The 72089-nt window shown below is 34.9% G+C and overlaps 1 protein-coding gene across 1 annotated transcript; it reads left to right on the top strand.

Moving 5' to 3' along the window:
* The first annotated feature begins 2990 nt into the window (after positions 1-2990).
* LOC136041744 (uncharacterized) lies at positions 2991-47568 on the top strand. The gene is made up of 5 exons (XM_065726497.1): positions 2991-3104; positions 7678-7834; positions 22197-22280; positions 42077-42128; positions 47478-47568. The coding sequence occupies exons 2-5, from the start codon at positions 7680-7682 to the stop codon at positions 47502-47504; spliced, it is 318 nt and encodes a 105-aa protein (XP_065582569.1). The 5' UTR covers positions 2991-3104; positions 7678-7679; the 3' UTR covers positions 47505-47568.
* The last annotated feature ends 24521 nt before the right edge of the window (positions 47569-72089 follow it).

The following is a 72089-nucleotide window of genomic DNA, read 5'->3' on the forward strand; positions in this document are numbered from 1 at the left end:
GTTGGGTTTTGGATTTAGACATGGATAAGGTCATCAATGCCTACCGTACCTTTGAAAATAGAAAACCTGGACTAGATAAATCATTGGAAGAAAAAGAAGCTTCTGTCCCATCACCTGAATAATTCAAAGAAACATCAGTTCGCGATATGTCTTTCATAATGACAATAGACAAGCTGAGGCAAAAGAAGAAGTTTTTGTCCCACCACCTGAACAATTAAAAGAAACAAAGGATCGGCGATATGTCTTTTGTAATGACAAAAGACAGGCTGAGGCAAAAGAAGAAGTTTTTATCCCACCACCTGAATAATTAAAAGAAACAAAGGTTCGGCGATGTGTCTTTCATAATGACAAAAGACAGGTCGAGGCAAAAGTTAAAGGTCCAATAAAATAGCCTAATTTTACAAAGGCACTACTTCTAGTTCAAGGTCCATTTGGACGTCATGACATCAAGAAAAGGCTCAAATTGTCTGCGTTTGAAGGCAAGCGACAGAGAGAATACATATATAGAAACTTTCCGCGTGCCGAATGCCGGGACTTGGCAGTGAAGCAACCGGGCTCCCCCGAATATCTATATATATATATATAAGGAAAAAATCCCTTAGATAGGGTTTTAAAAACCTGTCTAAGGGTTTTGCGCTTTGAAATATGTACATTTTCAATTTTTTGTGGTTATGGTCCTCAACAAGTTCGCTTCCAGGATCTTTATTATTATTGGTGTTATATTGTAGTTTTATTTGAATAAATTGAATTGAATTGAATTGAATTGCATTTTCTAATTTGCATTTGTGTATTTGTACTTTAAAATTGTGGATTTGGTAAATCGCTATGGCTCTTATAATCTTTGGTGCTTTTTTTTGGTTTATATATATATATATATATATATATATATATATATATATATATATATATATATATATATATATATATATTTATATTATAGTTTTAGTTTTATTTGTGTGATCATTTGAAAAATGAACAGAAATTAAAGAAAGTAATTTTTTTAGTTAAAAGTAAGGAGCAATATTAAAACTAAAAACAGAAACTATTCCGTATTTAAATGGGCCTGCCTCCTCCTCAATATCCCCCTCTTTACGCTAAAGTTTGGCCTTTTATCCCAATTCTTTAAGGGACGGCTCTTGAAACACAAAAAACGGTTAACTAGAATAAGCAATTTTTTTCCAAGCGCTTAAAGTGCTACCGTGAAGAGAGGCGTATTGAAGAGGAAGCAGCCCCCTCTTATATAGCGAATAAATTATGTTCGTTTTTAATTTTAATGTTGCCCCTTACTTTCAGCTGAAAACTTTCACCTGAATAATTAAAAGAAACAAAGGTTCGGCGATGTGTCTTTCATAATGACAAAAGACAGGTCGAGGCAAAAGTTAAAGGTCCAATAAAATAGCCTAATTTTACAAAGGCACTACTTCTAGTTCAAGGTCCATTTGGACGTCATGACATCAAGAAAAGGCTCAAATTGTCTGCGTTTGAAGGCAAGCGACAGAGAGAATACATATATAGAAACTTTCCGCGTGCCGAATGCCGGGACTTGGCAGTGAAGCAACCGGGCTCCCCCGGTTATCTATATATATATATATAAGGAAAAAATCCCTTAGATAGGGTTTTAAAAACCTGTCTAAGGGTTTTGCGCTTTGAAATATGTGCATTTGCATTTTCTAATTTGCATTTGTGTATTTGTACTTTAAAATTGTGGATTTGGTAAATCGCTATGGCTCTTATAATCTTTGGTGCTTTTTTTTGGTTTATATATATATATATATATATATATATATATATATATATATATATATATATATATATATATATATATATATATTTATATTATAGTTTTAGTTTTATTTGTGTTTTAGTTTTATTTGTGTGAATATTTTGTGTTTGTGTGGTTTTGAGAGAATTATAAAAAACACCAAAGATTATAAAAGCCATACCGGTTTACCCAATGCAAAATTTTAAAGTGCAAATGCAAATTAGAAAATGCAAATGCACATATTTTAAAGCGCAAAACCCTTAGACACTATTTTTAAAACCCTATCTAAGGGATTTTTTCAGTCTTTGGCAAGTCTCATAAACCACTATTTGGAGTTTTTGATATTCGGACAAAATATGATATCTTTCAGTTCTTTTTTTTATCCAGTTTTCTTTTTCAATTCTATGTTAATTAACTGGTGGTTATTCAGCTTCTATGTGGGTATTTTCTATTCCATTCAGATTACATTATTCAGTTCGTATTTAGATATCACATTGACACATTGGCTTCTTTTATTTCTCCTAATGTAATCATCGTACATGGCCTGCGTTTGCTCTGAATAATCCAAAAATTCCTGGAAATATATAAGATTTTAAAAGCCGTGGAAATGAAACAAATTTACTGTTGAGGGTATTGTAAAAAAGAAACAAGAAAAATAAATTTACCGTTACAATTGGGGGGGGGACAAGCTGCAGCATATAAACATGCTTTTATAGACGTATTACTAATGAAAGGTAACAAATTGCCAAAGATTACAAAACAAAACAAGTTATGTCGACTCTGGCTGAGCTTACAGAATTATGCCACTGACCCTGGTCCTAAACTAAACAACCGGCCATGTGAGGAATCGTTCCCCTGCCTCCCAGACAAAGGATTCCCAACCCAGCGTGCCAACCCCTTAGCCAGGACGGCTAAATTGTAAAGACTAATTCCAAGTGAACAAATAATCATCAAAAAGGAAAACTGCCATATTTATTAATCAACAAATACTTTTAATAATATTCTTCTGTGTTACCATTAGTATCCCCCTTTAATTGGTGAAAGATTATCCAATCCATCAACCCACTACATGACGAATTGGCGTTTATAATGAGCTACAAAAATAACAGAACTAATTTTCTGTTACACGATACAAGATGGAAATGTCCAAGAGAATGTCTTTCATATTCGTAGACAGCGATCTCTCATTGGTGGAAACATTCTTAAGATGATGGGTAGCTGCGCCGAAGGTGAATGTAGGTCGACTTGAGGAATAAAAACGGACCTGAGACCTTATTTGTCTTGCAGTACCTACTAAGAATTCTTGGTTTTCAAAAGGATTGAGTAAGCATAAGCTATTGAAGTAAGTTTAAAAAATCATTTTTATATCGATGCTGGGTGGAACAGAATTTTTCATAGCTCCTTTTTTATACAATAAATTTTTTGTAAGAATAAATCTAAGTGACAAGGGGCTAAGTACTGCTTTTCATAGCAAAATTATCAAAGCCTAGTTGGAACACTAACGTTTCCAACCCTCCACCAACTTGTTTACACATTGTAACGCCTTTTGTTCCATCTTGTGCTGCAGACTTCGGCCACGGTAGGACATTTCCTCTCACACATGGCACACACTTCACGTTGCAAACAAATACAAAGTAGAAACAATAGGGAAAATCTTTTCAAGACAGTAGAAATCAACTCAGTGGATATTTTTGCCCTATGTCCAAGGGCCGTCTTCAACACAATACGAGAATCAAATATATGTATATATATATATATATATATATATATATATATATATATAAACTTACATTATAAGAATTAAAACTAATGATGTTTTTAATGACGTATTATATATATATATATATATATATATATATATATATATATATATATATATATATATATGTATTTGTTTTTCTTTCTCTTATTGTGCTGAAGACAGCCATTGGACATAGGGCCGAAATAACCACTGAATTGATTTCCACTCTCTAAAAGATTTTTCCTATTGTCTCCACTTTGTGTATTTTTGTTATGGAAAGACGGTGTGGGCTTTGTTGCTATTTACTTCAAGTCTCACTTGGCAATTTTCTGGAACGCCTAGTTTGTGGCACCTGCTGTACACAAAATGGGTAACCGCTAGCTTGGAGCGTAGAAAATGCAAACCAGTGGCTAATTATAGACTTCTATGGCAGAGACATAAATACAGTGGTGTTAATTCCCGAAAGTCCAGAGGGTGGGCAAGGATTTGTTTCGATTTTTTATTGACGATACAAAAATTAGGTGTTTTGAAAATCTTGGAGGGGGTGTAGGCTATTTATTTTTAGTAGTTTTTAAATGAAAATGCTAAAAAGGTTTCTTTTCAAAATCTACGTGCAATTTACCCCCCTCTCAATTTTTGTCTTGTTTTTTTCTTTTTTTGTGTGTTTACTCCACAGTTTAATGTACTTTGTGGGTTATAAATAAATTATTATTATTATTATTATTATTACCTGAATAAATAGATATTTTTACAAAACTTTGTAGAGATGTCCAAAAGTTAAGTTAAAATTAAAGTAAGTTACTAAACCACGTATCAGGTGCGGGGAGAGAAATTTAAAAAAATAAAGGGAGCTATGGCTTGAAATTATTGGTTTACCGTCTCTAAACAGGAATTTCGTGCAATTGAGGAAAGCACTACTGAAATGTCCCCTTCGAAAGTATTCACTGAATCGGAATTCAGTCAAAATATTTGATATTTACCTTTCGGTCAAGCCTTAACATTTTGCGCTTCTTTTTTTCTTAAATTCCTCAAAACAAAATAGATGTAACAGCAATAGTAGTAACAGTGTAACAATGATTTGCATTAATAATAGATTGAACATATGAAAAATATCAAATATACGATAAAAACATAAAGTTTTCATATCAAAGATATGAAAAATGTCAAAAACCGCAAAAGAACAGAATTGGTATTTGGAAGGACGGTAGAGTAAAAAGGCGAGCACAAACTATATTTAAAAAGGAAAAAATCAGTCAATCAAAAACTAATTATTATACAAAACAATGATGCATAAATCAGAACGTTGAAAACAGTGAAAAAAATGTTAACACCACATAAATTTTATATGCCTAAAATGAAGTGTTTTTTTTTTATTATGGAATGAGAAATGTAATCGTAAATTTTCAGGTTTGTCATTGCAGGGAATAAATGGATCATTAAAAATTCAAATTGACTGTGTTCGGTGTTTTTTCTTCCTTGGAAGTTTAGCGTCAGACCCGTTGATTGACTATTAAGTTTTTCTGCTGATTAAGGCACATCAGAAAACAAAGATTAATATTATAAAAAAAAGGCTACGTGAATTTCCTTAGTTATAAGAGCAGGGGCATAGACAAGATTTCTTTTTTCTAACTAGGGCACAAATTTGAAAGAAAGCTCCAAGAGCTGGATAGTTATATAAATGGAGACGTATGCAAGAGGACTTCGATCCCGAGGCCATCGAAGTCTTAGTTTTTTTTTTCAAAATGTGCTATGGACACTTATTAATCAATTAATGTTTTATGACTGGACCTTTCTAAGAAATATGCTCCGAACGTGCTTGTATACGATATATAGAAAATTATTGGGAAGTTCGTAAAAATCCCTCAGCTTCGGAAAAGAGAGGTGAGATACCCCCCTCTCATGCGTAAGTTTCTGATTAAGTGATGAATGTTTTACCATACCTGACCAATGAAATCAGTGTAGTGAGTACTACTACAAAATCAATCCCTAGTCGAGACCGGGAAGTAGCTGTATCGAAAGCAGTTGGCTTGAAAATAATTCAAACATGATGATGTCCCCGAGATGGACAAGGATATAGCTATTAAAAAACCCCCAGGGAAGGAAGAGATAAGGAGAAAACTGGGCACCCCAGAAGGGACTCCGTAAGATATTTGTTTTTTTAAGTAAGTTTCCTCAAATCAAGTTTGACGAAGTATATTTGACTTGGATCGAATTACCTTGGGGGGGGGGGGTTTCAACTCATACCTCCACTTTCCAAAATTAGATGGATCTCCTCAGAACAAAATTTATGGAATATTCCAAGCCTAAATATGTTTTCATACATGTTTCAAATATGTTTTCATATGCTATTTGAACTGCTCTAAAAAAAAAAGAGTTTAAAGTCAGACTTAACAACTAGAACTCAAAATAAAGGATATCCATCTTTTTTTTCAACTAAAAATATATGAGATAGTTTCAGCCCCCAATAATTATTTCCAGGGGTAAGGGCAAGGATATAAAATTTCTTAGAAAAGGGGTACATTTGATAAATAGAGAGTTTTTGCCTGTAAAGTGTGATATTACCCTGGATGAGAAGAAGAAGGGTAATATGTCTAAAACAACATTTTTAGGATTTGCTGTTAAATTTGAAGCAATATCAGATTACCTTTTTAGTGTCTGTTTGCTTTAAGTAATTTTACTAATTTTTACTTAAACTATAAGCCCGGAATTATTATGAATAAGGTATTGCCGGCCATTTAAAGCAGCAGAAAATCATCCTTTTACCGCGCAAATCTTTAAAATGAAAGAGCTTGCCGCTACGTGGGAAGCGTCAGATGATTTGCCCTCAACCACGTTTGTCCTCCCGGCCAGAAAATCAGGAGATCAGTACCTGTGCTACGCAGGCCATTGGTCAGTATGTGCAAATAAAGCTTACACGCTGGAAGAATTCTTCACTGACCCTAAGATAACTGTATACATAACTGTCAAAAAGGGAACAGAACCCACAAAAAGCTGGCCATTAAACATTTACGAGCATGGAAATTCACTGGAGGGGGGATTCTCAGCTTTGTTTGATGCACTACTTACCATTCATTTTATTATTTTATTCAAAGTCAGGGGTGTAATTTGCTGTGGGGCAGGATGAGATTGGTACAACTTCCCCCTCAGACTCATTTTTGCCACGTGGCGGGAATTTAGGGTTTTCAAAAATCTTGTCAAAACTAAGATTGGCCTACATACTTCAAGGTTCCACAAAAACAGATAAGTTTCCTTTAGTATACTTTTGCCTTTCTGGTACTATATGGCTAAGTTTTCATTTTTCACTGTCATTTTCACTTGACTTAGGGAATTCAGCTCAAAATACCCCCCCCCCCTAGAAATTACGCTTCTGTTCAAAGCAACAAAAAGGCTAAGAATACAATTTAAATGGTTTGTTTTAGGGATTTTTTGTGGTCGTTGGTTTATCGGACAAGTGTATGCTTTTAATGCCCGTGACATGTTGCATTTTGTTGTTGTATCTGTTTGTTAACATAGGTTTTTTTTTTAATTGAGTTTTTTTAAATGTTAACATTAATTTTTAATCAATAATATCTGTAGTAGTTCTAACCAACATCTTGCTAAACAATTGGTGGACAGTCAGAATCTTGCATTTGATTTTTCTGAACCATCTTAATTTTTGGCAAACGAAACTTTACTTTTCTTTAAACAGCTTCGGTAAATCGAAGTTTGTTATAGAAGTCCTGTCCAGCCCGTTACTATTTTATTGGGGTTTGAGGCTCTTTTTTGAAATGCTGTAAAAAATGTTTTGTCTCCTGGACCCAGTTAGGATTACTCAAATCTGAAAAACGCGATTTTAAAGTCTTTTTTGGTGTATTTTTCAGTGTTGCCAAGTTGAACAGTAAAAATGAATAACCAAAACTAATTAATTGAATTTGACAAAGCTAGTCATCCATAAAAAACTCAAAATTTAATATGTTTTAGCCAATTGTTCGCTGAATTTTTACTCGTGATCCTATTTATTCATAATTGGCTCATTATCACCAAACTGATTTACTGTATGTTGAATTCCTTTTAATCAAAAATTTATTCGTGATTTTTACTCATTTCTTAAGGTATACATGGTCGTGCACGCTCAGACAAACAGATTTCATGTTCATTGTCCTAGGTATTTTAATTAACTGTAGTGTATTTTTAGGTATGTCTGTATCCATCAACAAAGGCCTATTGGTTCTCGTCCTTGCAGTTTTTTGCATGTGTTTCTTCGTACAAACAGCAGTTTCTGATGAAGATCCTGCTTTGACAAAATATTTGCACGAGTTGGACAGGATTTTTGGCTCCAATGCTAGACCAAGGTAAGAAATCCACAATTATTAAACAGTCTATTTTTAATTATAGAGTTTCTTAAAAATTATACTTACAAGAGAATATTTATGTGTTATAATATTTATGTACAAAACACTCTAATTAAAAAAAAATTAATTAGATCGGCAATAGAATCGTTAAAAAGTAATGATAGCGGAAACTGTTGAACGTGAATTTGAGACTCAACATGCCCAAAGAAGAATTAGGTAAGCGCAAATTGTTTTAAAGGGGCATATATTTGACAAAAATAAAAAAAAAGTTGAAAGAAGAAATTTTATATGAAAATATAGGAATAGCCTAAACCTTGGGAATGAAGAAATGGTGATACTTTTGAGCCTCTGTTCCTTACAATCTCGACCTTTTCACAACGGTTCATTCCTAATTCTTATATTTCCTTTTTAAGTTTTTCTTTTTTAAATTTTGCCTTTGGAGCTGATTGAGTTTTTTTTTTTCAATATTTGCTTTCTGTTTTCCACTAAATATCGTTCGAAAAGTTTAGATGCTAAATTAGATGATAGTGGAAATTGACGAACTTAAATTTGGGACTCTAAATGCCCAAAGACGAAGTAGGTAAGCGCAAATCGTCTTAAAGGGGCATATAATTGACAAAAATAAAGAAAAAAGTTAGAAACAAGAAATTTCATATGAAAATATAAGAATAGCCTAAACCATGGGACTGAAGAAATGGTGAAATGGTGAACCTCTGTTCTTTACAATCTCGACGTTTTCACAATTGTTCATTCTAATTCTTATATTTCCTTTTTAAATTTTCCTTTTTTAACTTTGACTTAGAGACTGATTCAGTTTTTTTTCTTCAAAATTTCATTCCTGGTTTCCACTAAATATTGTTCTAAAAGTTTAGATGCTAAATTTCTGATTTTTTAAAGATTTTTTTTGTAAAGCCTTACAGAAAATTACAAGAGAATGTGGATTCTACGAGGGAGAATCATGTTTTTGAGTTCACCACTGTCATAACAATTTAAGATATTATCAGATACCTGACCTTTTTTAACCTCCACCCCCTTTTCAACCCCTTTTAAGTGCCGTTTATAAACTTTTTTTTTTGGAAATATTTCAAGTTAAGATTTGCAAATTTTGAATATTCTTTGCAAATTTCTGTTTGGCACGAAACATGTGAAGAAGCTGCAAGACAATTAAGTAAAGGAGTATGTTAGAAATTTTAGGAGGAATTTGGTGTGAAGAACAGAAGACAAGAAGAGAAAAAAAATTCATTTTTTGTAAAGCTCATTAGCATACTCAAAGGTGAATATGTAAATTAACCATAATCCTAGCTATTAAATTGTGATTTTGATGAGCCAGAAAGTAGGGCTTTCACTTTTTGAGATTAAGCCACCATGACCACCAATTACACTGCATAAATAAAAATTTTCTCATAATACCCTATATTTTGCGTTGACCTCTCACTATATTAACGTACCATGGACATTTATATCAAAACTTCTTTTGCCCCCTGGATCTATCTTACGTCTATTGGGTCCATTGGGCCTGTTTTAGGTCTATATAAAAATCATAGTTATGCCCCCTGGAAACCGTTATTTTTCTAGATTCTTCTTCTGGTTATTCAAACAGTTCGTGGTAACGAACTGCAAGTAAGGAGCGGCCCGGCTCAATAGTAACCAAGACTCTACTAAAAGAAAAAAATTATATCAATAGATTTATCAAAAAAATTACATATATATGCTGATTGCAAATATATAAGTTTCATTAAGTTTAGTCTTACCTATCCAAGGTTACTAGCCTAAGAAAATTTGCCTGATTTTCAAAAAAAGGTGAAAACACCCCTTAAAAGCTACAGAACCTTATGAAAATCACACCATAAGATTCAGTGTATTAAAGGACCCTACTGTATAGGTTTCAAGCTCATATCTGCAAAAATGTGGAATTTTGTATTTTTCGCCATAAGAATGATCACGGGTGCGTTTTTATTTGTTTGATTGCCTTTTTTTGTTTGCCTGTTTTTCCCAGGGGTGATCGTATCGACCCAGTGCTACTAAAATGTTGGGAGAGGGCTCATAGAACAGAAATTATAAGTTTCAGTGCCCTTTTTAAGTGACCAATAAAATTAGAAGACAACTAGACCTCTCCCACGGCCCTTTTTTCTCAAAATCGCCCGATCAAAATTTTGAGATAGCCATTTTGTTCAGCACAGTTGAAAGACCGAATTAATATACCTTTGGAGATTTCATGGCCCCCCAGAGCCCTGGGAAAAGGTCTTTAAGTTACAAAATTTGTTCAATGTTTACGTATAATTTCTATTGGGAAGTAATTTTTCGTGTGAAGGGGGCGAATTTTCTACAGGTTGGGTTTTCCACAGAGACAATTTGCCATGGGGAGGGAACTTTTCAGTGAATGATTTTTTCAGGAGACATTTGACACTAGTGAAATTTTCCAGAATTCCTATACGAGATTCTGCGTATGTCTTGCTTTGTCTTTGTCGATTCAATTTTACGCGTGGAGATGTTAAGTGTAAATGTCCGGGGTAAATTTTCACCAGGATTGGATTGTCTAGAGCAGTGGTTCTCAAAATTATTTAGATATTTTACCCCTTTTTACCCACAAAACCTTTTAGGTACCCCTCCTAAGTTACCAGTACAAAGTATGCTATAGCTAAAATATAAATAAAATTGCCAGTCCTAGAGTTAAAGGGTTGTTTTATTTTTTGTTGGCTGGCCGTGTACCCACTAAAATATTTGCGTACCCCAAGGGGTACGCGTACCACAATTTGAGAACCACTGGTCTAGAGAATAAATCGGTCAGGAGGAGGGATTTTTCCGTCGAAGTGTAGCCAGATTTCCTGAAATTATTTAAAAAATGATCAGAAATGAAATAAAAAAAAGTTTTTTCAACTGAAACTAAGAAGCAACATTAATACTTAAGACAAACAGAAATTATTACGCATATGAGGTGGGTTGCTCATCCTCAACACCTCGCTCTTTACACTAAAGTTTGAATTATGTCCCAATTCTTTAAGATCAACTCCAGAAGCACTATGCTCTTTTAATTAGAACAATAAGAAGTTTTTTTTTATACTAAAAACTGTAGCGTAATGAGGGAGGTGTTAAGGAGGAGCAAACCCTCTCATATACGTAATAAATCCTGTTTGTTTTAATTTTTAATGCTGCTCCTTACTTTCAGTTGAAAAAAATTGTTTTTTCATTTAATAATTTTAAGACTCTAAAGTTTTTAGGGTAGTGTCAGACCTTCCTCACTGTTACCCGGTTGAACTATCTAAATAAAAAGCTAAACTACTTAGACCAGTCTTTTAGTCTGTAAAGTTCAATCATTAACAATCTGTTGATTTGAAAATATGGCTATACTGTCAAAGCAAAGCTCCAGCTTCTTAAGCTATTTGATGCCATATGTTTTTAGCTTATATGTTGACCAAAAATTCTGTAACTGCACATGGAGGCTTTATTCATCAAAAATAGAATTCCCGATTTCCTCCCAATTTTTAAGATATATAAATGTTGGTTTCGACTTGGCCAATTCCAACAATCATGCGTCGTTTCACTGTTCTTGGTACATAATGCTTTTTTTTAGAGAGAGAAAGGTGTGTTTATTAATATGAATAAACAAAACAAAACTAGCAAAGGGCTCGAAGCAATGCTTTGACATTGTAATCATTTTCTGGGAGATTTCGCCGGAAAATTCTGAAGAAGTTTCCTTTCAGTCTGGCGAACCAGAGGAAATCACGTATCAATGTCGCTTGGTGTTGACAGGATGTTTGATTTCTGCCTGAGCCTTGTAAATTTATTTAGGGTAAAAAAATTAGACAACATGGAAAATTTGTTTTATTCAGGAAAATATGACGCTTTTCTGCCAACAGACTTTCTTTAATCGTAAGAATCACTCCGAGGCATTCATAAAGACATGAATTGGTCGACTTGAGTAGAACTCGTCGCTTGAGTGATTTGGGAAGTCGGCGTTAATTAGGACGTTCACGACGTGTCCGTTAACGGTACTTGAACACAACACAGTTTTGTTCAACCATTCATATGTCTCTAGTGTAGTCTCTTTCTCTTAGAAAGCATAAATAACGTCAGTGCTCAAGGAAATTCAATAAATTTTTATTCGTGTTTCTTTTCTTTGCCCTAGAATTTTGAATTCATCTCCAATATATTCGCAACGGTTGCTGCAACTTAGTAAAGAATAAATCACGGCACATAGTAGCCGAAACTAAAAATTGTGTGCCTTACACATTTACCAAGTGATAAATATTTTATATTTAATACTGTTCGAAAATAAAAATTTTCTTTCAGATTCAACGGAACAATAACTTGCAAATGCATTATGAAACATTTGAGAATTTCGAGAAGGAGTCTAAGACCCCTTAAATTAATCTTGAAATGAAATAAAAAACTTTAAAGCTGAAGGTTTAAAGTTTCTTAACTGGAACAAAAAGGGAAATCACGTTTGTGCATGAGTAGTTCTTTTCACTATGCACTGTTCTTTTCTATATGCCTCTCGCTTGAATCAGATTTACTTAAATAACTTTCCTTGAATACCAAACTTTGAAAATCATGATTCTAAAATTATCTTTTGATATCCAAGAACCACATAAATATATTAATGGATGTACTTTCTCGAGGATAATTACTATTTAGGGACGATTGAAGCTTTTCTTTATCCGGATTGCTTAAATAAATTGGATTAAAAATTTTTAAAAACAACAAAGGTGAAGGGGGAGCAATCGCAGCCTCCCTCTTTTTCTTTATTCCCCAGTAAGGAATTTCTTATTCTTTCTTCCCCTGGAGTGTCAGTAAGAGACTTCGGCACACTTCACTCAAACTATTAGGGCGTTTTCAGCACTTTACCCTTGACGACACTAGCGCTACTAGCGGATTAGTCTGGATTTGTGTTTGACGCCTTGTTTTCTTTTGTCCTAAAATTAATTCTTTTAACAAAACATTTTCTCATTAATGACTCAACTGTACAGAGTCCGAAACGCAACTAACTATAAAGATCCAATTCATTTCATTTCAATTTTCGAGGCAAGACTGGGAAACAAGCTTTTCAGCACCTAATTGTATTACACGATGATTTGCATTACCTGGATACGACGCACCGAATGAATCACAATAATTGCCCCATCCATTGCCTCATTATCATCAGCAATTATAAAATCCACAGAATAGAACCTTTCGGCTATTGACAATCAATATAAAAGCAAATATATTTTCAAACTGTTCGAGTTAACAAACTGTAAGTAAGGAGCATCTCCGCCCAATAGTAACCAAAATTCTACAAAACGGAATTTTGGTAACAATGTATATATATATATATATATATATATATATATATATATATATATATATATATATATATATATATATATATATATATATATATATATATATATATATATATATATATATATATATGTATATTGTCTCTTTATGCTGTTTCTTAATGTATAAAATTCAATAAGTTTAATGTTACCTATCAAAAGCTAAGAGCCAGAGAAAATTTACCTGAGTTTTGAATCTGGTAAACACTTGAGGATTCTTAATGAGAATCAAACCATTAGATCCAGTGTATCAGAGAGCCCTGCTGTATAGATTTCAAGCTTCTGTAAAAATGTGGAATTTCGTATTTTTGCCAGAAGAATGATCACGGATGCGTGTTTGGGTAATTTTTTTTTTGTTTCCTGGAAGATCAGGAGAGGGCTCATTCAAACAGAAATCAAAAGCTCTAGTGCCCTTTTTATGTTACCAAAAATATTGAACAGCAACAAGACCCCTACCGCGTCCTTCTTTTCCAAATTGTCTAATCAAAATTTTCAGATAGCCATTTTGTCCAGCATAGTTAAAAGGTCCTATAATAATGCTTTTGGGAATGGCCTGACCCCCACATATCCCGGGGACAGGACTGTAAGTTATGAGCTTTGCCCATTTTTTACATATAGCATTTATTATTGCGAAGTAAAGAGACATTTTTAAAGAAGGGGGGAATTTTCTGCGGGGGAAGTATTTTTCACGGGAAGATTTTGCCATGAGGAAGGAAGTTCCCGGGGCTGAACCTTCCAGGGAAAATATTATTCGGATAAAATTCGCATGAATTCCTATACAAAATTCTTTTTACTTGTCTTACTTTCTATTTGGCAACTTGACTTTACATATAGAGATTTCCCTCAATTGTCTGAGGGAAGTTTTCAGGGGGTTGGAATTTTCTGAGGGACTTTTCCGTTGGTGGCAGTTTTCTGCGGGAGAAATTTTCCAGGGGGAATTTTCCATATGAGAAACTTTGAAACTTTCCGTCGCGGGGGAGGGGGGGGTCTCTTGGAAAAATGTACGTGGTTCTGGTTGAATTTCTACCATGATTTTAAAAACAGCAAAAAAAGAAAAACCTTAAATTTAAATAGGAAATTTCCGAAGGGAATTTTCAGTGATGATTTAATTCTCTGAGGGAATTTTCTCTATGGAGGATTTTTTCGTGGGAGAATATTATGTAGATGGGGAGCCGATTTATCGGCATTATTTAAAAAAATATTAGAACAATCTAAAGAGGGAGGTTTTGAGTAGTTTGAGATGGAGAAGCAGCGTGCGCAGCTGTGTTGGCCTCAGATAGCTTGGTGCTGTGGTGAGTTGTCAGTAGTAGTAGTAGTTTTCTTTATTTCCTAAGCTCAATAGTTTCAGGAATGAAAGAATTGTGAAAACTTCGCAAAACGCATAACTGAGACCTTATTACTAATACAGTTTGTGTCAGTTATGATATGTTTAACAAAACTGGCCTAATTGATGTTAATAATTGACATTTATTTGCATAGTTAATTACGACAACATGGACAAATTTCAAACAGTTTTCTTCGCCAGTTTTTATATGCTGTTCTTTTAAGCCCTCTTCAATTCCATTGGATTTTCGCATCTGGCACTTTTTGGCATCTGGCACTTTTTCTCGTTAAGACACAGCTTAGTGCAAAAACACCCCATTTAATTAGCACTTTCATCACCAAAGGTGCTTTCAAGTGGCAGATTGTTAGAAAAGGTTCAAAGAATATTGCGAAAAGAAAAATTTTATAAACGTGGCAATCATATTTCCTAATATACAAATTTATTCCTTTGGAAAGCTATATTAAGTATCATTAGAAATAAAGCTATATTGGAATGATTAGAATTTATTCTAGATTGCAACTGGAACTAACAATTAAAACCCATACAAAATAAGAAAATATTTATAATTGGCTGATTAGAAAGTATCTTAGTACTAGAGAGCTTAGAAAGTATTCCACAGCCACCGTTTTTGATACGAAGGATGTATAGATAGTTTATTTATTTACTTGTTTATTTGTTCCAATAAAACAATAAAAAGAAATTTACAACAAATATAATGCAATATTAAGGATCAGCCAAAACGATTAATATCAAATGCCCCCCGCAAGGCCCTTTGGCTGGGAACGTAGGAAGAAAGAAAAAAATACAGACGAAAACATTGATAAAAACTTTTAAAATCTAATGACTCCGTGAAAGGCTATATGGCCGGAACTATGGGGAAATGTAAAAGAAAAAAAACAAAACAACAGACAATAACACGAGAAAAAAGTAAAATATTAAGGAAAATGAATAAGAAAGCATATAATATAAGGAAAAAATAAATAGCATGGAAACTATTAGCACTTGAAATACAAATATTGAATGAAACAAAACAAAACACTAATTAGGATATTTTCCTTTCTTAAAACTATTGTCTTTGAAAGCAAGCTGTAAATGTTAACGTTATCTCTTAAAAAAATTTGTATTTTTGGATTTGGATTCTATTACATAATATTCGATCCAAATTAAATTTTTAAGTGAGACTTTTTGATGTGAATAATGCATTAAATTTAAGTTTAAATATAAAATTTAATTTAATTAAATTAAAAAGACTTCAATCAGACTCTAACTTATGGATTCGACATGAGCTGTTTCTAGTCTAGTTAATTCTTCCAAGTCAAAAGATGTTAAGTTTTTTTTATCAAATATGTAGAGAGGCCTATTGTTTTAGTTTAAAAATGAGTGGGAGCTTACAAAATGAAAATGCATGTTTACCCCTTTATTCTAGTTTTTAAAAAGAAGAAATTATGACACGTGGTCGTTACCAAAACCAAATGTCCGTTTTTTATTAGGTCAATTCCGTTTTTATTAGGGGTTTTTATGAAAAACCGCCAAAAAATAAGTGAGAAAAGCCAAATATTTATTATGACATTAAAAGTATACTTTTTTCTTATTTTGCTGGAAGATTAATTTTACATTATGTCTGTAAAAGGGCAAAAAAGGTTCAACAATGGTAAAAAGAATTGTTTTTCGCCATTGCACTACATTTTTTAGGCAGCCAGTAGAGTAGCATTAGTTAGAAGCTTGTTTGTAGGTTTAATTGTACTGAGCACAGGACATATTTTGCTTGCACTGGGCCAAAGAATGCTTGCCGAATATATATCTGTCTACCCCGGCATGTATCTTATATATTTATGTACTATTATAATCCTATGTTCAATTATTGTTATTCTTTCGGTTTGTCAATTTAATTTTCATAGTTATATTTCGTTCATAATTTTCGGCGGGGGCTGGCCCTAAATCGGAAAAGAAATGCCTCTGCACCTCTAGCTTGAAGAGTACGAGATAATCTTCTTGTTACATATTTAGCTGATGTATGTAACAATGCACAAATGTTTCCTTGCTTATACTCACGAAAAGTAAAGTGTTCAGGTAATAGTTTCCGAACGTCAATTTTTTTGCTCAACTTCAAAACTCTTAAGCAAATATTTAAAGAACCTGTTGGACAATAGGCCCTAAACATGGTTTTAAGTACCCTGGCCCTTTACCCGCCCTTTTTTCCCAAATTTTAAACTGGACCCCTCCCCCCACCGTGAGAAAAAACAGGATAGGCTTACTAAGAAATTAAGTACATCACTTGTAAATACACTTATAGGCTGTGTGGAACCTCATTGCTAAAAAAATATTCGCCTGCACCAAAGCTTCAGGTACTTATTCTATACGTTACGCATAATTACCAGTTTTATAGAGCTGGATAGATAAATTGAATTTTTTGGGGTGTATGACTGAACCGTTATTTGAAAATTTTTACTCGTCATCTTTAAATTAAACCTGTTAAATGCGTTCAGTAAGTATAATGAAAAATACTTGCTTGCCTTTAGGCTTCAAGTGCTTGTTTATAATGTCATGCTATTGTTTCTAGATTATTGATTTGCTTGAAATTACTGGAAACTTAGAGCATTAATCGGATATAGCATCCCGAAATCCCTGCTATTTTATGGCAGCTTACTGACAAAACCCAAAATAATTTAGCAAACAAGAAAACCACTTGTATGATTGTTTCAGAAAGGAAACTTTCTCTTGCTTTTATTGGTGTTCCTGTTTTCCGTGTCTTCTGTAAAATGTTAAATGAAAATAGGGCTTAAGAATTTTTACAAGTCATTAAATGTCGTTGATGGAGTCAAATGTAACGTAAATGTTTAGTGTCACAGATGTTACCATTATAAATTGGAAAAGTTATTAATTAATGCCTATTTAGCATTAAAACATTTCATATAGCTATAACAGTCAAATGTGGCACAAGTAGCACGATGATGTAGATGGGGTTGTGCTACGTCAGGAAAAATAGATGTATAAAAATAGAATTTTTGCATAAGTGTAACATGCAAGTGTAACAATCACCGGCATTCAGCTTAAGGTGGGGGGGGGTTGTAATTGCATAGATAACTAAAATATTATTTTAAGAACAGTGTCTCTGTTTAAACCAAAATCAAGAGAGAGAAAGAGAAAGTTCATTAAAATACGACAAAATATGCAACCCAGATTAGGATGAAAGGACCTAACTAAGAAAAAATTCTTAAGCCCTATTTTCATTTGACATTTTACAGAAGACATGAAAAACAGGACCACCAATAAAAGCAAGAGAAAGTTTCCTTTTTGAAACAATCATACAAGTGGTTTTCTTGTTTGCTACATTATTTCGGGTTTTGTCCGTAAGCTACCATAAAATACCCGGGACTTCGTGATATTATATCTGATTAATGCTCCAAGCCTCCACGAATCTCTAACTTATGCCCGAAAGCATATGATGCATGTATCTTATTTCAAGCAAATTAATAATCTGGAAACAATAGCGTAAATGAGCACTTGAAGCCTAAGGGCAAGCAAGTATTTTTTATTATACGGACTAACTAGGACCTTTCAACATTAAGGAGCAACCCAAATTAGGTAATGCGGGGCCCCAGAGATTTGATTCAAAATAGTAAAATGCTGCAACCATTTGAGCCTCCTAGAACAAGCATTAATCTTAAACTTCATTCAAAGCAATTTTGTCAATATTCTGTTGATAAAAATATGATGTTTTTCTGTAGGACTATCTATTTATAATGTTTAATAAATAATGAATTTATTTGAGTTCATTTTTAGCAAGACATGGGTTAAATGTTGGCATAAAGCACAGAAGTTCAATGACGGCAACCCTAGAATATTTTTAATTCTAGACGTGTTACATATAAAGTTCTGACATATTTTGGGTATTCACATTGTTCACTACTTTTTTGGGAAAACTGTTAACTTTAAGTTAACTTAGAAAATTTGTGCTTTAAAAATGCACCCTAAAAATAGTTTATTTAAATACCAATAAAGTATTGACAAAGGATGTCAGGAAGCGAATCAAAGATTTAAAGCGGAAAAATTCAGAATTTTCAATTTTCTCCTTTGCGTAGAGAAGGAAAAGTTTTTGGAAAGTTATTATATTTGGAGATTCCAATAATTTAATTTACATTTTTTTCTACGCCATTGTTGAGTTCAGGCTATTTTTAGAAATATTTTTATAAATTAATTTTTGTGATAAGACTAATCGAAATATCAGTTACCATTTCAGGATCAGCTTCAAACAGCGATCCTTCCTCCCTTGATATTTTTTTTCAAAATTTGTTTTCAAATTTTCGGTTACTATAAGTGGCGCAATTCTTCAAAATCCTGGGAGGGGGAAAGTTGGAGCCAATTTTCCCAAATCATGTGAAAATGACAATAAAAAGCAAGAAATAACACTTTTGGTACCATAAAAATGCTTTTTAGTACTATAAAGGTACCATACAGTTACTTTATATTATTATAAAGGTAAATATGCAATAAAAAAAATTGATCTGCTTCTGTTAATGCTTGAATTATGCAGGTTTATCTTAGTTCTGACAAGACTTTGGAAGAAACTAAATTTCAGTTGGTGGGGCAATTTCGTGTCTAGGGGGGGGACCAAGGTCTGAGAGGGCAGATTCCCCCTGTCCCATAGCAAATTACTCCCCTGGTTACTATGGACTAGAGTTCACACTTCACCAGATTTCAAGGGTTACTATAACCATGATAGGGGAAGATTTAAACTCAATACGATACCATTTATGTAAGCCATATCCAAAAAAAAACGAAGATTCTCTAGATAGTCAGCCTATAGCGCTAGGAAGGTAAATTTATGGTAAATAATAGTAGGAAGGTAAAAATGGTAAATTAAGAGATTACAAAAGGAACTGTTTTCTATTTTAACATGGATTTGAAGGCATATACCAAGCTCAAGTGCTTATTTCAAAAGTGTTTATCCAGAGGTCATTGAGGGCAATTGTTTTCTATTGAAGAAAATGACCTGCTTCAATTTTATTCTTGATACACTTAGTTTTAATAAACCTTCAAAAATCTCCTAGAAAACTTTCTGCCAAACGCAATTCCAGGGCTTTAAAATATTAAATAGCACACAATGGGGATGGATGGTGTCCCTAAGTTCACTTTGTCCCAAAGCGATCACATCTGGAGCTGTATAATAGCTGATTAGCTATTTCTAGGAGATATCTAAAACCTTTAGAAGTAAAAGAAATCTGTCATAGCCCATTACATGAAGATTTCTTTGTTTAAAAACAGAAGGAAAGAGAAGTGAGGGACGTGCGAAGGAAAAAGGGAATTGCTCTACTTCCTTCTCCCTGGAAGATAAAACAAACATACAAGAGGCAAAGTTTTGTAGTATTTGAAGCACCAAGGACATCAAAATTAAATAATAATTCCCTCCTGGATCCATCTTACTTTATTAATACCTGAAAAGCGTGTTTTCTAGGATTCTTTAGGCTTTTATAAAATCCTGAAGGTTTCAACGCTGTACCACATTTTGTCAATGTTGCAACGTTAACCGTGGAAATAAACAAGCAAAATTAACTGGTTAAATTTGGCAATGATTTTTGTCCGTAAAGTATTCAAACTTTATGAATATATTGATTTTAAGTGCCATCTACATCTCCAAAGGAGTGCAGCAGCCTTCTTAAGGTGCGCCACATGTTTTTAGTTTATATTTCTCCCAGGTTTCTCTTTTCAAAGTTGGCACCCGCTACTGCCGAAGCAGCACATGGCTTGAAAACTGAATTACTTATTTTTCCCTATTTTTTTAAATATATACAGCTCTTTAAGTTTCGAATTAACTAAATCAAACTATCGGGTTTCGTTTTCAATGTCCTTGGTACTTTAAGAAAAATAAGCCACTGTTCTTGCACACGAACAGTTTTTAACTTTTGACTCCTACCCCCTAGAAAGTTAATGTGAGCATCCCTGCAGCCATCTTTATAATTTATTAGTTAGCTTTCTTGACAAATAGACCTTCTTACATCATAAAAACATGCCTGAAAATCAGATATTAACAATGTGTGGATTCCCAGAGCCAACCGCAAATTCAAAAGGAAAGCTACACCTTCCTATGGTGTATAGTTTATGGTTGGGTATAGTTTATGTGCATGGATACGGTGTATGGTTTTAGTTTATTTTTACTGATGTTTCACCTACGTTTCCTTTTAGTTTGGCGCGAAAGGAAAGCTACACCTTCCTTTGGTGTATGGTTTATGGTTGGATATGGTTTATGGGTATGGTGTATGGTTTTAGTTTATTTTTACTGATGTTTCACCTACGTTTTCTTTTAGTTTGGTGCCGGCTAGTACTAAAAACTGTGATACTGTACATGGGGATCCTTTCCATTAAGGATCGAATTTCTGAGTTTTCAAATTTTGTAAGCTATATGGGGCTGTGTAATTTTCCTCTTAAGCCATCTAAACAGTTAGATTTCATTTCACTTATCTTGATAATTTAAAAAATGAGGCACTGTTATGGCACAGGAGCCGTTTCAATCTTTGCCCTTCATCCCCGGGTAAAGTTTATCTAAGCACCCTTGCGGCTAGCTTTTCAATGTATGTGTATCTGTATATATTTCTAAAAAAAAGCCATCGGGCCACATAAAAAACAGAGCATAAACATAACAAAACCAATAAGAAAACACAAATAAATTAAAAATAAACACGTACCTATATGTGAATCTTTATGAAATTATTTATAAGAGATACATCTTTCACGATGTGGTCAGCCCAAGGTTCCAGGTGCTGATAGTGCGGTAAATAGGTTTCTTAAATATGGTGGCTCTGAAGTTAGAAATAAGCTACTGAGATTATGAATATGATTTTTGAAAAAGGGGAAGTACCTAAAGATTTTAGGAAAACCTTAATTAAACCACTGTATAAGAAAGGTGACAAGAGTGAGTGTCGTAATTATCGGCATTAGTCTAGTCTCTATAGGTAGCAAATTATTTAGTAGTATGATACTTTTTAGACTGAAAGATGCTGTAGACAAAGTTTTTAAGAGAAGAACGGTGCAGTTTTAGAAAATGTGCCGACCAAATTTTCACTCTTAGGCTAATAATTGAGAAGTGCCTTCTTTGTCAAACACCTTTGGTCCTCAGTTTTATAGATTATGGGCAAGAGTTCGATTTTGTTGATAGAAGAGCTTTAGAAAAGGTCTTATCCTTGTAAGGTATACCAGACAAATATTAAAGTGTGTACAATAATAGTGTTGCTGTGGTTAAGGTAGGAAACTAAGTATGTATGTATTTCCAATAGAAAAGCCGTCGGGCCAACAGAAAACAAACATAACAAAACCAATAAGAAAAATACAGATAAATTAAAAAGAAAAACTGTACTTATATATGACTCTTCAGGAATTTATTTATAAAGAGATACATCTTTCACGATGTATAAGCCCTTCATCAACATACTTAGCCAGATTCTTTAATGTCATTTTAACTCGTGATCCTAAAATCCCTTCAACCCACCTTCTATCTGTCAACACTAAGGAAAAACACTTATTTCTCAGATCCGCCAATTTCTTAGAATTCCCCGAAAAATGAAAAAATATCTTCATCATCTTCCCTACACATCGGACAAGGGACTGGGTTAACACTAAAACCCCCAAATTTCCTCTCTCTCTCCCCAGTATCAATCGAACCTCCCCTTAAGCTCAAAATCCATTTTATTTTATTTAATCTTAAGCTTCTTTTTTTCTGAGCTAGACGGACTTCCCTTACACGGCATCGTTTGCAAATCAAGGACTATGTATCAATAGAAAACGCTCTGTCGTATAAAGTTAGACCAAGGTACGAGAAAATTAATTGCTTTAAAAATTGTTTTTGTGGTATTCTTCCTGTTCAACTGTCGACTTCTAAAAATGAGAATGGTCAATTGCAGAAATTGAATATGACTACAATTTGGCTCCTGTTAGAGTCATTTTGTGCCTCTAACTTAATATAGGTACAAAATTTGAAGTTTCTTATTAACGAATTTCATAACATTATTCTAACCTTTAAAAGAAATCCTACTCATAAAAACAATGTTCTTGCACAGAGTCTAGTTTAAAACACTAAAACAAACGATCTAAGTATAAAAACATTTCTTAGGTATACTCCGAATAGTTAATAACATAACTATGAAAACAAGCAAAGGATGTCTCTTAACGTCCCTGGATTAATCTACAGGACAAAAAGAGGGCTATCAAAAGAGAGGTGGTGACATTATTTTCCTTAGAGGGGTGAAAACTTCAAATTTTATGCCGGGTAATAACTTCCTAACAATTAAACCATTCTTTTTCTTTTATCTTCAGATATATTAGGTCTTTTTGCCGTCTTAAAGACTGCATGGCGCATATCTTTGCATTTTTCTAAGCCTTTTTAATTTTGCAAACCCTAACTCCACCAAAAATATATTCGGTCACCTTGCAACCTTTTAAAATAGATATTAACTTGAGGATGATAGTTTATTTCGTGAATTAAAAGTGCCAAAGACAGTGAGAATGAAGCCCTAATTTTTGGGACTTATACAGATGTGCCGTAAGTAACAAGGAAAAAAGGAATTCAGTCTTTAATGAAAAATGGCTCAATGCAGTTGTGCAGTTTGGGTCGTAGTGGGTACAAAATAAAAAAAAAATAAGTTAAAAAATTAGCAAAATAAAAGCTAAAAACACATGGCATCAATCAGCTCAGAAGGTTCAGCTCTCCTTTGAATTGGTAGTTGTTCTTGGGAATCCACAGGTTGTTAACGTTTGCATTTTACAGACGAAAAGGGTTTTCAGGATTAACTAGTTAGCCTTTCTTCTTTATTTTCACAATTTAGGGTGGCAACACTGACAAAAATATTATAACACCTAAAAATTTCATAATTTTGAAACAAACAATAAGCATTTTTTTTTAAGAAAATCCGGGAATTCAGATATAATAGAGGTATGACGGGTTCAGGTGCTAAATATGCTTTATTTCAAAATTCTTGGTGCTTTAAGAATTTTACACCAATGAACTGATAAATATTCTTCATATGGTTGTTAGAATTAATGTAGTGACAGCATAAAACATTTTGAAATACTTATTTTTAAACGCAGGAATCATTTAATCGCTCAAGAAAATTTATTCTTTGATTTTTTCAATTTACCAAAAGGAACACCTTAAGATGGAAAGCGAGGACAACCTTCTTATTATCTTATTATTTCTTCTTTTTATTATGATTCTTATTTCTATTTCTACATCTTATTTTTATTATTATTCTACTTCATATTCCTTATTATTATTATGTACATAACTTAAATTTTTCTAAGTTTTTCCTGCATTTGCATGTGAATTTGTTTGAAATATGTTTCTTTAAAATCAATTCTATTAAAGAACTTGAAATTAATTGACTCCAACTAAAGTTTCAGTTAGTTTTATCTTTACTTTTCTGTAAACAGTATATTCACCAAGGCGGCATCAAGGGTGGGGTTATCAGATTTGAATCCCCTCCCCAAAAAATAAAATTGTACCCGTACCGTAAAGAAGTAAAAAAAAAATGCGTTTAAACTAAACGTTGATGCGTTCTGTAAAGTTTTTTTGTACCCCCCGCACAAAATCCTAGACATACTAGCAATATACACACTCTAGCCTTTTAGAGGTTGGAGAGGTGGCAGCGCAATATAAATTAGTTAAATAAATTTCTGTTTAACTTTTATTTTTACATGAAAGTTTTTTCACACACAAGCACTTCAACCCCTATTGTGCAACTGAGTGCAACCCCTAGTCTTTGGAGTTGTAACCCACCTGGGACTTCAACATCCAGGAGAAATGATCTACTAAAGGGATGAGAGGAATGTAATTGAATCTACCTAATTTACATGGCTTTCATAGATCCTTAAAAACAAATCATCAAAGTTTTCAAAAACACCATTAAGTTAATGAAGGTCATTTGAGAAGCTTCTTCACTCTTTTATTTAGTATGGCAGCAAGCTCACCGGACGTAAAATGGCAAGAAATTTCAGATAGGTTTTCTTTCAAGTTTATTATGACCTGGAACTACCTTGTGTTTTATGTGTTGTTTTGTCATTTGTGTTTTGTGTTGTGTTTGTAAATGTATAAATTTTTTTACAAAAATGTATTTAAAGTTTTTATGTTTGTATTACATTTCAAATTACATTTGAAATGTAATTTCAAATGTAAGTATTTTTTATGTGTTGTCTATGGTATACTGCATGTTGTATTCGGCCACTGAATCTGAATTTGATCAAGTTAAAAATAACATTAGTCGCGGAAGTGTAGTTTCTCTTACGTAAAATTTTTGACTTACTTTTTTCTAAATCCAGGTCAATTTTCGAGCCCAGACTTCTCCACTGTGCTGTTCTCTGTTGCGTCACAATGAGATCATTAAAGATCAAGATCTAACTTATATTAATTGGAATCACGTCATACATAAAATCGTGTCATACATAAAATGTATGCAAGCTCTGGGGTTTCACTGGATGGGGGAATTTGCCTCTCTCTAAATTCTCCCCTATTTTCTAAAAAAAAACTTTTTGGCGGTATTTTCACTGAAGAATGTCCTTTTTTATTTTCTTTACAAAGCTAAAAACTACAAATTTACCTCCCTCTTAAATTTGAAAAATACATTTGGCATCCTCTCCCCTAAATCTCCGTGAACTAATGTCACTGTGTAATCTAGGAGTAAGAGAAAACAAACAACTGCACATAAAATATGTATCAACCCCCAAAGTACTTGAGGGCAGGAGCATACAGAGAGATACTGTTCAAGGGACTTTTGTCTCCTTGAAACATACGGGTTAAATAGCTTGAACGAGTTAATAGCACTTTATTATTGCTTGATTTTAACATATCAGCATCTTGTTCAATTCATAAGTATGAGCTAAGTAGTACTGGGAGGAAGTCTTAGGAGCAAAGAAAGTAGGATCAGAGGTACTAAGTGATGTACGATGTCAATGTCTCCACGATACTTGTTTTCTTTTTGGGGTTCAAGCTGTCTTTCGGTTAGCCATAGGCTGTTGCAACGAAAGCAGAGTTGCAAACGAAAACTTTTTGACACTTTTTTGCCTTGGGTGTAAGCGGGAGAGTTCAAGGCCTAAAAACGTTACTTCTGAAAAAGTGGCACCATTTTTTCAAAGGTTCTTTAATTCTGATTTTTTTTCTTTTATTGCATGAAATTCTGCTTGCGCTTTTCTGGTGTGTTTTTCTCTGATTAGTTACTTTTTTTTTTCCGATGAGATGTGCTAATTTTCTTGGCTTTTTGTAAAATGACAATCCTGTAAAAAAAATCCTATCTTAAAGAAACATGTGACTGGACAGCTGGAAAAAAGTAAGCAAGCAACTAGAACTAGAGGTCTTATATTTACGTTTGAGTCAAGCCTATCCTCCAGTTTTGTGGAAGGACACTAAAAGTATTCCTATATGGCACATTTCTACGCTTTGATCCCAAAAAGATTCGGCAATTCTTGCCGCAAGGTTATTTACCGTCAAGTTTCCAATCCTGACAATATGTTGCAGCATTTGGAAATTCCAAATAAGAAACGGAAACTTTGAGTTTGAGTCAAGCCGAGTAGCCAATTTCCTGGAGGAACACAAAATTGTTCCTATTCAGCTCATTTCTACACTTCGATCCCAAACATATTTGGCAAACCTGTCCACAAGCTTTTTGACCGTCAAGCTTTGACCTTGCAGCATTTTAAAACTTCACCTAAAGTTCGAATAAGATAAGTCATTGAAATAAAAAATGAATACAAACAGTTCGTGGTAACGAACTAAAGTAATCAGTAAGGACTGATGCAGCTGAATAGTTACTGAAACTCTAAGAAACAGAGGCTTAATAAAAATAGATAAATTAAAAGAATAGAAATTTGATTCTTATTCAAAATATATAAAATTCATCAAATTTAATATAGCCCATTGAAAAGTTACGAGCATGAGAAAACCTGACCAAAAATATTGAAGGGCAGCTAGCCCATCTTCCACGCCCCTTTTTTTGCTCAAAGTTGCTTGATCAAAATTTTGAGATATCCATTTTGCTCAGAGAAGTCGAAAGATCAAATATATTTGTCTTTGAGAATGAATTGATCCCTCATAGTTCCCAGGGAAGGGCTGCAAGCTATGTTCTTTGCTCCTTGTTTACATGTAGTATTGGTTATTGGAAGTTTTAAAGATGTTTTAAGGAGGTGGGGGTAAATATATGGGAGGATCTTTCCATGGAGTAATTTTTGTGGGGGAAGGGGATTTTTCATGAAGGGGTAGCCAGAATTCCCGGTATTATTTAAAAACAATCATAGATTAAATAAAAAAGACAGGATTTTTCAACTGAAAGAAAGGAGCAATATTAAAACCTAAAACAAACAGAAGTTGTTACAAATATAAGGGGCTGCCCCATCGAAGGTATTTTAGAACTTTTAAAAAGTTTATTATTTCAATTAAACAGCCCTTGTGTGTCAGGAGTCTTTCTTAAATAATTGGTACAAGAAGTTAAACTTTACAGTCAAACAGTTCGTGGTAACGAACTGTAGTAAGGAGCGATCCGGCTCAATAGTAACCAAAACTCTAAAAAATTGAATTTTGATATCAATAGCTACATCAAAAGGATCGCATTTTAATGCTGATTTTAAATATATAAGTTTCATCAAGTTTAGTCTTAGCCGTCAAAAGTTACGAGCCTGAGAAAATTTGCCTTATTTAGGAAAATAGGGGGAAACACCCCCTAAAAGTCGTAGGATCTTAACGAAAATGACACCATCAGATTCAGCGTATCAGAGAACCCTACTGTAGAAGTTTCAAGCTCCTATCTAAAAAAATGTGGAATTTTGCATTTTTTGCCAGAAGACAAATCACGGGTGCGTGTTTATTTGTTTGTTTTTTTTTTTTGTTTTTTTTTTTTCCCAGGGGCCATCGTATCGACCAAGTGGTTCTAGAATGTCGCAAGAGGGCTCATTCTAACGGAAATGAAAAGTTCTAGTGCCCTTTTTAAGTGACCAAAAAAATTGGAGGGCATCTAGGCCCCCTCCCACGCTCATTTTTTTCCCAAAGTGAACGGATCAAAATTTTGAGATAGCCATTTTGTTCAGCATAGTCGAAAATCATAATAACTATGTATTTGGGGATGACTTACTCCCCCACAGTCCCTGGGGGAGGGGCTGCAAGTTACAAGCTTCAACCAGTGTTTACATATAATAATGGTTATTGGGAAGTGTACAGACGTTTTCAGGGGGGGATTTTTTGGTTTTGTGGGTAGGGTTAAGGGAGGGGGCTATGTGGGAGGATCTTTCCTTGGAGAAATATGCCATGGGGGAAAAAATTCAATGAAAAGGGCGCAGGACGAGTCTGGTCACATTAGAAAAAAAAAGTCAAATTCAGAGCTTAATATACAATGCTGGGTGTTCGGAGCCTCTCTATTATGGAGTATAATTTGAAAATAACACAACTATACGAGCGATAAAACATATATACCACAACCATAACTCAACTAACGAAAGAACTGCTAAGAGATAACACAACTATAAAGCGAAAACAGGTGAAAACTAACGGGAAAATAAACGAACTAAGAGGTGGAAGGGGCCCAGAGAAAAAATATAATCCTTTTTCAATTTTAAGCCTAACTTCTGCAAAGGAGTAATAATGTCAGAAGCCCCGAAATACCGAATTATTTTCTTCTCAAACAGTTCGTGGTAAAGAACTGTAGTAAGGGGCGACCCGGCTCAATAGTAAACGGAACTCTAAAAAATGGAATTTTGATGCTAAAAGATACATCAAAAGAATCGAATTTTCACGCTGATTCTAAATATATAACTTTCAATTAATTTAGTCTTTGTCATCAAAAGTTACGAGCCTGAGAAAATTTGCCCTATTTTGGAAAAAAGGGGGAAACATCCCCTAAAAGTCATAGAATCTTAACGAAAATCACACTATCGCATTCGGCATATCAGAGAACTCTATAGCAAAAATTTCAAGTTCCTATCTAAAAAAATGTGGAATTTCATATTTTTTGCCAGAAGACAAATCATTTATGCGTGTTTATTTGTTTGTTTGTTGTTTTTTTTCTTTTCCCCAGGGGTCATAGTATCGACCAGGTGGTCTTAGAGTGTCGCAAGAGGGCTCATTCTTACGGAAATGAAAAGTTCTAGTGCCCTTTTTAAGTGATAAGAAAATTGGAGGGCAAATAGGCCCCCTCCCACGCTAATTTTTTTCCAAAAGTCAACAGATAAAAATTTTAAGATAGCCATTTTGTTCCGCATAGTGGAAAACCATAATAACTATGTCTTTGGGAATGACTTACTCCCCCACAATCCCTGGGGGAGGGGCTGCAAGTTACAAACTTTGACCAGTGTTTACATATAGTAATGGTTATTGGGAAGTGTACAGACGTTTTCATGGGGATTTTTTGGTTTGGGGTGGGGTTGATGGGAGAGGGCTTTGTGGGAGGATCTTTCCTTTGAGGAATATGTCATGGGGGAAGAAAAATTCAATGAAAAGGGCGCAGGATTTTCTAGCATTACTATAAAAAAAAAAACAATGAAAAAATAAACATGAAAATGTTTTTTCAAATGAAAGTAAGGAATAGCATTGAAATTTAAAACGAACAGAGATTATTACGCATATGAGGGGTTCTAACAATACTTTAGCATAAAGAGCGAGGTATTTAGGAGGAGATAAATACCTCGCTTTTTATGCTAAAATATTTTTAGTAATTTCAACTATTTATTCTACGGCCTTTTTGATTCAGGGGTCATTCTTAAAGAATTGGGACAAAACTTACGATTTAGTGTAAAAAGCGAGGTATTAACGAAGGTACAAACCCCCTCGTACACATAATAAAAATATAAGAATATAAAAGTTTGTTACGTAAGTTAATTCTTAAGTTACGTATATTTTTTACTAATAAAAACGTTCGTTGAAAATTAAAAGTTCTAGTAGCCTTTTTAAGTAACCGAAAAATTGGAGGGCAGCTAGGTCTCCTTCCCCACCCCTTATTTCTCAAAATCGTCTGATTAAAACTAAGAGAAAGCCATTTAGCCAAAAAAAATTAATATACTAATTTCATTTCAATAATTTATGTGCGGAGAGCCTAAATCAAACATGCATTAATTCAAAAACGTTCAGAAATTAAATAAAAAAAACTAGTTTTTTTAACTGAAAGTAAGGAGCGACATTAAAACTTAAAACGAACAGAAATTACTCCGTATATGAAATGGGTTGTCCCCTCCGCAATCCCTCGCTCTTTACGCTAAAGTTTGACTCTTTGCCACAATTCTACTTTTTAAAACAATTAAAAGCTTTAGCGTAAAGAGCGAGGGACTGCGGAGGGGACAACCCATTTCATATACGGAGTAATTTCTGTTCGTTTTAAGTTTTAATGTCGCTCCTTACTTTCAGTTAAAAAAACTAGTTTTTTTTATTTAATAAAGAGAAAGGTACTGAGGAAGAATATCCTCATATATGAATTATTTGTTTATTTTAAGTTTTAATGTTGCTCCCTACTTTCAGTTGAACAAATTTGTTATTTTTTTATCATAGAAAAACATTTACAGGTCCAGGTAATAAAAATTCTGGGTCTCGAAATATATCTATGGAGAGTTTGGAGATATAGAAAAAACACAAATTTACATTTAAAATGTCGTGTATAAACCATGCTTGGATATTCAACTTCATTTTTTCTGGTTTTCCAATATATGTTATATTTTATTTTTCCACTGCCTGAAATTTGTCAACATTCATAGTTTGTAATTTATATTATGTTTGTCCTATCGTTAACCCCAAAAGAATCGTTCGTCTACCAACAACTGTTGTTTGATGGTCTGAAACTTTGAAATGCGATCCTAGGCTGCACAATCGTGATGTCTAAGTAAAGAGCGAAGTGTTTTCAATGTGTTATTCATTTTTTTTTTACTTTTGTTTTCACTAAAGCACTTCGCATGGAAGGAGCTGTCTTAGAAACTCCAAATGGGGCTCATTAGATCGGAAAATTGCAATTTCTAGAACCTGTTTAAGAGTCAAAAGTATTTTGAGGGAATTGGACACCCTCCCACACACCTTTCTTGAAAGACATACAATAAAAATTTTGAGAGGGTCATCTTGTTTAGAATAGCAGAAAGGTCAGATAACTATGTCATCTTAGGAACGGCTTAGTGTATTAAGTTGGATTTCCTAGGAATGCTGAAGGGGATGTTCAACCCTACTCTTACTTCTACTAAGGATTAAGTTATGAAGGCGAAAATTCCTTGGATTATCGTGGAGAAAGTTTAAACAAATTAAAATACACTCTGTGCATCCAAGTTGTCAACAGGGCGCATCCCAAGAACGCCTTGCGGTATTAAGTTGGGACTTTCAAGGAAAGATGAAGGGGGTAATCAATTGACGAAAAAGCAATATGTGCACACTACTGCTACTACTACACTAGTTCTTTTACTTTTACGACAACTACTGCTTTTATAGTGACTACTAATTTAGATAAGGCATTCAGGTAAACTTTACGGAATTGTTGAGTTGGGTGTTGAACTAAATCGAAGCACTCGATTGAAAGCTGTGTTCCAGGAACCAATTAGAGCATTAAATAGAAACTTTCACTGGAGGTTGAGGGGGATGTCCAGCCAACCAAAAGATACTATATGAATATTACTACTACAACTTCTACCGCTATTATTAATGTTATTGCTAGGATTTGACCATTTAATCAACAATTTAATCTTATGATTTTAGAAGTATAAAAATAGCTTTGTGAAATATATAGGCTACTATTGATGTATTTTTTTTCTACCTATCACGAATAAATCTTCTGTGCTTTTCTGATCCTTAACTGTTAGAAAATCGTCAAAGATAACTAAATTCATATAATAGGAGAAATTTTTGGAAACGGTGAGGGGGTGTTGAAATAAATTAAAAAAGTGGTGAACTGAATGAAAATGTTACCATGAATGTCCGCAATTGGTGAATGTAGACATTCACCGGTGAATGTTCGAAATACTTTTTTTTCTCCTTGGATTTAGTCAGCATTGCCAGTCAACTTTTTTTGTTTAATGCTAGGTTTGATGATGAGATGTTAGGTTAGATTTGGCTAGGATAGGTTGGATTACGATAGCTTATGCTCGGTTTTTAGCCCATTTCTGACATTTATAACCAAATTTAGCCTAACCTAACCTAAACTAACAAAATCTAACCTAACTTAACTTTTACCATCATAGCTTGCGTAAGACTGAAAAAGCTGACTGGAAAAACCAATCGAATCCATGCAAAGAAAAAAGAATTTATGACGTTCAGTGGTAGATGTTGATATTAAGCAGATTTTGGACAAAAAGACATTTTGTACATGATGTTGTCAAGGGGGTGAATTAGCAAAGTCCCAGTAACGTCTTAGGGTATTCTAATGCATGGATGTATACAATCTATCAAATTAAAATCGCGTCAAAAACATGAATCCATTGCGGTCTCTTTCGCCGATGCCCAAAGAAACTCGTTTAATACTATGCAATTGGTAGGGGTATTCCAGACATTGGGTGTGGAAGATTGTTTGCGCGCAACCACGACTGTGTTTATTAAAAAGGCAAATAAGTCAATTTCACGGTTGCGCAACGCAATTATCCAATGATTCTACCACAGAGGACGAGCTAATCATTAAAATTAGAAAATGTGTTGGATTTGTAACAAGAGATTTATCGAGGGTAGCGGGCGAAGGATGTCAGCTCACGACCACAACCATTTAAGCAATCCAATTTTATTGAGAGAGACAACAGTACTTTCTACCTGTTTGTATACACAATTCTAGTTATGATTTGAAATTCATTTTACCTGCATTGGCCCGTTTGCAGAAAGGTGAATTTGTAGATGCCGCATGGGTCGATGGCTCTTTTTCTTATAATATCATACCCAAATCATATGAGAAGCTGCTAGTATTAGATTTCCTATGGAAAACTATAAATAATGGTCATACGTGCTTGAATAAAATCCGTTCTTTAGATTCCTATATTTTCCCCCAAATCCCCAAGTCAATTGATTCTAGTACAGGATCGACGAAAAGCGACTGTTTTAATAGTTTCCCTCTCCTTGAACAGCATTTTATAGATGGTGAAACGTATAATTTATTAACGTGTAAAAGCAAATACCCGAATGAATACTACAACTCTACCTCGAGTCTACGTGAGGAAAAATCGCCACCATCGAAGCGTTTTATGATTCACTGCCAACTATGGGTTTTGTACAAAAGTTTGGGCAAAGGGAGGGTGTAAAAATGGGGAGGATTATTGCAAAATGTACCTGGCAAGTGATGTATTGACATTATTAGATATTGTTTGTAAAAACATGGATAAAATCTATTAAGAATTTGGATTTGATTTGGGTTATTATTTTTTAACTCCTCACCTGGCGATGGAATTAATTCTAAAAATCAGTACTTTAGAAATAGGTCTGATTACTGAGATGGATCAGCATCCATTTTTAGAAAGATCAATGGAGGGGGTATGTTTTCCACGGTGATCGTATCCTGGAAACTGATCCAGATGGACAAAGCACCGGTGAAAAGTCGAATGCGGTTTTTCTGGAGATATATTCCCTTTATCCATTGGCAATGTCTCACTACTCTGTGCAGTGTGGTAATTACAAATAGCTTGACAATCCTTGTGCTCCAAATTTCCCCGACATTTGCATCGTTGGGGAGAATGGACCGCAAGGATATTTTTTTTAAATTGATGAAGAAATGCCTTTGGAACTTCATTACTCTGTAAAGCATTTTGTTTTTCCGTCCATAAGCAGACCGATGACTAAGGCCTCTTTGAGTCCATATAATTTATCTTTTGTTGAGAATGGGGGTATACACTAAACACCTTCAAAACAAAACTTATTGCCGACCTTGATCCAAAACAGAATATTCTTTTTCACTATGTTATTTTGCTATGGATTGTAGCCAATTTTTCTGGATTACAAAGATTCATGGAGCCCTCCAGTTTGAGCAAAAGCCATACATGAACACGTTTATTGCCACTTTTGTCAGTAAACGTTCAGAAGCAAGGGCGAAAGTTGAAAAAAATCCATAAGCTCATTTTAAATTCAGTCTTCGGTAAAATGTGCGAGGATATATGCAATAGGAGTCGATGTAACGTTGTAACCAACCCAAAAGAATTGCTTAAATTATAGCCGATTCCAACTTCAGATAATTCACAATCATAGACTCCAATGTGATCCTTTTTCATAGGAAAAAAAAAATTATAAAAATACTGCTGCTGGTAGCTCAATTACAGAATTCTCCAAGAAACTCATGTTGTCATTCTTTTACAATGTGTGTAAGCTCCAATGGCCGAGGGAGGTTGAAGTTCACTCCTGTTAAAAATTAAAACTGATGAGTAATTAAATGATCTGGAAAATGGTAAGTACATTAGCTCTTGATTGGACTTTCCCAATTGGGATAAGTCCATTTATCCGGATTTAGTGAAGTGCAAAAACCCAAATCAACTAATATTGCTAAAATGCGAGACGAGGAGCGACTTGATATTCAAGGTTGTGCTTGTAGGTCCGAAGGTGTACTGTGAACAAACACGCAATGAGGATATCAAACTAGTCTGCAAGGGGGTGCCTAAAATTATTTCGATATGAGTGCCTATGGAAACTGTGTGGAAAGTAGTTTAGTTCCAAGAGCCAAAGTCATGACGATTCGTTCTTTATAATTAAAAAAACTATACAGTTAGAGTAGAAAAACGCCATGTAAGCCACATCGGACAAAGTCTGTGTACGTGAGGGTGGTGTAAAGGTACTAGCCCATGGGCTCTACCGCAACTCATATGGAGGAGAATTTGTGCAATATAGACAACATCTCAGTCTGGAGAAACTCATTTAAATAGTAATACCATGTGGGAGGTGGGAAGATTTTTCTTATCAATATGCTCCGTGTGTATGCAAGGCAGAGCTTTCTTTATTTTGAATGTATTTTTACATATCTTTAAAATCAATTTAAAAAGGGTTTTTTTGCTCACCAAACCCACAGCTGGCCTAGGAGGGGTGGGGATCGATCTTTGGCCGTCCTTCACGAGTGGCCTCCGCACACTTCCGGGAGGTGAGGGTGAGAGAACCCTTTTCTAAGTGTCTTTGTGGTATTTTTTATAAAAAATGTTGTATATTTACTTCAAAAATAAAACAAGTGTTTTTAAACTGTAATATTTTTTGTGCTGATTAAAAAAAAAATAATTATTTATTGTGCAAATAAAAGAAAACTTTCCCGAAATACGTCTGACAGAAACATTCAGATGATCATTTGTTGGCGTAGAAACTTCGAAAAGAGATCAATCGATTGGAAAATGAAATTCCTAGTCCTCATTTTAATAGTGATTGGAGGGCAACCCTCTATCATGCCCACCGTTTCCTCAAACACATACAATCAAAATTTTGAGATAGCCATTTTATTCAAGCTTATTGAAAGTTCCGGGAGTTGTGTCTTTGAGGATGACAACCCTCATACAGACCTTTGGCAAGGGTTGCAAGTTATGCCCCGGGGGCATATAAAGTATAAATAGAAAGGGTGATCGTATAAACTACGGAAGGGGATCACTGGATTGGTAAACAAAAGTTCTAGTGCCCTTTCTAGGATTCAGGGTGATTGGAATGTAGATACCCCCACCTCATATTTTCCCAAAAAAATCTGATAGAGATTTTGAGATGTCCTTTTGTACACTTAGAAGTTTAGAAAAGAGATCCTTCCATTGGAAATTAAAAGGACTAGTGCCCTTTTTAATAGTCAAAAGTGATTGGAGGGCAACTAAATCCTACTCCCAAGCCCACCATTTCTCCAAACCCATTCAATCCAATTTTTTGACAGTAAATTTGTTCAACGTAATTGAAAGGTCGGGAAACTATGTCTTTGAGGATGACATCCCCCAGAGTCCTCAGCGCAAGGGTTTTAAGTTATGCCCTGGGGGCATATATGGTGTGTATAGAAAGGGTGATCGTATAAACTTTGGATGGGTTTCATTGGATTGGTAATCAGAAGAACCACAAACATCGTATTTCCCCAGAATGTATTATATAGAAATGTTGAGATGGCCATTTTTTGTCAAAGAAACTTCGAAAACAGCTCATTCGATTGGAAATTGAAAGAGCAAGTTTCCTTTTAAACTGAAAACAAAATAAGATCGAAATGTTTTCACCTTTCTTACTTTAATAAATTAAAGTTAACAAAACCTTAGCAAAGAAAAGTTAGTATATGTCAGTATATGACAATTTAACTGCCAATCCACGGACATTTGTTTTCTTTTTTCAGTAAACCTAAAATTGTGTTCTTGTATTGAGAAGGCATAGCCTCCTCTCGGGGGCATATACCCTTTTTCTTCGGAAAAAAACGAAACTTGATTCTCTAAAAAAAATTGAACTTCCCACTTAAAGTACGAGAAAAGCTATCAAAGAAGCTTGACAGCGAAACTTTATTGTAAAGTTGAAAAACAAAAAAAATGAATAATTAATTTTTGAAAAAAACTAAACACTTGATTCTTTAAAAAACGAAAAATTAAAGACTAGCTATTGAAAAAAATGAAACACTTGATTCTTAAAAAAAAAAAATTAAAAATGACAATAATTTTGGAAAAAAATAACAAAAAGTGAAACACTTGATCCCTTAAAAACCAAAAAAATGAAACACTTATTTTTCAAAAGAGCTATTTTAGCCCCCCTCCACATTCTCCAAGGAGCAAGAGACCCGTCAAGATGCAACAGACGTCTGCACCCCCCCCCCTGCTGGGTCGCACCAACCCCTACTCCACTGCTCTTGCGCTAAGATGGTCTTTCTAAGAAATAAGTGTTTCATTTTTCCTTTTTTTTTAAGAATTAAAAAAAAAAGTTTTTTCAGGTCAAGAAAGGAGCAGCATTAAAACTTAAACCGAAATTAAACTATTACATATATGATGAGGGTTACTCCTTCTCAACGCCTGGGTCTTCACGCTAAAGTTTTTCCTCACCTTTGAAAAACCTACTTATTGTTCTAACTAAACAACCCTTGTCTTTCAGGAGTCATTTTTAAAGAATTAGGACAAAATTTAAACTTTAGCCTAAAGAGCAAGACGTTGAGGAGCGGGAAACCCTCCTCATATACATAATAGTTTCTGTTTCTTTTAAGTTTTAATGTTGCTCCTTACTTTGAGCTGAAAAAACTAGTTTTTTTTATTTCATTTCTGATCGTTTTTTAAATAATGCCAAAAAATCTGGCCTAAAAATCCCCCTCCCAATGGAGATGTCCTCTGACAATTCAATACTGTTTAACATTTGCCCCGGAGAATTACCCTGGACATGTCCAAGCGTTAAACTGAGTCGGTAAGGAGAAAGCAAGACATGTAAAGAAATTTCGAATGAGAATTCTGGCGAATTCCCCCACTATAAAATTTCCCCTGGAAAATTCACCCCTTGGAAACTTCAATGCCCTTAGAAAATTCTCCCTGTACAAAATCCCCCCAGTGGAAAATTCGTCCTCACCTCCCCACCTGAAAAATACATGCATACTTCCCAGTGACTACACGTAATACTACACGTAAACAATAGGCAAATTGTATAACTTAGACATTTCCCCAGGGGCTTTGGGGGGTCATGTTATCTCCAAAGCATAGTTTTTGGGTTTTTAACTGTGCTGAACAAAATAGCTATCACAAAATTTTGATCGATTGATTTTGGGGAAAAAGTAAAGTGGGAGTGGGCTTAGTTTCCGTTGGAATGAGCCACGTCCCGATGTTTTAAGGCCATTAGTTTGATGTGATTATCCCCGGAGAAAACAAAACAAATAAACACTTATCTTTCTTCTTTCATCTTTTTTCTTTAATGTTTCTTCTGACAAAAAACATAAAATTCCACATTTTGCAGATAGGACCTTCCAACCTCCACAGTAGAGTTCTCTGAAACGTTGAATCTGATGGTGCGATTTTCAGTCAGATTCTATAGCTTTTAAGAGGTATTTACCCCTCTTTTTGAAAATCGGGAAAATTTTCTCAGGCTCGAAACTTTTGATGGGTAAGACAAAACTTAATGAAACTTACATATTTTAAACCGGCATAAAAATTCAATTCTTTTGATGTAATTATTGGTATCGAAATTTCTTTTTTTTATAGTTTCGGTTACTATTGAGCCGGATCGCTCCTTACTTACAGTTCGTTGCCACGAACTGTTTAATCAAGTGTTTCAGTTTTTTGTTTTTTTCAAGAACTAGTTTTTCTAATATAAGATATGCTAGTGGTTTCGTTTTATAAAACCCAAGTGTTTAATGTTTTTTTTCAAAACTAGTGTTTAATTTTTAGTTTCTCAACTCTCTGTTAAAGTTCCGAAGTCCAGATTCTTTGATAGCCTTTCACATACCTCCGAGATGGAGCTGTTTTGGGGTTCAGAAGTAATTATCTCCTTTTTTTTTCACCTATTGGACTTTTCCTCTGATAAGGTGTGTGGATCTAACTTTGAAGGGGTTTTTAAATATCCTCTTTTATCATTAAATTTTCAAATGGAAATACTTATTCATTACAAGAGAAAAAATTTAAACATTGCAAGAAATGAAACGTTATAATCTTGAAGCCAAAGAAACTTTTATTTCTATATCTTATACTTTATAGGGTTGGGGGGGGGGGGGTTAAAGTGACTAATAAGGAGGCTTCATTGCCTACTTTTCCTATTTTGGACTTTATCTGTAACAAGGTGTTTGAACTTAGTTTTGAAATGGTTTTAAATATCCTCTTTCCCAAAAATATTGTTAAAGAACAATAAAAACGGAATTCTTTTAGTATAGCTGTATCTAAGATTTAGGAATTTAAGTATAAGAATTAAAAAAAAAAAAAAAAAAAAAAAAAAAAAAAAAAAAAAAAAAAAAAAAAAAAAAAACTTGTTTAATGAATACTAAAAAACTGAATAAGATTTGCGGATAAAACTGTCTGAAATGGAGTGATAGGGGATCCCCCTGCCAAAAAATGTAATGTAAAATGTAATGTAAGCAAAGCTGAAAATCTAAGATGTATGAAATTGAATGTAGGAATTCATAGAAAAAAGTTTAATGACTAGTAAAAGAAAAACAAATAGGATTTGAAGGTAAAAGCGTCTCAAATAGAGTGAAGGAGGAGGCATTCAAATGCAATGTCAAAGAGCAATAAAAGAAATAAAGCTCTGATGGAGGATTGCAGACAAAGCTGAATATGTAAGATGTAGGATTTATGTGAAGGAATTTGTAAAAAAAAGAAAGAAAAAAATATTTAATGATTAGTAAAAGAAAAACGAATACGACTTGCAAGTAAAAGCGTCAAAAGTAGAGTGATAGGGGAGGCTCCCCAAAAACTACGTTAAAGAGTAATATAAGAAAAAACACTTGATGTAGGAATGTAAACAAACCTGAAAATTTGAGATGTATTTGAGCATAGGCACTTATAGTGAAAAAAGTTTAATGGGTAGTAAAAGAAAAACGAATAGGATTTGCGGGTAAATGTATCTGAATAGAAGTGAGGGGGAGGCCCTCCACCAAAAAAATACCCCTGAAATTTCTGTATGCTTTCCAATAATCAACATTATACGAAAAGAATGGGCAAAGTTCATAAATTGCAGCCAGTAGGGGACTGTAGGGGATTAAGTCATTCTCAAAGAAATAGTTATTAGATTTCTGGACTATGCCGAACAAAATTTCTATCTTAAAATTCTGATACACTGACTTTGCGATAAAAATGAGCGCGGGAGGGGCCTAGTTGCCATTCAATTTTTGTGTTCACTTGAGATGGGCACTACAACTTATAATTTCCGCTCAAATGAGCCATCTCGCGATATTCTAGGACCACTGTGTCGATGCGATCCCTCCACAGAGGGATCGCAAAGGCGGAGAAACCTCCACAGAGGGTTGTCTGATACACTAAAACTGATGGTGTGATTTTCATTAAGATTCAATGACTTTTAGAGATTTCCCCTTTTTTGAAAATAAGGCAAACTTTCTGAGCTTCCTAACTTTTGATAGGTAATAGAAAACTTATATATTTGAAATCAGCATAAAATCCCATTGTTTTGATGTATCTATTGGTATTAAATTTACATTTTTTTTTAGAGTTTCGGTTACTAATGAGCCGGGTCACTCCATACTTATAGTTCGTTGCCAAGCACTGTTTGATAAGGTGCATGGACTTAACTTTGATAGGGTTTCAAATATCCTTTTATTCAATAAATTTTCAAATGAAAATATTTATTGGTTAGGAATATTTTTTCTTGGGCCTGGGGGGAGGGGGTAAAAAGTAACTAATAATGAGGCTTCATTTCATACTTTTCCTCTTTTGGACTTTTTCTGTAACAAGATGTTTGTTTTTAGCTATGACAATGTTTTTAATATCCTCTTTCCCAAAAACAATGTTAAAGAGCAATAAAAGAAAAAAAATGTTTGATGTAGTAATTAGGAAAGGCCAAATTTTGTAGTATGTACTAATACATCTTAGTATGAATTGTGTAAGAATTTAAAAAAAAAATGTTTAATGAATAGCTAAAGAAAATAAATAGGTTTTGCGGGTAAAAGTGTCTGAAATAAAATGATAGGAGAGCCTACCCTCCAAAAACATACTATAGAGTAATATAAGAAGAAAAACGCTTCAAGTAAGAATGTAAACAAAGCTGAAAATCTAAGATGTATAAAATTGAGTGTAGATATTTGTAGAAAAAAATTTAATGGCCCATAAAAGAACAAGGGCCAAGAGCTCATATGGCACGTGTGACGAGATCAGAAGAGCAAAGAGCCTTCAGCCCCTCAGATGGTTGAATCGGGAAAACGGCTTTTGTCACGTCAATTTTTGCAGGTCCCTAACACACCTACCAATTTTCACCGTCCTAGCACATCCAGAAGCACCGAACATTGAACCTCCCCCGACTCCCCCAAAGAGAGTGGATCCAGTCTGGTTATATCAATAACGTATCTAGAACTTGTGCTTATTCTTCCCATCAAGTTTAACCCCGATCTCTCCACTCTAAGCGTTTTCCAAGATTTCTGGTTTCCAAAATTTCCGTTTCCCCCTCCACCCCCCCATGTCCTCGGATCCAATCTGAATTGAAGATAGAGCATCTGAGACATGATATCTTTCTATATATTATTTTCCACTAAGATCCGATCACCCATTCGTGAGATAAACATACCTCATTTTTCAAGTTTTCTTCTCCCCCCAGCCCTCTCCCAGATTGTCGAATCGATGAAAGACTGTTATCAAGTGAACTTGTGCAGGTCCCTAACACGCCTACCAATTTTCATCGTCCTAGCACATTCAGAAGCGCCGAACTCACCAAAGCACTGGAAATCCCCCCAAGCTCACCCAAAGAGAACGGATCCGGTTATGTCAACCACATAACTAGGACTTGTGCTTACTCTTCCTAAATAAGTTTCATCCCGATCTCTCCACTCTAAGCGTTTCCCAAGATTTCTGGTTTCCCCCTCCAACTCCCCCCAATGTCACCGGATTTGACCGGGATTGAAAAGAAGAGCTCTGAGACACGAGATTCTTCTAAATATCAAATTTCATTAAGATCCGATAACCCGTTTGTAAGCTAAAAACACTTCGTTTTTTCAATGTTTTCCTATTTTATTTTTTATATTTATTCTTCTGCTACATCAATCGGGAAATTCACGGTTTCAAGAGCTCTATAATGATATATTTTTGCTTTCATTTTTTGGTGGTTTTTAACACGAGTTTTTAATTTTTTAAATTGGTAGACGCTTATAAAAAAAAAAAAAAAAAAAAAATGAAAATATAAGATCTTTTCATTAAAACCTGAAGTTCCGGTTTTTCCAAATTTTTTAAATCGTATATGACTGTGTAAGCTTTCATTTAACCAAATTGAAGAATCCGTTTTCAGTTTTGTGTCCTTGGTACTAAAATGAAACTTTCAGGGAAAAGTTTTAAGTACAAGTTTTCCTTAGGGCTAATTTTTCCGGGCCAAATATATTTTAGTTAAAACAAAAATTTCTCTGTAAGCTCTCCTGGCTAAATGGTTGGCTAACTGGTTTGAAAATTTGTGTTCAAGGGGCACGGGTTCGATCCCGGTCTTAGCCAGTTATTTAATTTAGGACGGGCGGTCAGTGGGGTGACTCTGTAATCCCAGCCAGGGTCAACCCAGCTCTAAATGTGTACCTGTAAAAATCTGGGGAAGGTAAGCTGGAAGGGTATGCGAAAGCACAGGATGGTTGGCTCCAAACCCCTCATTGCTCTTCCTGGCTAAAGGGCCATGAAACGGGGATCAGTACTGCCGGCTTGGACCTTGAGGCTATAGTACCGTCATACTAACTTACTTACTTTACTTAAAGTTTCTCAGTAAGTGATGATTAACCAGCATTTTCTATTTTGAAGAATTATTTGAAATTGAAGTCCATTTTGGAAAAAGTGGGGCTAAGATAGATAGGTAAAATCATAGCCTGCTAAGTAGGCCAGTTGAACCTCCACTAGCATGTCTACTGAGGAGAAAATTCTGGTTTCCTTCATTTTAAAGTACCTGAAAAAGTTCTGCTCAAACAATGTCACCAAACTCTAGATGGCGTTAGTGTTTTTGTCGGACACTAGCACCAGATTTTACTCTTATACTTATCCAATACTCTTTGGTCTATGTTTTAATTTTAGTTGTTCTTGTTTCCCTTCATCCAATATAACTTGTAAAACTATTTTCAGATTTGGTAAAAGAGCAAGCCTACTGCAAAAGTTGAGGATCCCGTACAATGTTGTAAGTGAATTTTCCTTCCATTTTTCATTACCTTTTTTGTCACTTCTTAAAGCGCTTTTCTTTCTGGTCTCACGGCTTTACGTCACTGAAATAATCCATTTTTTGTGTCTTAAGTTCAATTGCCGAAAGTCATCATATTGTTTAAATCTATAAAATTGGAGACATTACTCAGGCATATAATCTGTAGTCCACCTCAATCTTTGATTTTGAAATTGGAGCAAAATTAAATGAAATATTTTTATGATTCAGCTTCCACTGATCATTTGAAGAACTGGTTTTTTAGTACTGCCCCTTGACTTCGGAAAGTATTTCGGTAGAAATTATTCCTTAAAACCTTAACTATTCCTTAATTATTCCTTTCAAAAGACATAAACTTTAGAGAAGTAGCCTAGGTTAATTGCTGACTTGTGGCATACTAGGGTATAAGCTTTCAGCCATATTGACACTACGTAAGATGCAAAAAGAAAATCACTGATATCACCTGCTCTCGAGCCTGTGAGGCTTCTTGTAGTATTTTTTCACCAGTCATATTTTAATTTCATTTCAAATTAATTATTATCCCGGATGAAAGGGATTGCCTCCTTCTCAACGCTTCAATCTTTACGCTAAAGTTTGACTCTTTGTCACAACCCTACTTTTATAGTAACAAAAAGCTTTGACGTAAAGAGCGGGATGTTGAGGAGGAGAAAACCTCTTTCATGTACGAAATAATTTCTGTTCGTTTTAAGTTTTAATGTCGCTCCTTACTTACAATTGAAAAAAATTGTTATTTTATTTGATTTCTAGACATTTTTCAAGTAATGTCCTGAAATCCATGAGACACAAAATGGTCTACATGTTCTTTGAAGGCCATCTGGCAAACTAATCCGTCAAGAAGTAATAAACAAAATTATTTTTCAAATTGGTGATAAAGCAAATTAACTTTTGTTCATGAATTTTCCCACTTTCCTACTTGCTTTTGGTTGTTTTCGTCCTTTTTTATATAATATATTTTTTGTTATATACTGATTGTTCGATCACATAAACTATTTTAAAATATTCAGTTATGACTTTGTTAATTTTCTGAAGCTCTTATCATACCATAAATTGGAAATCTCTTGGTAGTATTTGTTAACGCCTAGCCTAACTAAATTTCCTAGCGACACAGTTGAACCACTCCAACCTCTAAAATTTCGTCTCAGTAGAAAAATACCGGGACTACGTAGTCTCGTAGTCCCGATCTTTCTTCTTCCAAATTGAAAGTAACATGTTGTGTTAAACAAAATCTGCAACAAGAAAGGTGCTATTACTGAGTAGCACCTTTATTCAGGCTTAATCCAACTGAGGAGACGACAGAGATTAATCTAGACCATCCCATGGGCACCATCCCTCCCCAGAATATCTTCTGTATATACCTGAATGATGACAAAAAGTTAAACACTGTTAGCGTAAAGATATGCTTTTTGATAAATTAGGCACTTGTCTCTCTCTCCACTGCGCACCAAGCCACCGATACTCCTCCGTGAATACTGATACAATATTCCTCCTCTTCCCCAAAAATTTCCATCTTGGCTGAAAATTCTACCCCCCCCCTACCTGGAAATTCTATCTGAAAAATTTCTCACCAGCATGCTTTAATTAGAAAAAGACTGTTTTTTTTCTGATTTTTTTTTTCGGGTGGGAATCCCTCTATGTGGAAAACTTTTCACGATACCCCCCCCAAAAAAAGAATTGAGAGTTCCTCCTGCACAAAATTTCTACATTGAGGATTTCTCCAGGTTATAATTCCTCAATGGAACATTTCTCCTGGTAGTAATTCCCACATGGATAATCCTCTCTCCTCATCAAAAAATCTCCCATAGGGTTCCAACTCAGCTGAAAATTTCCCCCGGAAAATTCCGCCGGAACATCTCCACATATAAAACGGAGTTGCCAACGAAAAAGTGAGACAATTAAAACGAACTTTGCTTATGAATTCTGGCAAACCCTAATGAAAAATTTCCTCTGGAAAGTCCCGCCCCCCAGAAACGTAGTCCCCAAAGAAAAATTCTCCGGGTAGAAAACACCCCTCCCCCACAGAAAATCCCCGTTTGAAAAATATTTGCATACTTCACAATAGCCAATACTATATCTAAACAATAGGGAAAGTTCATACCTTGTAGGCCTTGGAGGTCAAGGCATCCTCAAAGACATAGATGGCTGCCTCAAAATTTTAGTCGGACGACTTTGGGGAAAAGAGGGGCGTAGGTGGTGGGCTAGCCTCCCACCAGTATTTTTAGTAATCGTAAAAGGACACAAGAACTTTTGATTTCCAACCAAATCAGCCCTTTCTCGATCTTCTAGGGTCACTGGTTCGATGCAGTCATCACTGGGGAAAAAAACGCATCCATTATCTTTCTTTTGGTGAAAAATACAAAATCCGGCATTTCGCTGAATCTGGCGGTATCATTTTTGTAAGAATCAATGACTTTTAGGGAGTGTTCCCCCTTTTTGCGGATATCAGGCCAAATTTCTCAGGCTCGTAGCTTTTGATGAGTACCACTAAACTTGATGAATCTTATATATTTGGAAATAGCAAAAAAGCCAATTCTTTTGATGTATCTATTTATGCTGAAATTCCGTCCACTCCTTTGTTATATTATGCTACCCTGCCTTTCCAAGCGGAAAGGCAGGGTGGCATAATATAACAAAGGAGTGGGCGGAATTTTGATACTCACAGAGAAATTACTTGTAAAAACAGCTAACTAAAAAAAAAGTTTTCTGTTAAAACCCTATAAAAAGAAGAAAATAGATTATAAATTATGTATATAGAAAACAAAGAAGTACGATGCAAGTTTCAAGCAGCGTTGCCAACGCTAAACTTGAACACATATGAAAAGAAGAAAAGAGGAAATGAAACCACAATGTACCTGAAATTTGTATTGTGCCAAAAATTCCAAAAGTTCCACATTGTACCGGGACCTCTACCAAATACGGTACAGTTGGTACCAAAACAGCACAATTGGGCTGCGTTGGCAGCGCTGCTTCTAAGCTCAATATTGTTTTAAGAAAAATCAGATTCTAAACAGGAGGGGCTATTTTATTCACCAGAAGTAAGGAGTAATGTGACTGGCTTACGAAAATAAGTGACAAAAATCGACCAACGGAATTGAAATACACTTTTTGAAAAGGAAATATAGGAGAGTAACTTCACTTTTTATCTTTGATTTCTTATATATTTCGTTTAAAGTACTTTTTTCTTAAAGAAAAAAGTACACTATACTAGACTATAAGTAGACTATAAAAAGTGGACTATAGGGCTTAATAAAAAGCTCCATAAGAAATGATGTAAAAAATAAATTTATTATCAAACAGTTCGTGGTAACGAACTGTAGTAAGGAGCGACCCGGCTCAATAGTAACCAAAACTCTAAAAAATGGAATTTTTATGCCAATAGCTACATCAAAAGAATCGCATTTTAATGTTGATTTTAAATATATATGTTTCATCAAGATTAGTCTTACCCGTCAAAAGTTATGAGCCTGAGAATATCTGCCTCATTTTAGAAAATAGTGGGAGATACCCCCTAGAAGTCATACAAAAATCAAACCATCAGATTCAGCGTATCAGAGAACCATACTGTAGAGGTTTCAAGCCCCTGTCTACAAAAATGTGGAATTTAGCATTTTTTGCCAGAAGACGAATCACGGATGCGTGTTTATTCGTTTTTTTTTTGTATTTTTGTTTTTTTTTTCCCTGGGGTGATCGTATCGACTCACTGGTCCTAGAATGTCGCAAAAAGGATCATTCTGACGGAAATTAAAAGTTCTAGTGCCCTTTTTAAGTGACCAAAAAAATTGGAGGGCACCTAGGCCACGCTCACGCTCATTTCCCCCCCAAAGTCACCGGATCAAAATTCTGCCATTTTTTACTGTTTTAAAATGTAGAGTTAAGAGAAAGAGTCAAACTTTAGCGTAAAGAGCGGGGCGTTGAGGAGGAAAAGCCCCTTTTATATATGGAGTAATTTTTGTTCGTTTTAAGTTTTAATGTCACTCCTTACTTTCATTTAAAAAAATTTGTTTTTTTTTTGTTTAATTCACTACGAGGAACGAAATTTAAACTGGTTTGGCTAAAGGATTTAAATAGTTTATTCTGATTTCAAAACGGTAAACTCAAAATTTATGCAACAATTTTTGTTCTATTTTTTTTTTTTAATATCAGAAAAAAAATGTGAAGAAACCGTAAGAAAATAAACCACAGGTTTAACTAAACATCCGAAATGTCGTTGTGCAAAAATTATGAGGCGAAACTGAATAAAAGAACAATCCTAAACACTAATTGTTTTACATAAATACTATTAATGTAATAGGTAAATAGGGGGGGGGGCAACCCCCCATTGTACTTCCTGGCTGAAGGACAATGAAATGGAGATCAGCACCGACGGTTTGGACCTTAAGGGTTTAGTGTTCTCATATTAATAATCTAAAATTCACAAACAATAGTGTTGTTGCACTGAAAACCTAAATATTTTTAAAGTTCTCATCAATTCTTTTCACAATAACCAGGATCAATAGAATAACTTTTTCAGTTTTTTGAATTTAATATGCAAAACATAATTCTAGAAAGACCTAAAATGTGGAGAAAGCGTTTTCTCACAGAAACATTGGGTAGTGGGGAATTACGTTTAAATTTTTAGGTTTACCCTAAAAAGTTGTTTCAAACACGCAAAGAAAAATACGGATTTAAAAGTTTTCGACAGATATATTTATACCCCTAGTACTATAATGTACTTTAAACACATAAAGTACCATGGACTTTAAAAACGAAATTTGATTGGTTGAATTGGGTAAGTGGAAATCAACAGAGCTATATATCTTCAAAAATTTAAGAAAATGGGAATTAAATTTCTAATGAAAAAGAATTTCATGTACAGCCTTGTAGTTTTTTGGTAAAAAAATAAAATTAAAAAATAGCATGGTTTAAAAATGAGCAAAAAATAAGCTAAAGCATATGGTACCAAACAGCTTAAGGGGGGCTCTGTGTGCTTTGAAAGTTTTGCTGTCTTTGTGAATCAACGGATTGTTAATGTTTGGACTTTTAACATATGTAAAGCGTTTTCAAATTTAACTAGTTAGTTTAGATTATTGTTTTGACGGTTCAATACGGCAACACAGACGAAAATATGGTAATGGCCTAGGATTTTGTAATTTTGAAACAACCAAAACAAAAATAGAACAAATTTGTGGTTTTCAGATATGAATAGGCCTTAGATAGGTCTGGGAGGAAAATATTTTGATTTTGATGCTCTTGATACTTTGATAGATAAAGATGCCTCGTTAAATCAACGTAGATCCTACTATTTTGTCGTAACTCGTCCTCTTTTCTTTCTAGGCGGAGGAAGAAGGCCTCTGGAGATGATTGATGACTGGCATTCAATTTTTTTGTTGTTTAAATTATTGATAAACGTATTTAAAGCTGAAAATCTTTTAAAATCTTTTGCGCAGGATAGATGTTGGATGTTTGTCTTACTGATGCCTGATTTTCTCAGTGCAATGAAAGCCAGGTGAAGTTGCAGCTTTCCTTGGTCTAAATCATCCAAGATCCGTACAAGAAAATTAAAGAAATTATATAAGATGTCCCCTTCATCAGCCCCTTGTTCTTTAAGCTAAAGCTTCGTAGTGCTTTTAAAATGCTTCTTGCTCGTAATATACGACACTAATGTTTAAAAAATGGTTATTAAAGACCTGGGACAAAAAGTCAAGCTTCTGCACAAAGAACTAGGCAGCCAGCTAATATAAAGAATAATTTCTGTTTAATTTAAGTTTTGATATCACTCATTACTTTAATTTGGGAAGAAACATTGTTTTGCGAAATTATATAAGATTAAGAATTACTCGGAACAGCTAAAGCAAGAGACATGGAACAAGCGACAGCAAGAATTACAATGAATTGCAAACTAAAATGTTGCAAGACAAAATGTGCGGTTAGAAGACAAACCAAAATTACAACAGAATGAAGGAAGGTGTCATTATAGTGTATTTCAAGGATATACAGGAAGGAGGGACTATTCTCACGCCAAAATTTCGTAATTCAATTAAAATTGTCAATTTACCACCCTATGACTTAAATTAAAGGGTAATATAACTATGCTAAAGTGTAGTCTATTTTATGTGTTTCAGGGAGTATATGCAGTGAAACATGCCTGGTTCTTATTGAATTTTATAAAAACGTAACTAAAGCAAAAATATAATTACCGAGGCAAGAATGGAAAAGAAGTTTTTTATTATCATTAACGCCATGTGAAACTATACAAGAGGATGAATATCAGGAAAAATATTTGAAGTAGTAAAAAAAGAAAATCTTAAATGAAATCTGTGGTTAGACGAGTAGCAACAGCGAGAATCACTACGAACCCAAGGAAACAAATAGTTTCAATGGGGATAGATCCTTTTATTAGACAGTGAAAAACAAATACAAAAGTTCTGGATGTTTCGAAGACATAGTCAGTCTTCATCATCAGCATAAATACTAAAGTATTATAATAGGCACAAACTATATATATGCCGAAAAGAAATATAGTAACTTCCGGGTCACAGAATGTTACCGGTTCATTGGCTTAGAAGCTTCATTAACTGTGTCCATTCAAAAAATTGAGTTCCCTAGTCGTGCTTAAATTTATACTGAATTCTTAATAAAGTTATAGCAACCTCCTTCGTCCTCTAATTATTAATGAAATGTTGCTGAATTTGTAGTTCCTTAAGTGAGTTTATAATAATTCATGAATTTATGAATTTATTTTTATAAGGTCCTTTTTATGAATTTATAAGAAACTATAAATTCTGCAACATATCGTTTACAATTAGAAAACGAAGAAGATTTTGCAAACTTCATTAAGAATTCAACATAAATCTAAGCAAGATTGAGGAACTCAGGACTTTGAATGAACCCGGTTAATGAACCTTCTAAGCCAATGGACCGGTAACATTCTGTGACCTGGAAGTTATTGTTTTTTTTCTGTATAAATATAGTTTGTATTAATTATGATACTTTAGTATTTCTGCTGATGATAAAGACTGACTGTGTCATCGAAATATCCAGAACTTTTAAATTTGTTTTTCTCTGTCTAATAAAAGGATTTATCCCTATTGAAACTCATGTTTGTTTCGTCATAGAAAGGTAGTGTGGTTTTGAAAAAAAAATCAACAAATCCCAAGAGAATAGCAATGCTATAAAATTTATGATTCTGTGGAAGGATGCAGGAAGAACAAATTTAATTCACGCCAGAATTTCTTAAATCGACTAAACCTACTGATTTACCATCTCGTGGCTTAAATCTAAGAAAATAGTATGATAATTACGCTAATGAATAATTTGGGAATGGAATATATATATTTTTTTTGTATCCGTGACGTCGTATGCATTTATACGAGAGGATTAATAAATCCGTGCAGCTAAAGCAAAAGGCATGGAAAAAACTTAGAGGTACAGATAAATTAAAACTGTCAAAAAAGTCTGTGGTTAGACCAGAAGCAACATGAAGAATAAAAACGCATCCCAGGAGCCTAAAAGTCCTGTAAAATAAGAGATTATGTGAAAGGGTAAACAGAAAGAAGAAATTAAATTTAGGCCAGAATTGCTTAATTCCACTGAAATTGCTGGTTTACTAAAAAATAGCATAACAATTATGCTAATGCGTAATTTTAAAAACAAAATATACAAGCGTGCCGAATGCCAGGACTTCAGCGAAGTTTGGACTCCTGGCATTGTTTATGTAACCCTATTATATATAATAGATATATTAATAATAACAATCCTATTGCACAAATATTTGTTTATATTTCAACAAGGGATTAAAACAATTCAAAAATCGTAAAAAGAAAACCAAAAGTTTGGAGCATAGTAGACAATCGGTGTTAGAAATCGGACTTGTTTCAATAATCAAATATTTTTGAAAAGATATTGTATTTTCCATTTTCGGTAAAATTTATATCCAGGGATATTCTGGGCCTCCCCCCTCTAAAAAAAAAATCTGGATTACATCTGTATTGCAAGAATGTTGTCAAATTTGTCACATTTAGGTGGAAAAATTGAAGATTTTCATGCATGGAGAAGCTTACATTAAATTGCTTAAAGAGAACAAAACTGGTAAGTGCAATTACCAGTATTACCAATATTAACCAAAATTACCAATATTAGTATATATTTTGGCAAGAGATTATAACGATTCAAAAACCTCAAAAACCAAAAGTTTGAAGCTTAGTAGAAATCACTGTTGGGAATCGGACTTGCTTGAATAATCATATAATATGTTTGAAAAGAATCTAGTATGAAAAGACATCAAATTCCGTTAAAGAGCAACAAACTGGCAATTGCAAAAATATTTGTATATATTTTGACAAAGGATTATAGCAATTTAAAAAACTTAAAAAGAAAACCAAAGTTTGAAGCTTAGTAGAAATCATTGTTAGAAATCGGACTTGCCTGAATAATCAAATAACTACGGTTAGAAGATAAGCGACAATGAGAATCCATTTATAGAAGCCTGCCGCGTGCTGAGAGCCAGGGCCCAGCGGCCAAGCCACAAGGCTCTATATACATATATATATATATATATATATATATATATATATATATATATATATATATATATAAAAATAAGTTGTCTGTCTGTGTGTCTGTCTGTGGATCAGGTGACGTCATGTTTCTGTGTCGGCTGACGTCATGAAGTTAGTTGTCGTCATTTTTGCTATGACGGTGACGTCATTAAAGATATTTAAGACATATATGTTTACGTAGAAATCTATTAATGTTTAAGTTTAAAATGACTGATGAACTTACAATGGCAAAAGCCGATGAAGATGCTCAAAGAGTCTATGCCAAAAAACTTGCTGCTGATAGAGAAAGTCAGAAAAGAAAGCGTGCCGAGGAATCAAAAGAACAGCAAGGAAACAGGCTTGAGGCTAAAGAACGCAAAACCGCGCAGTTAGATGAAGATCCACCTGGACAGCGAGAGTCAAAACATATCAAAACTGAAAATGATAGCGATGATGATTGGGTTTGGGATTTTGACTCGGATAAGGTCATCAATGCCTACCAGATTTTAGTTAAAAAAACAAAGGTTCGGCGATATGTATTTCATAGTGAAGCTGAAAAATAAAGAAGAAAAAGAAAACTGAAAAAAGAAAAAATGTAAAAAACTAAAAAATACTAAAAAGAAAAAACACTCAAAGAGAAATTACAGACCGGGACACAAATGACGACCGGGACACAAATGACGACCGGGACAGAGGGAATATAAATAACGACCGGGACACTCAAAGAGAAATTACAGACTGGGATACCGGGACACAAATGACGACCGGGACACAGGGAATATAAATGACGACCAGGACACAGGTATTTAAGAATATCGTTCAAAGACAAATTTTTAATTGTAAGAAGACCGTTGAAAGAGAAATTTCTAATTGTAAAATGACTGAAGAACCTACAATGGCAACGGTACCACCATCGAAGTAGATAACCAGTGGGTTGTTCCATATTCCCCATTAGTGCGAAACGTCAACCCCAAGTCAAATTCGTGCATTGTTTGGCATCATTTTAACAACTTGCTCTCCATCAGCTCCTACAGACTTATGGGGAAAATATAAGTCAAAAATGTCCGAAGATATACTCCATCGAAAACAGTTAGAGACGTCAGATATGACTTTTGATTTTACATCAGAAATTTATAGCTACACTTTAGTTATTATAGAAGATTTGTGCGTACGTATGGCAAACAAACCTCTTCAGGATTTGGGAATGCCTTCACCTAACCGTATCGCTGCAGTTTCGACATGTGTAGAATTGGATCGTGAAAAAAGTTACAGTACGAATGATCTATTGTCGTATGTACAAAATAACATTTCCAAGTTAACGTCGGAACAAAAAGACATTTATGATACGATAGACTCAATTTCAGGACGTATACAACTACCTGCTGATTTCTGTAATTTAGTGACGTCCAAAAATTAATTGATTGAAAAAGTATTTCCGAATATTCTAAAAAATTATAAAAATAATAAATGGCTAAGTGAAAGAGCGATTCTCGCACCAAAAAATATAGACGTCCACGAAATCAACAATATTGTTTTGACCAAGATTCGAGACCAGGCAGTCCTTTACAAGTCAGTCGACACAGTTTTGGAACCAAATGAAGCGGTTAATTATCCATCTGAATTTTTAAATTCCATAGATCTTTCAGGGTTTCCACCACACGTGCTACAACTAAAAATAGGCGTACCAATAATACTTTTAAGAAATATCAACCCACCAAAGCTTTGCAATGGCACGCGACTTGCCGTAAAAAAAACAATGGAAAACCTAATAGAGGCCACAATCTTGACAGGGCCTTTTGAGGGTGAGGCTGTTCTTATTCCTCGCATTCCCATGATTCCAACGGATCTGCCTTTCCAATTTAAAAGATTGCAATTCCCAATTCGATTAGCATTTGCAATCACCATTAACAAAGCTCAAGGTCAATCATTAGAAAAATGTGGTATAGATCTTAATACTGATTGTTTTTCCCATGGACAATTGTGCGTTGCATGTTCGAGGGTCGGTAAACCTGACAGTCTATTTATATGCAGCGACAATTGGACAGCGAAAAATGTTGTATATTCGCAAGTTTTACGCAGTTAATTTGTATTGTATCTACCTATCTATCTATCTATATAAAAACGAGTTGTGTTTGTTTGTTTGTTTGTTTGTAAAAAGAGCGTTTGCATATGACGTCATTATTAGTACATACGGCTTTGTATATGCACAGACAATGGGAAAGCCAAGAATGTTGTATATTCGCAATTTTTACGTAGTTTGACTCCTGCAGACGAAATGAATGCTTGCCTGAAAAATTCTAATTTATGGGCACACGTAAAAATATTAAAATTAACTACAAATATGCGTGTCCGATTGCAAAACGATGACTCTGGTAAAACATTTTCAGATCAATTGCTGGCAATTGGAAACGGAAAGCTCCCAGTAGTGGGAAAGCCAAAAATGTTGTATATTCGCAATTTTTACGTAGTTTGAAACACATATATAATTCTATCTATATTCACAGGTGGGACACAGGGACACAACTACAATGGCACGTAACTAATATGGCGCGTAACGACTTACGCGCGCGGGTTGGCTTGGGGGGGGGGCGAAGCGCCCCACCAACTAGGTGTTGGGGTGGCGCGAAGCGCCACCCCAATAGCTAGTATATATATATATATATATATATTTGTCGACTGACGTCATGTTTTCAACTGACGAAATTACAGACCGGGACATCGGGACACAAATGACGACCGGGACACTGGCACATAGGGAATATAAATGACGACACTCAAAGAGAAAGCGACGGGGACAAAAGGAATGTTCGATTAGCAATCACCATCAACAAAGCACTGGGACACAAATGACGACCGGGACACAGGGAGTATAAATGACAACCAGGACATAAGTAAAAAAAAACAAAAAAATTAAAAAAAAGGTAAACACTACAAAAAAAACTAAAAAGAAAAAAAAACTAAAAACTAATAAAAAAACTAAAAAAGCTAAAAAACTAAAAAAACTAAAAAAGAAAAAAAAGAAAAAAGGAAAAAATGAAAAATAAAGGAGAAAAACAAAACTAAAAAAACGAATGTATATACAGACCGGGACACCGGGATACAAATGACGACCGGGACACAGGGAATATAAATGACGACCGAGACACAGGGACACAACTACAACGAGGACGCCGGGGGCACAGGGGGATATAAATGACGGCCGGGACACAAGGAATATAAATGACGCCCGGGACACTCAAAGAGAAATCACAGACTGGGACACCGGGACACAAATGACGACCGGGACACAGGGAATATAAATGACGACCGGGACACAGGGACACAACTACAACGGGGACGCCGGGGGGCACAGGGGGATATATAAATGACGAGGGCGACACAGGGAATGGTCGATTAGCAATCACCATCAACAAAGCCCAAGGGTAATCATTAGAATCATGAGGTATAGATCTGAATACGGATTGTTTTCCCATGGACCATTATATGTTGCATGTTCAAGAGTCGGTAAACCTGACAATCTATTAATATGCACAGACAATGGGACAGCAAAGAATGTTGTATATTCGCAAGTTTTACGAAGTTAAAAACATATATATATATATATATATATATATATATATATATATATATATATATATATATATATATATATATTCACAGGGAGGATTTCCACGGAGAGAAAGGGGCTGACGGGAATTTTCTATGGGATGGGAATTTTTCGGTAGAGAGTGGTCCGTTGGGAGGACGTTCAGGAAGAGAAGGGTCGGCGGGTGAAATTTTTTGAATATTTTCAAATTAAAGATAAATCTTATTTCATGGAAGAATTTACTGTGGAAAAGGGGGGAGGGTATTTATGCAGCAGAAGATTTTCCAGGGAGAGTATTCCTCGCGGGGAATTTTCCTTGTAGGAAGAGTTTTCCGCAAGGCAAATTCTTCCCAGATTTTTTGGTACCAAGGAAAACTTCTGAGCTCTTTACTAAGCTCTTTACTAAGAAGTGTTTGTTAAAGGTACGCCAAAATGGCACGCAGTCGTATATAATCAAGATTATCCAGAACATCTTTTGGCGTGACTTGTTCAGAAAAAAATAAATCCTTTATATCAGTCCGATATTTAAATATTTTTACTTCTCCTATTTATTTATCATTAGCACAACACGAAAAGCTTTCGCTTGCTGTGCATAAAGCACTTGAAGTACCTAATATAACTAAAAATTAACGCGACAAAGAAGAGAAAAAAAAAATAGTACTTCATATTTCAATATTAAGCCTAAGATCATTGTATTCAAACTGGTAATGATCACTATTGGGTATTGAGTTCGTAAATTGTCAAAAAACTTCCTGAACATACATCCTCTGGAAGATGGTTTTACTGTTTCCAAACCCGAGAAACAAAACCGTTCCAGCCAAATTCTTCTGCTCACTTCTGGGTGACGCGACTTGTATGTGTCTTGCCTAGTGACTTTATTATGTGAAACTGTGGGGAACATGCTTGGGTCCATATTATTGACATGTTATATAATGTTATTATATTATTATTACATTACTTTCTTTCTCCTTCTGTCTTTCTTTTTTATAGATATTATTTATTATATTGTATATATTGTTTATTATATACTATTATCTATTATTTAATATTAATACCTATTATTTTTTGTGTTCGGTTTCGTGGTGTGTGCTTGTTTCTGTGTTTGTGCTGTTGCATTGGTGATTTTTTTTTCACTATTGACATACTATTTCCGTCATTGACTGACGATTCTAAATTTGTTCATCAAATAGGCCCTTATCTTAAAAAAATTGCAAACCTGGAAGGTATAAGATATGAATTCGCCAACTACATGGTAATTCCTTCAGACACGGAACTACCCTTGTCGTACAACTACGTATGGTTTCAGCTCATAGCCTGTAAGAACGGTTCAATGGATACCTTACACTAGGCCATTCGCAACGTTATAAAGCAGTGCAAATTGAACTTGCTAAATATGTGGAGTCGAGATTCTGTGCTTTTGATGCAAACTCTGCATGTTTATCAAACTTTAGCCTATTGTCAAAGTAGACACCGAGGTCTTTGTAGTATGTACAGCATCAATTCGGACTTCAGCGTAAAGAGTGGGGTATTGTGGAGAGGGCAGCCCTGCTTATATACATAATAGTTTTTTTCGTTTTAAGTTTCGATTTTGCCACTTACTGTCAGTTAAGATATCATGTTTTTTTTTTATTTACTTTCTGATTTAATCGTTTTTGAATAATACCAGGAAATCAGGCTCTTTCTCCGTCGAAAATTTCTTCTCCCCGTGGAAAATCCCCCTCCGTGGAAAGTTATTCCAATGTTAAATACCCCCCCTCCCTTCAAGATCATTTCTCTCAGATAATTCCGTTCTAGCTGACAATTCCCTCCGAAAAACTTCTTGCAGACGGCTCCGGGTAAAAAAAATGTCTTATGGCACTTTAATTTGAAAAAAAAATTTTTAATAACGTTGGAAATCCCCTCCTCCGTGGAAAATCTTTCCCACAAATAACCAGCCCCCTAGTAGAGAGTTTCTCCCACAAAAAAATTCCATCTGGATAATTTATTCCGTGGAAAACCCTCCACGGAGAATTTCACCCGTTTAGAATTCCCCCTATGGAAAGATACTCTAGAAAGCTATTGGTCAAAGAATTGGTCAAATAGACAAGAGCTAAGAGCTCATATGGCACTTGTGACGAGGCGAGAAGAGCTAAGAGCCAAGAGATCATATGGTATGAGCTCTAACAAAATTCTATGAATCAATAGATTGATTTAAAAAGGAAAATAAGAGGCTTAATGCCGGTCAAGATTTAAAATAAGAGCTCTGAGTCACAAAGTCCTTCTAAATATCAAAATTCATTAAGATCCGATCACCCACTCGTAAGTTATAAATACCTAATTTTTTCTAATTTTTCCTCTCCCTTTTGCCCCCCAGATGGTCGAATCTGGGAAAACGACTTTATCAAGTCAAATTGTGCAGCTCCCTGACACGCCTACCAATTTTCATCGCCCTAGCACGTCCAGAAGCACCAAACTCGCCAAATCACTGAACCCCTCCCCCCAACTCCCCCAAAGAGAGTGAATCCAGTACGATTCTGTCAATCACGTATCAAGGACATTTGTTTATTCTATCCACCAAGCTTCATCCCGATTCCTCCACTCCAAGTATTTTTCCAAGATTTCCCCCTCCAACTCCTCCCAATGTCAAAAGATCTGGTCGGGATTTGAAATAAGAGCTCTGAGACATGAATTCCTCCTAAAAATCAAATTTCATTACGATCCGATCATCTATTCATAAGATAAAGATACCCCAATTTTCATGTTTTCAAAGAATTCCGGTTTCCCCCTCCAACTCCCCCGAATGTCACAGGATCTGGTCGGAATTTGAAATTAGAACTTTAAAGCACAAGATCCTTCTAAAGATCAAATTTCATTAAGATCTGGTCACCCTTTCGTAAGTTACAAATACCTCAATTTTCAAAATTACCCCCCCCCCCAATTCCACCAAAGAGAGCAGATCCGGTCCAGTTATTTCAGTCACGCATCTTAGACAGGTTTCTATTCTTCCCATCCAGTTTTATCCTGATCTCACCGCTTTAAGTATTTTCTATGATTTCCGGTCCCCCCAACTGGCCTCCCCCCAATTACGCTTGATCCGGTTGAGATTTAAAATAAGATATCTGAGTAACGAGGTCCTTCTAAATATAAAGTTTCATGAAGATCCGATCACTCCTTCGTAAGTTAAAAATACGTCATTTTTTCTTATTTTTCAGAATTACCCCCCCCCCCCAAATTGAGCGGGTCCGTTCCTATTATTTAAATCACGTATGCAAGACTTCTGCTTATTTTTCCAACCAAGTTTCATCCCAATCCCTCCAATCTAAGCATTTTCCATCATTTTAGGTTTCCCCACCCCAAACTTCCCCCGACGTCACCAGATCCGGTCAGGATTTAAAATAAGAGCTTTGAGACACGATATAATTCTAAATATCAAATTTCATGGAGATCCAATCATCCGTTCGTAAGTTAAAAATACCTCTTTTTTTTCTAATTTTTCAGAATTACCCCCCCCCCCCCAACTATTCCAAAGAGAGCAGATCCGTTCTGGTTATGTCAATCATGTATCTAGGACTCGTGTTTTTTCTCCACCTCAGCCCGATCCCTCCACTCTAAGTGTTTCCCAAGTTTTAGGTTTCCCCCTCCCAACTCCCCCCAATGTCACCAGATCCGGTCGGGTTTAAAATAAGAGCTCTGAGCCACGATATCCTTCTAAATATCAAATTTCATTGAGATCCGATCACCCGTTCGTAAGTTAAAAATACCTCATTTTTTTAATTATTCAGAACCCCCCCCCCCCCCAACTACCCCAAAGAGAGCGGATCCGATCCGTTTATGTCAATCATCTATCTAGGACTTTTGTTTATTTTCCCACCATGTTTCATCCCGATTCCTCCACTCTAAGTGTTTTCCAGGTTTTAGGTTTCCCCCTCCCAACTCCCCGCCACCGTCACCAGATCTGGTCGAGATTTAAAATAAGAGTTCTAAGACACGATATCCTTCTAAATATCAAATTTCATTGAGATCCGATCACCCGTTCGTAAGTTGAAAATACCTCATTTTTTCTAATTTTTAAGAATTACTCCCCCCCCCCAACTACCCCAAAGAGAGCGAATCAGTTCTGATTATGTCAATCATGTATCTGGGACTTGCGTTTATTTTTCCCATCAAGTTTTATCCCGATCCCTCCACTCTAAGTGTTTTCCAAGATTTTAGGTTCCCCCCTTCAACTTCCCCCAATGTCATCAGATCCGTTCGGGATTTAAAATAAAAGCTCTGAGACACAATATCATTCCAAACATCAAATTTCATTAAGATCCAATCACCCACTCATAAGTTAAAAATACTTCCATTTTTCTATTTTTTCCGAATTAACCGGCCCCCAACTTCCCCCCCCCAGATGGTCAAATCGGGAAAACGACTATTTCTAATTTAATCTGGTCCGGTCCCTGATACGCTTGCCAAATTTCATCGTCCTAGCTTACCTGGAAGTGCCTAAAGTAGCAAAACCGGGACTTTAGGTTTCCCCCCTCCAACGCCCCCTATGTCATCAGATCCGGTCGGGATTCAAAACAAGAGCTCTGAGACACAATATCATTCCAAACATCAAATTTCATTAAGATCCAATCACCCGCTCATAAGTTAAAAATACTTAATTTTTTCTATTTTTTGCGAATTAACCGGCCCCCCACTCCTCCCATTTGAAAATAAAAAATGAAGCTTGTTCTCATGTTTTTATTACGTATATGAAGGGATTCATCCCCTCGTCAGTACTTCGCTCTTTACACTAAAGCTTAAATTTTGTCCCAATTTCTTAAGAATGACCCCTGAATCACAAAAGCCGTAGAATAAATAGTTGAAATTACTAAAAAAAACTTTAGCGTAAAGAGCGAGGTATTAGGAGGAGGTGAACCCATTTTTTGCGTAATAATTTCGGTTCGTTTTAAGTTTTAATGCTTCTCCTTACTTTCAGTTGAAAAAACTTCATATTTATTGTTTCATTGTTTTTTTTTAAATAATGTAGAAAATCCTGCGCTCCCTTCATGAAAATTCTCTTCCCCCATGACAAATTCCTCCAAGGAAAGTTTACCGACGTATTCCCCTCTTATCACCCCTCCCCCCTACCCCCCACAACCTATAAATTCCCCTGAAAACTTCTGTACACTTCCAAATAACCATTACTATATGTAAGAACTGGTCAAAGTTTGTAACTTTTGGCCCCTCCCACGGGGACTGTGGGGAGTAAGTCGTCCCCAAAGACATAGTTACGAGGTTCTTTACTACGCTGAATAAAATGGCTATCTCAGAATTTTGATCCAGTGACTTCGGGAAAATAATTAGCGTGGGAGGGGGCCTAGGTGCCCTCCAATATTTTTGGTCACTTAAAAAGAGAACTGGAACTGTCAGTTACCGTTTGAATGAGCTCTCTCACGACATTCTAGGACCACTGGTTCGATACGATCACCCCTGGGGAAAAACAACAAAAAAACAAACAGATAAACACCGCATCCGTGATCTGTCTTATGGCAAAAAACGCAAAATTCCACATTTTTGTAGATAGGAGTCTGAAACTTCTACTGTATGGTTTTCTGATACTCTGAATCCGATGGTGTGATTTTCGTTAAGATTGTATGATTTTTAGGGGGTGTTCCCACTATTTTCTAAAATAAGGCACATTTTCTCAGGCTCGTAACTTTTGATGGGTAAGTCTAAACTTAATGAAACTTATATATTTAAAATCAGCAGTAAAACACAATTCTTTTGATGTAATTATTGTTCTGAAAATTCCGTTTTGTAGAGTTTTGTTTATTATTGAGCTTGCTATTTTCCTTACTACAGTTCGTTACCACAAACTGTTTGATTTGTGAAGCAATTAAATACAAGATCAGTAATTTCCAAGCATTTGGGGGGGGGGAAATAGCACTTAGACAAGTATTGACGGTAGAATAGTATTAAACGTTAGGATTATACCTATTTTTTTGTCATCTTATTCTTCATTCCTACCGAGATATTATCATTTCATTTTTGAATTGTCCATTGATATAAATATAATCTCAAGTCTGTTGTTGGCTATGCTAAGAAGTGTACACATCAGCCATTATAAAAAAAGTGAGTGAAGTATTAGAAAAAATTAATAGTTTGGTTACCGTGCGATAGCGCAGCAGTTATGGCCGTGCTCTCCAACAGTGGGTGTTTAGGTTCAATCCCGGCTGTCGCACGGAGGTTCTGTCATTATTCTACTTGCAATTTTTCTAAATTCAATTTTTTCCCCATCTGTTGTATACAGTTTGTTTATCTCAGATTTTGATTGGTCAATACAGCTTTATTCTTCAAAATAAATAAGCACAAGTTGCACCACGAATACGCCACGATATGACAGTTTTCAATTTATTTAAAAGTGTTTTTATTTTAAACTTTTAAATTTTAATTTTAAAATATTTAATACTTATTTTTAAATTTAAACTATTTAAAATACTATTTTACTTTTAAGTTTAAATAAATTAATACTTTTAAATAAAGCTGCCACGATATGACAACTTTTTGGCGCTTTTTTGGGGTAGTATTTTGACTTGGAGTAGAAAATGTATGAAAACGTCACTTTCCTATGCTACATATATTTTACCATTACTGAATGGTAAAATTTATTAATGTTTTTGTGTTTTCAAAGGAGCCTTCTCTTGATAATCTAGGGCCATGGATTTGAGTCAGTTGCTTTTCTTGGTAATGCATAACTATGTTCTAATGTCCTTGATCTCTATCTATCCCTCTCTCTCTCTCACACACTCTCTCCCTCTCTCTCTCTCTCTCTCTCACTCTCTCTCTCTCTCTCTCTCACTCTCTCTCTCTCTCTCTCCCTCTCTCTGTCTTTTTCTCTTAATATCTTCATTCTTTATCCATTCTTCTCTTCATATCCTTATCCTGCTCTAGGGCTGTATCCATTGGAATGCTGGATTTATGCAACCCCCCTCCCAAACGAAAACTGTATCCGATTCCTACAAAAGTAAAAAAAATACATACAGTCAAACTTTTATCGTGTTTCAAAATTTTTGTTTAGGTTACCCTCCCCCCTCCGAACAGAAGTCGTGGTTGCGGCCCTGTCCCATCTCTGGCTGTTTCTCTTTCTTTCGGTCTTTTCATTCCCTATCCCTCTTGTGACTTGTTTCCTCTATTGATTTATTTAGCTCCTTGTTGTTAAACAACAACCTTTTTTTCCAGGCACAACAACAATATTTTGTTGGATAATGAAGGTCACGTGATCCACATCGATTACGGATATGTGCTGTCTTCGTCACCGAAAAATTTAAATTTCAAATCCTCACTCTTTAAACTAACACAAGAAATGGTCGACGTAATGGGTGGCAAGGACTCGGATATGTTCAAATACTTCAAGGTCCTCATCCTACAGGGTCTAATTGCTGCCCGCAAACATTAGGAACGACTACGAACTATCGTCGAAATTATGACTCTCGGTAATTGTTATTTCGTATTCATCTTATTTATAGTACTTAGTTTATCTATAATACTATTTATTAACACTACTTCGTGTATGTAAAATATTATAGATGTGAATATGTATAACTATATATATATATAGATATTATCTGTATAAAAAATAAGTTGTTTGTCTGTTGACTGACGTCATGTTTGTGTGTCGACTGACGTCATGTTTGTCGACTGACGTTATTATAAGGATTGAGCATTATGCCGTCATGAAGCTGTTTGTCGACTGTCGAAATTATAGACTGGGACACCGGGACAAAAATAACAACCGGGACACAGGGAATATAAATGACGACCGGGACACAGGGACACAACTACAACGGGGACGCCGGGGGGCACAGGGGGGGTATATAAATGACGACCGGGACACAGGGAATGTCCGATTAGCAATCACCATCAACAAAGCTCAAGGGCAATCATTAGAATAATGAGGTATAGATCTGAATACGGATTGTTTTTCCCATGGATAATTATATATTGCATGTTCAAGAGTCGGTAAACCTGACAATCTATTTATATGCACAGACAATGGGACTATTTCTTAAGTAGAAATTCATTATGAAATATTTTTTGAAATTCTATCCATTGTTTAATATAGAGCAGTGTTCTTACTAACTTTCGACGGAGTTAAGCGTCTAAAGTATAATAAACATCGAAATTTAAAATTGTAGACAAAATTAGAACTTCTGTGATTCGAAATCAGAATTTAGGGTATTATTTTCCAAAAATTTATTACTGATTCAAATTTTTTTTTATGTTTTGAAACATATGATATAAAGTTCCTTCAGAAGTTATTTGAATTTTTAAAAGTTCAGTTTCGAAACTAGGACATTATACTTAAGAATAAATGTAGGGAAGTCGCAAATTAAAATTTTAGTATAGAAAAGTGACAGTATCAATTTCACTTTTAGAAAGCCACTCTCAGCTTCTATTCTTAAAAAATCAAGAATTGTCTATCTGTGGTTAAAAAAAAGTCAAATTTCTCTTAAAAAAAAAAAAATACCTTTACGATATAAAAAATTTAATATGGGGTGGCAATTTTGGAAATTATATTTGAATGAACGAAGTAATTCCGTATATAAGAAAGTTTATGTCATCTGGCGTTCTTTTCACAGCAATACTTGATTAAAACAAAAGAGGCATTAAATCAAAAATACCGGAAAGCGGGCCAAAAAAATTTGGTTTGGCTTCCGAGATTAATTTCTCAAGAATTTTCTCAATGAAATCTAGAAGAGACACGGAATTTTTTTCTCCGTTCCTCAGATGGGCAATTTGAGGATTTGCAGGATTACAATAAAAAAAAATTTCCAGCTAAGATAGTTTTGCGGAAAAAAAATTCTTGTAAAACTACTGGTAATCTTAAAAATTTAACAGGGACTTTTCTACTCGATGCAAGAATCCCCTAACCCCAAACAATTTCTAGTTGGCGAGAAAAGTAAACAGCTGTTAAAGCAGTAGTGTCGTCCTGCAGCACAAATAGTTTAAAAAATATGCCAGAAAGCATGTTTCTGGGAGCAAATTATGTGAAATAATCTGCATATGATATTAAAAAGGATCTGAATTTAAATCAGTAAAACTTATTTTAATAAAGTAAAGCATGACAGTAAATAATTAAAAGGAGATGAAACTATAGTATTTATTAGTGGGCGTTTTTTTAGCTGTATTGTTTATTTATTATTAGAGTTACTCTGTTGTCATTGATAAACCTGATTCTTACTGAACACAAACGATTTTCACTTGAAATGCCCAGACCAGGCCCACCTCTCCTTCAAACGAGTATTAGCAAGAACATTCCCTTCATTCAAGTGTTTTATTTCGTTTTGCATTAACCAGCTGACGTTCCATAAATCCATCTAAAAACAAACCAAGAATTTAATATTCAAAAGGACTTTTATTTTTTCCAGCCGGAGAACTTCAGTGCTTACGATCTGGAGCAGCTGCGGTTGGAGCCTTGAGGAATCGTTTTATGATCGGTGTAACTGACTCTGAACTTCAAAATTATGTGAAATCTATGGTAGAATCAAGTTTATGCTCCTTATCTACAAGATTATATGATGGATTTCAATATTTCACTAATGGAATACTCTGATTCACAACGATGATCTGATGCGTTTTCAGAAAAGTGACTTGGGACCAACTTAGGCTTGTACTAGTCGTCTAGGTTTTGATAAAATTTTGTGATGTGATCTTCGTTTCTACTGAAAGCTATTTTTGTCTACTAACAAACAAATAAAAGACTCTTGCAGTAGTTAAGTCTAAAGTAGTGGAAAGCTCCACAAAGGAATTTATGGTGTGGTATTTTTTATGCAGTCGAAAATTGATGGCAGTGTAAAATTCATAATGACTTAATATAAATAATTGTATTAAGTAAATTATTAATTAGTTAGAAATTACGTAGGTAATTCTAATAATTAATTCGTATATATTTTATTAAGAAAGACCCTACATGAATCAAAATGTAATACATTAGTATAGTATAGAAAACGACTTTATCAAGTCAAATTGTGCAGCTCCCTGACACGCCTACCAATTTTCATCGCCCTAGCACGTCGCACGTCAAAATCCAATCCTCCGTTTTACTAATAAGCCGTTCTTATAAATATTCATAGTTCTTTAGAATGACGAACTGAGCATCATACTCAATTTCACTATTTTAGTTTTACTTTTGAGTGCCAAGTCATAAAATCGAAAAAACATGCAAGAACCAACTTCCAGCCAGTACGTTGATTTGCTTCCGGCTTCCAGCTGGAGTTCATGGTCAGTCAATTTCCACCTCTGTAAACTCTAATGCTTGTTTTGCTGCATCCGCAATTATCCATTCCATTTTCGTTACGGTTGAAGTTCTATCTGGCTAAGGCCTATAAGGCGTTTCTCAGTTATTAGAACAGTGAATACAAGAGTAAGGCCAAGGATATCTTAGTAGAACCAAGAACTACGGATGGCAAAAACAAACGCAGCTAATGAAATCGAGTCGGTGTGTGAAAGATTTAAATCCAGATTTGGTTAAACTAAAAAAAAAAAAAAAAAAAAAAAAAAAAAAAAAAAAAAAAAAAAAAAAAAAAAAAAAAACTTGTTATTAACACATTACACAAGACGTCAACTTTTAAGAAGGGTAGACAGAAAGGTGGAACTCTGTCTATGAGGTGAACTATTTTAGGACCATTGGGTGGATGCGATCACCCCTGGAAAAAAAAAAAACAAATAAACAAATAAAAACGCATCCGTGATCTGCCTTCTGGCAAAGATATTAAATTCTACATTTCTGTAGATCTATCTAGAGGGGCCTTACAAACAGGGGCGTATCAAGTGGGGAGGAGGAGGTTACCAGGTTGGAAATTTTTCTGGTAGCCCCACCCCTGCCCCATCCGAACAAAAATATTGGATACAGCCGTGTTCCCAAGCCACTTATGCTGGATGCTGTTGGGAAGTGGGGGACACGTCCAAAACAATGTAAATTATCTTAAAATATTGGAGATTGACCAATACATTGTAAAAGTCTCGATATTTAAGGGGAGGGGAAAGAGTATTTTCCCAAAAATCTGGAAATTTTTAATGGTTTCTATAATAATGCATTTTTATCTGCTGTTTTAACAGACAAGCACTACCAATCCACCATAATGGTCTCTATTGTTTAGAAATGTAAGAGGTTTGGACCACTATTGCCAATTCACAAACTGCTGGGAGATGGGGGGATTTATATTTCAAATCTAGAGGAAAAGACAATTTTGTTATTTTTGCAACGAAGATACAAAAAAAAGTAGTTTTCAGTAAAAAATACTTAGGAAGGGTGCTTTTGAAGTGTAAGGGGAGGCGAAAATCAAAGGGCCCTGACACCCTCCCTTTCAGTTGGTACCACTGTTTAGGACTTAAGTAAGCAGAAGGAAATTCTGGGCCAATTTTTCCCCTGTATTTGCTAAATTTTTGACAGTTCTGACATGGTAATACCATGATTCGTTGATTTTCAGGAGGCTTTGACAACCCTGTATGTAAAGAGTTTTTGATAGCTCTGGTGCAAAAAAAAAACAAAACACTTTACATACACACCTAATTTTTTTTCCTCAATGATCGTCATTTCGAAGATAGCTCAAATTTTATCTCCCTTTTTATGGTACATTAGAAACACGTATTCTAAAAAAAATAGTTACTATGGAAGAAGATATGTTGACTGGGGGAGGTAAATCTAACACCTCCTCCTTTTGAAATACCAAAAATATATATTTAAAAGGTGCAAGGTCTTTTGTGTTTAGAAACTATGACGCTGTTTCTGGGACAAATCTAATGGCTCTTAAGCATTTCATCTGTAGAAAATATAATTATGATTGATCCTGAGGAAAAACCAAACAAGAAACGACCAATCATTAAAGGGAGGGATTTACCTATATAAGCTCAAGTACTCGTGAAACAGGGTCTAAACCAACAAACGGGATGGAATCAGATATTTTTCTAGCTTGGAACGTATGCCCCTCATAGTCAGAATGAAATTAAGCTTAATTCTCCTAGTCCATAAGGTGGACTTTCGCAGGAGGAGGGGTAAATCTTATCAGAACAGCAAACAATGATGGATAATATAGAAAGTGTGGTACTAACACCGGACCACAAAGGAATCAGGAATAGAGTCCTTAGATATAACACCTAAGCACATACACAGAAATTTAATTCAGGAGGGGGAGTAAAAAATGAAAAAATACATTTGGAAAAGTGTATAGAAAAATAATACGCCCAGGAAAAGGCAGAAAAATATAATATTTTCAAGGATCTCAGGCTCCTTGTAAAATACCTATTCTCATTTTTAAAGTTTATCAGTGCCTCAAATCGGCTAATTCATATCCGTTACGATTAATTATTTCCGTTTTGTTTTAATAATGTCTCAAATGAGCTTGGAGACCTATTAATTGGGTTATCTAATTTGCATAGTTATTATCAAGAATGGGTTTTCAAGTTAGTTTAGATGGAACTAAGTAGTGACCCACATGAGCATCAATCAGTAACAGTGCTTACGCCCCTTATAAAGTCTTTGTCAAACTTCAAATGCAGTGGAAAAGTAACTATTGTTATTGGTCTGGATATTGAGGAAGGCCGTACAGCTCTACCGAAAGATGCAGAAGAAAGCAACTAGGCCTTTTAACATATAGTAAACCAAGTAAAAACGAAAGAATCTTCTCGAAATATGTACATTAGTTTACTAGCAGGGCTTTTTGGCCTGGATATTGAGGAAGGCTATACAGGTATACCAAAAAATCAAAATGAAAACAAAAAACAAGCGAGCCCTTTAGCACCTAGTGAATCAAGTGAAATTACGACCGTAAGATCTTTCCTAAAAGTTTATATTAGCTTAATTACAAGACTTTTCGGTCTGGATATTGACGAAGGCCATACAGATATATTGAAAGATACTGATGAGAACAAAAAGCGTATGGCCTCTTTGAAATATACTGAACCAAGTGAAAACACGACAGGAGAATCTTCTCGAAATATTTATCTTAGTTTATTTAGAGGACTTTTTGGTCTGGATATCGAAAAAGGCCATACAGACATATTGAGAAATACTGATGAAAACAAAGAGCGTATGGCCCCTTTGAAATATATTGAACCAAGTGAAAACACGACAGGAGAATCTTCTCGAAATATTTACCTTAGTTTACTAAGAGGACTTTTTGGCCTGGACATTGAGGAAGGCCATATATTTATACCGAAAGATCCTTATGAAAACAAAAAACAATGCCCTTTAACGCATAGCGAGCTCAGCAAGTATGCTGAAGAGGGTTCAGCATTTATAAAGCACTTGAATACAAATGTGAGAGACCAAGACTTGGCTAAAACATCATCAAGTGAGTCGAAAATTGAGCCAATTCACCAGTTTATTAAATTCATCAGGCGGAGGCGCTTTATAAATAAGCACTTGGTAATAGTGGATAAAAGAAAGAAACTATTAATAAATAGCAATCTTTGTGAAGAAAATATAAATTGGCCGATGGCGTTTTATGAGAAGATGTTGGAATTTGAGGTAAATCGGGAGTTAAGGAAGCTGACTCTAGTTAGATGTACGTTTTATCAATATTTACTACAACAACAGATAAATTGAAATATTCATTCCAGACGAAGTTTGCAACTGATTTTTATATTTTTATACAGCTTTTTACTAATAAACTTATCATATAAATATAATATGGTGCTAGAAAAATTTGGAACTTTTTTGCTAGGTAAGGAAGACTGTTGTTTTATATGCAAATTGGTTTTGCAGGGTTCTTTCCTTCGCGTGAACAATTTTACAGTTCTGAATTTGTTTTTAATCTTTTTTTGCTGCTGATAAGTATTATTCAGAAAAACATTTTCTTGCTTTGAATTTTAGCTTAGGTTTTATTGACAAAAACAAACGAGGTTTGTGGGAAAATACTGGTGGTCAGCGTTTACACCCTCCCCCCAAGCACACTCAGAAAATACCCCACCCCTGGAATAAATCCCCACCCGATGGTAAAAAATCCATCGGAAAATACCACCTCCACGTGGCTGGTTGGTCTCCAGTCCCTTTAGACCTTAAGAAAAAGAACTAGAACTCCCATTTGTTCTAATGAGAACACTCCGAAGTTCTGCGACCACGAGGTGGAGGTGTGAATGAGGATCGGACAGTCCCCCTCTTATATGGAATTAAATTAAAAAAACAAGCTTTTTTAACGGAAAGTAAGGAGCGACATAATTTAGCGTAAAAAGCGCGGCGTTGATGAGGAAAAGCCCCTTTCATATACGGAGTAATTTCTGTTCGTTTTAAGTTTTAATGTTGCTCCTTACTTTCCGCTAAAAAAACTTGTTTTTTATTTAATTTCTGGACGTTTTTGAATTAATGCATGTTTTGATCTTGGCTCTCCGCACATAAATAATTAAAACGAAATTTGCATATAAATTAATTGCAATTAATCGGAAGATTATGAGAAAAAAGAAGCAAGGGAGGAGGCCTAGTTGCCCTCCAAGTTTTTGACTACTTAAAAAAACAACTAGAACTCTAAATTTTTTACAAACGTTTTCATTAGTAAAAAACATACATAACTTACGCAACGAACTTCTATATTCGAATCTTTTTATTGCGTATATGAGGGGGTTCAACCCTCGTCGATACCTCGCTCTTTACACTAAAGCTTAGATTTTGTCCCAATTCCTTAAGAATGACCTCTGAATCACAGGCCGTAGAATAAATAGTTGAAATTACTAAAAATACTTTAGCGTAAAGAGTGAGATATAACGAGGAGGTAAATCCCTCATATGCGTAATAATTTTTTGTTTGTTTTAAGTTTTAATGTTGCTCTTTACTTTCAGGAGAAATTTTTTTTCATATTTATTTTTTCATTGTTTTTTTCAAATAAAGCTAGAAAATCCTGCGCCCCCTTCATTGAAATTCTCTTCCCCTATGAAAAGTCTCTCTATGGACAAGAGTGAATGTCGGAATTATCGAGGCATTAGTCTGGTCTCTGTAGGTAGCAAATTACTGAGTAATATGATACTTTTTAGACTGAGACATGCTGTAGACAAAGTTTTAAGGGAAGAACAATGCGGTTTTAGAAAAGGTAGAGGATGTGTCGACCATGTTTTCACTCTTAGGTTAATAATTGAGAAGTCCCTTCGTTGTCAAACACCTTTGGTCCTTAGTTTTATCGATTATGAGCAAGCTTTCGATTCTGTTGATAGAACAGCGTTAACAAAGGTCTTATCGTTATATGGTATACCAGAAAAATACATTAAAGTGATTTGCGCTATGTACGAGAATAATACTGCTGCGGTTAAGGTAGGAAATGAGGTTAGCAACTGGTTTTGTATTAAATCAGGAGTTAAGCAGGGTTGTGTTCTATCCCCCTTTATATGGATCATTTTGATGGACTTCGTCTTAAGGAGCACAGGAAAGGCAATTGGAGACCATGGAATCAAATGGGGAGGAAGAACGCTCCTGGACTTAGATTATGCTGATGATTTAAGCATATTAGATGAAAGTGTGAGCAAAATGAATGAATTTTTAGAGGTTTTACGAGTTCAGGGTGCTAAAATAGGCTTAAAAATTAATGTTAAGAAGACTAAGTCACTAAGGTTAGGAATAAGTGAAGATGAACAGGTGACCTTAGGTAACGAAAAGATTGATCAGGTTGGGAGCTTCAGTTACCTTGGTAGTATTATTAGTAAAGATGGTGGGAGCAGTGAAGATGTTAAAAGTAGGATAGCTAAAGCTCAGGGTGTTTTTTCACAGTTAAAAAAAGTTTGGAAGAATAGAAAGATAAGCCTACAAACCAAGATTAGAATATTGGAAGCTACCGTCTGGGGCTACACGGAAAGCAGGTCGTCCTTGTCTGGGTTGGGAGGATGTCATAAATAAGGATTTAAAGGAAATGGGAACTTCCTGGGAGGGTGTAAAGAGGGAGGCTTTAAATAGATTAGGTTGGAGGAGGAGCGTGCGTAGCTGTGTTGGCCTCAGGCGGCTTGGTGCTGCAGTGAGTTATTAGTAGTAGTAGTAGTAAATGGCACTCTCAGAATTTTGATCTGGTGACTTTGGGGAAAAAATGAGCGTGGGAGGGGGCCTAGGTGCCCTCAAATTTGTTTGGTCACTTAAAAAGGGCACTAGAACTTTTAATTTTCGTTAATGAGCCCTCTTACAATATTGTAGGACCACTCAGTCGATAGCGATCGCCCCTGGAAAAAAAAAACAAATAAACACGCATCCGTGATCTGTCTTCTAGCAAAAAATGCAAAATTCCACATTTTTGTTGATAGGAGCTTGAAACTTCTACGAAAAGGTTCTTTGATACGCTGAATCTGATGGTGTGATTTTCGTTAAGATTGTATGACTTTTAGGGGGTGTTTCCCCCTATTTTCTAAAATGAGGAAAATTTTCTCAGGCTCGTAACTTTTGATGGGTATAATTAATCTTGATGAAACTTGTATATTTAAAATCAGCATTAAAATTCTATTCTTTTGATGTAACTACTGGTATTAAAATTCAATTTTTTTACAGTTTCGGTGACTATTGAGCCGGGTCACTCCTTACTACAGTTCGTTACCACTAACTGTTTGATAAGTTCTGCTCATTTTGGGGCTTAATGTTACTCTTTCGTCTTTCCTTTCATAATTAAATATAAAAAAACAAGTTTTTTTTTAACTGAAAGTAAGGAGTGACATTGAAACTTAAAACGAACAGAAATTACTTCGTATATGAAAGGGGCTTTTCCTCCTCAACGCCCCGCTCTTTACGCTGAAGTTCGACTCTTTCTCTTAACTTTACTTTTTAAAACAGTAAAAAACTTTAGCCTAATGAACAGGGTGCTGAGGAGGAAAATCCCCTTTCATATACGAAGTAATTTCTGTTCGTTTTAAGTTTTTATGTCGCTTCTTACTTTCAGCTAAGAAAAACTTGTTTTTTTATATTTAATTTATGGACTTTATAAATTAATGCATGTTTTGATCTTGGCTCTCCGTATATAAATAATTAAGACGAAATTTGCATTTTAATTTTGTTTTGGCTAAATGGACCTCTCATATTTTTAATCAGAAGATTTTGAGAAAAAAAGAGCGAGGGAGAAGGCCTAGTTGCCCTCCAATTTTTTGATTACTTAAAAAGCCAACTAGAGCTTTTATTTTTTTACGAACGTTTTCATTAGTAAAAAATATAAGTAACTTACGAATTAACTTACGCAACGAACTTCAATAATCCTATATTTTTATTCCGTATATGAGGGAGTTCACCCCTCGTTAATACCTCGCTATTTACACTAAAGCTTAAATTTTGTCCCAATTCCTTAAGAATGACCCCTGAGTAACAAAGGCCATAGAACAAATAGTTGAAATTACTAACAATACTTTAGCGCAAAGAGTGAGGTGTTAGGAGGAGGTGAATCCCTCATATGTGTAATAATTTCTGTTCGTTTTAAGTTTTAATGCTGCTTCTTACTTTCAATTGAAAAAACTTTTCATATTTATTTTTTCATTGTTTTGTAAATAATGCTAGAAAATCCTGTGTCCCCTTCATTGAAGTTATCTTCCCCCATGGAAAGATCTTTCTACGTAACCTCTCCCCCGATCGACTTCCACCCCCCCCCCCAAAAAAAAAAAATCCCCCTGAAAACTTCGGTGCACTTCCCAATAACCATTAATATATGTAAACACAGGTCAAAGTTTGTAACTTACAGCCCCTCCCACGGGGACTGTGGGGGAGTAAGTCGTCCCAAAAGACATATTTATTAGGATTTTTGACTATGGTTTATAAAATGGCTATCTCAGAATTTTGATCCAGTGACTTTGGGGAAAAATGAGCGTGGGAGGGGGCCTAGGTGCCCTCCAATTTTTTTGTAACTTAAAAAGGGCACTAAAACTTTT

The sequence above is a fragment of the Artemia franciscana genome, unplaced genomic scaffold (genome assembly GCF_032884065.1).
Source record: "Artemia franciscana unplaced genomic scaffold, ASM3288406v1 PGA_scaffold_36, whole genome shotgun sequence".
Classification (NCBI taxonomy): domain Eukaryota; kingdom Metazoa; phylum Arthropoda; class Branchiopoda; order Anostraca; family Artemiidae; genus Artemia; species Artemia franciscana.

What these genes read in the sequence shown, in the direction of transcription:
- LOC136041744 (XM_065726497.1), top strand. Translation starts at nt 7,680, where the DNA reads ATGTCTGTATCCATCAACAAAGGCCTATTGGTTCTCGTCCTTGCAGTT. An exon ending in GGCTCCAATGCTAGACCAAG is followed by an intron (nt 7,835 to 22,196) that starts GTAAGAAATCCA and finishes TTTCTGAGCTAG; the next exon opens with ACGGACTTCCCTTACACGGC. An exon ending in TGAGGATCCCGTACAATGTT is followed by an intron (nt 42,129 to 47,477) that starts GTAAGTGAATTT and finishes TTTTCTTTCTAG; the next exon opens with GCGGAGGAAGAAGGCCTCTG.